Genomic DNA, 72,089 nt, shown 5'->3' with positions numbered 1-72,089 from the left:
AAGAGAATATATGGGTCTCAACTTCTTTATCATGAGGAACTCAACGTTTCGGAGTATAAGCTTACTCCTTCATCAGGTGAATGAATGCCTATCTATCTGTCATTGGAGATTTAACATGCGCTTTCCGCGTGTAATAAATTACACTATAGCGTATTTCGCACACGGGGTTGCACTTATATACTATTGGGGAAAAAAGCGAGAAGAATTATTAAAGAAGTGCAACCCAAAAATTTATAAAATTTTACGGCCTAATCTAATGAAAAGCTGAGGGGGTGGGGTTTAGCTGGGTGGGGGTGGGGGGTTAAAAGAAAAGCCAATAATATGGAAAGGTTGGGCTTGGGTTGGAGGGGTGGGGTTTAAGCGCGAGAAGGCGGCTTCGGCTGGCGAGCGTGTGGCAAGTGTCTTATCGGCGGTGGCCTGCTAGGTGTCTCTTGGTCAAGTTTTCTTCCTCGGGGAGGGGAGACTTGAATAGACTCTTAGCGAGGAGGGCGGCGGTGTTGGCAATGAAGTGCTTGTTCGTCTTGAGGTCGCGATCTAGGATGAAGTGAGATAGGTCCGAGTAGCTGTGGATGTCGTGCTCGAACTCTTCATCATCTATAGGGCGGTCGGGTAGCCTAGTGGTTAAAGCGTTCGCTCGTCACGCCGAAGACCCCGGTTCGATTCCCGACGTGGGTACAATGTGTGAAGCCCATTTCTGGTGTCCCCCGCCGTGATATTGCTGGAATATTGCTAAAAGCGGCGTAAAACCATACTCACTCACTCACTCATCATCTATAGTTTGCACCAAGACGAGCGGTGCCCCTTCTCTGGCGCGTATCTGCTTCGAGGGAGTGGAAATGTAACCACCGCGGAGGTCAGGGTGGAACTTGTAGCACTTGAGTACTGAGTCCGCTTTCTCTGGAACAGTTTCGCGGAAGCCCTGTTCCCGTGGGGGGGCGGGGGGGGGGGGGGGTCCTCGACCGGAGTTGTCTGGGTTTGGCTGTCGTCTAGGTTGGGCGGAGTGGCTGTCTGGGCGAAACTGTCGGTCAGAGAGGGTGGTGCTGGTGTTGGTGTCTGACACTCAGGAGTAGCGGTGGTGGATGGTCGGGGGGAAGTTTCAGGTGAGGGGATGTCTCTCCTTTTCCTTTTCTTCCTCCCGTGGCCCGTGCCCTGAGGCGAGCGAAAGGGCTCCTCCCCTCTGGATTCGAGGGGAGCGAGTTCCAATGCTGCCACTGGGCTTCCTTTGTTAGCTTGTACCCTTTGTTAGTTTCCACGTTAAGTTCCTCTTATATCCATATGACATCCATATATTGTCTTCCTTATATATGTTTACTTTGGTTTTTGCTCCTCAAAGTTTTATGTAATTGCTTTAAATATGAACATTTTTATAGGTAACCCACTGTAACACAACATTATAAACATATTTATTTACTTTTTTTTTAGCTTTTAATGATTATTTGAATATTTGAAAATATTTAAAAGTTAATTTCAGACCGTAACTGTGTTTCATGTGTTGCCGTAACTGAGGTCGGCAATTAGACGTGCTCAAATCAAACAATGGGTTAGAAACCCGCTGGGGACACGTTTTCGGACAAAATGTGAAGATTTGTCTAATAGTTATTTCGTGTAACAATTTCAATGATGTTAGGGTCACCAGAGTATTGTCTTCGTGATGCTGAAGGAAGGACGTGTATGCTCCATGCACAGGTTTCACAGTGCCATTTCAATTGTAATTTATTCTAAGACTTACAATTTATTTAACGCACCTTCACTGTCACACACCACTTGACCGTTGATCGAATGATTTCTATTGACAAAGGCAGCTTCGTTGTCTGATGGTGCCTACATCCGTACATGTGTCGCGTTCATACATCCGATGATTACAGGAAATCGAGATCTATGGTAGAATTCCTTTCTAATGCCACCTGTATCCCTTTCGGACGACCAGGTAACAAAGGTGGGAACAGGAGACTCGATGCAAGCGAAACCTTCCTAACAACTCATGAAGCCGTTGATTTGTTCATCACTATTGTGTCGCCAGTGACTTGCAGGAAACTTCCACATGATAAGAGAACCTGATTTTATGGTTATGAAGAAGCTTTGGATATGTTTATCGTCACGATATGGCTGGAATATTGCCGATGTGACGTAAAGCATTAACTCACTCACTCACTCACTAATTGGATATGTTTAACAAATTTAAAATATATCCACAATCCTTATATCTACTTTGTCATTTATGTTCCTGCGTTTTCATTACGTCTCAGTAAGCGTTGTGTTAAGGATAGATATAATATGTGTATGCTTAAATAATTAAGTGTTCTTTAAGCCAGGATCGAACACGCAAAACTTTTTCTCTTCGGTGCGCACGACACATTTAGTTTTAGTCTTTAAAGTAACTCTCACTTATGAAGGGGCGGTCGGGTAGCCTAGTGGTTAAAGCGTTCGCTCGTCACGCCGAAGACCCGGGTTCGATTCCCGACATGGGTACAATGCGTGAAGCCCATTTCTTGTGTCCCCCGCCGTAACATTGCTGGAATATTGCTAAAAGCGGCGAAAAACCATACTCACTCACTCCCTTATGAAATTGATCATGGCTGACAAAGCCAAGTTGAAAACGTATCTTTCTTGTGTGAAGTGAAGTTGATCCATGAATTTACATTACTTCTAATTGTGAAGTGTATTTACTAGGTGGGTATCATTAGGCTACATATGTGACTGTACCAACACACGTTAGTGTGTAGATCCACGCAAAACTGCGTATCATTCATTGTATATCGGCTATACATATGCCCGATTTAGCGCTATAATTTTGTATTTATTTCAAACTTGCTGAGTTTCCAGTATTAATAATCAAACATAAACCCGACGTTCAACAGTTACTGCGAGAGACCTTGCAGATTTGGGGTGTAATTCATCTCACACAAGATCGCAGATATATCTGATGCTTGCCTTCTCAAAAGTGTAGCGTGCCCGAACTTCATCTCTCATGGATTCGAGGTGCTGAGTTCGTTTTCTGAATGTTTACATTAGGATTACGTGTTAACTCTTAATGTAAAAAAAAATCATTTAGAGTAACAACCCACAACCCTTAATGTAAAAATTATATTTTTTACATATCTCCCCTTATTGTAAAAGATTCTTATAAACAAAGTTTGGTTGGAAATATAGGGTACGTTTTGCTATTTCCACATTTTTCATTGTTTTTGCTCGGTTTCTTGTAATTATTCGTAATATCCGACAGCGTGAGAAACTAACTTTGCTCAGATCGGAGAACAAGAAGGGCTTTTATTAAAATGGCAGGCTCGTTATTGAGGACATGCCAGCTACTGCTCTGGAAGGTGATGAGCATCAGTTGTCCGCTCCAGTCGCAGATCGCAACTCAAGTGAAACATCGTAAGCTGTAGATCAGGAGTGGGTGCTGCCGTAAAGGTCGAAGGTTTACTCCGGGAGATAACAGGGTGGCCAGGGCTGTTATAGAGAGTCAACAGGCAAAAACATACCTTACATTGCAAGGAATATAGAAGATTTAACCAATAAACTGTCCGATATTGGCTTTGTTTCTTTTGTATCGCAACATGACATTGTTGCTTTATATGAAACATAGTCAAAAGAAAATTACTTAAGTGATATTTTTCCATGATATAAACGTTTTCGTTTACTGGCCACAAAGGGTTGGGGAGGTATCCGGGAGGAATATTGGCTTTGATAAAATATCCACCCGTCTCTTACGACTAGCACAGTCGCCTTTTACGGCAAGCATGGGTTGCTGATAAAATATTCACAGGTAAGATATGTTATTGATGTTCGATACAGAGAAACTACTATGACTATTCTCTTGGATTAAAGTATGTTTGGTTTCAGTAGAGTAAATAATCGAGTCTGGACCAGACAATCCAGTGATTGGCATCAATAGCATCGATCCACGCATTTGGGATACGATGACAGCGAGCCTGAACACCCGATCCCGTTAGTTGTCTCGGCATAAAAGTATGTTTGGTTTCAGTAGAGACACATTATGTGTATTTACATATATCAGACCGGAGAGATCAACCTGGTATGATAACAAAGATAGACAAAATGGGGTAGAGACTTTGCTGTATGTGTATTGAGAAGAGTACCCAACTGTTACCATCATTGTACTTGGATTTGTTTGTTTGTTTGTTTGTTGTTTCACGCCACACACAGCAATATTCCAGCTATATGATGGCGGTCTGTAAATAATCGAGTCTGGACCAGATGATCTAGTGACTGACATCATGAGCATGGATCCACGCATTTGGGATACGATGACATGCATCACCCAAGTCAGCGAGTCTGACCACCCGACCCCGTTAGTTGTCTCTTACGACGAGCATAGTCGCCTTTTACGCAAGCATTGGTTACTGAAGAACTACTCTACCCCGGATCTCCATTGTATTTGGAGACATGAAAAGTAGAACCGATGTGACGCTGGACTATAATTATGGAGAACGATGTTATTCACCACGTTGAAAGTTATGATTACTCAGTAGAATTTGAGATGGAAAGATATTCATATGATAAATTACTAGATAACTTTTGAAAAACTCTTTTGGACATATGTTCAAGTCTGAACATATATATATTGTGAATGGAAGATTTGGAACTGACTATTAAATCGGTGACTATATTTTGGGGGCATTGAGGTTCAAGTGTGATAGATTATATTTTTAATATTGGTGGGGTGAGGGACAGTGACATGTCAAGGTTATGTGCAAGAACTGACAATTGGCATATTAGATCTCCAGATCCGAACCCTTTGAAGCATCAGTGCCAAGAAAAATAATAAATCAGCTGGTTTTGACGACATTCCTAGTAAATATCTAAAATATTCGTCCGCTGTTATAATACCTTATTTAGAAAACATATTTAACATCATTTATCAAAACGGTGTTTCCCTGAATGCTGGGGTACTGGGATAATTATCTCATTGCATAAGAAAGGGGATGCCTCTGTTATTCCGCGTTATCTTTCACGTAAATAAGGTAAATGTTATCTAGTATTTAGTGATTTGTCTAAAGCATTCGACTCCATTCAGCGTCATCTATAGAAACTATTGTGCAATAATGGCTTGAGTACTAAAATGGGTAAAATGTTACAATTCATCTACAATAATGTATAGGCAACAGCGTATATGGTACATTTGATTGCTTCATGGGTGTGAGGCAAGGGTGTATGCTTTGTCCCTTTTTGTTTCATATTTTTATAAACGAATTGGTTACTGAAATTGAACAAAATTGTCATTTCAGTGTTCAGTTACATCCGGAATTCATTCATATTGTTCTACTTCTATTTGCTGATGACCTTATTGTGTTTGGCAATGTTGTCAACAACTTACAAATGAAGTTGAAGATCTTGCATGATTACTGTTGTACATGGGAAATGTCAGTCAATCTATCGAAAACAAAAATAGTTGTTCATGGTCCTGGTAAAGGAGTAAGTAGTATACATTCCTTGAAACCATACTCACCTCACTTTTACTTCATATTATTTGATACAAATATAACACCAATACTTTCATACGGTGTAAAAGGCGACTAACGGGATCGGGTGGTCAGGCTCGCTGACTTGGTCGATGCATGTCATCGATACCAATTGCGTGGATCGATGCTCATGATATCAATCACTGGATTGTCTGGTCCAGACTCGATTATTTACAGACCGCCGTCATATAGCTGGAATATTGCTGAGTGCGGCGTTAAATAACAAACCAACCAACCAACTTTCATACGGGGATGACATTTTGGGGTTCAGTGACATAGAACCAATAGAAAAAGTTCAATTGTATTCCTGTAAGCGTCTTTTAAACGTAAAGTTATCGACTTCAAATACTGGAGTGTTAGACGAGTATGGTAGATGTTCTATTCAGTCGCTTGCTGTTTTGAAATGTCTCAAAGATTTGCTGTCTCTTTTCAATTCAGATTAGGATTTGATAATGTCTGGTGCTTTCAAACATGTGGTAATAAAACCGTATTTTTAAATATCTTACGTCAGCGGTTAAGAGACTGAGAAAAGTTAAGAGTTAAAGAGTTAAGAGAACTTCTTTCAGGTTTAGCATAGTGATCTATCTGAAAGCCCCAAAATGGCTTATTATGCACAGTTAAAAACATCCATTTCACTATTTGATTAATATAACTGTAAATAATTTCAGGTCCACATTCACTCGTTTTCGGCTCAGTTCTCACAATTTAGAAATTGAACATGGACGACATTTCAATATTCCTCGTGAATTTAGAAAATGTAAAGTTTGTAACCTACACCATATCGAAAATGATTATGACTTTTTGTTAATTTGTCCAGGTTATAGCCATCTTTGGCAAAGTTAAATAAAATCTAAATTTTACATCTTTCCAATATTCTGAAGTTTGATATACTACTGTCATCGCAAGACCCTATTATCAATATGAATACAGCAAAGTACTTGTTTTACGCCAATGCTGTAAGAACACATGTGCAAATACTCCATCTTTGATAATATGCAAATATGTAAATACTGCTTTTTTCAAACAAAGAAGCAAAAGAATGTGTTGTATTTTATACTGTTTGCACCTGAAATCTATTTTGTGTTTTACAAAAAGGCCCATGGCCTACAAATACTGAATAAAGTGGAGACCAATTATTCGTAATAGAATATATTCTTCCGTCAACGCTTTCTCAGGAACAACATATAGTAGAGCCATGGAACTTGTATAAGTGCACTGCGCCTTTCATATTCTAACAACCTCTCAACAATGACGTGTCATTTAGCCGATTTTGTTAATTCTTGGTACAAAGGTGTGTCACTATACAATATGACTTTATTTACATTACTACCTTGACATTCAGAGATTTCGTTCAAATTTGGTTTTCTTACCATCATGGCAATGTAACCGAGGCATCTGATTGGTCGAAATTTAGTTGTCAGATTTCGTTAAAAGATATTTAGATATAGTTTTGCACACACCGCACATTTTATTACAATAGAAACGGAATGGAGTACGCTGATTGTCGAAATTAAGATAGTCAACCCTATATAAAACTAATTTCCCATACTATTAATGGCTCTTTATGAAACTAAATGTGAGTGATCAGCACAACACCCAATAATATAACCTCATTCAGAAATCCAAGATGGTCTCACAGTCGGCATTTTGTAATTTACAGGTCACAAACATCTAAATGAGAAAATATCTTTTTATGAATATCATTTCATCTTTAGTTCGTTATACCCCCGTAACTTCTAAGCTACAACATCGATTTCCTTCAGATATGTACGTAGGTGTAGCTAAGGACACTGTACGACATGCCTAAGGCTTCATTTCCATTACCATTGTGGTACCAAGGTAACGGAACTGATGTCTCTGATTGGTTGAAATTTATATCTGTCCGATTTCGTTCAAATATGGTACATTGACATGTTATGAGTCTCCGAACTCAACCACACAGGTTTTGTTTTTACCATGTCAATGGAGAGGAGGCCTCTGATTGCTCCTTTAAGTACTCTGCCCTATTTCGTGTAATCTTCAAATTTTTATCCACACATGCAAGATGTTCGAAAGGCTTATGTGACGTATTGCCGACCGTCTTATGTCAGCTCTCCAACTAGATCGGTCTGTACCTAGCTGACATGAAATACTCCACAGGTCGTATGCCTAATGTTCTCTTTTCGCTGTTTTCAGTCAACAATTGTTTTACTACAGGGTATGATAAACTGCTATAGAAAAGGTATAGACTTCATATCCGAAAAACATATAACTTTTCATGGCTATTTTTGACTCGACACGGTTCTTGGGAAACCGACGGGATGTTTTATGTAAAACTGATTAGTCATAAAATATTTTACATTAAGAGTATTTTTTAACATTAAGAGTTGTAAAAAGGATGAACCCGAAACCCTTATTGTAAAATATTTTTTACTTATAGAGTATGTTTTACATTAAGGGTTGTAACAAGGGTTAACCCGCACCCCTTAATGTAAATTCTTTTACATTAAGAGTAATTCTTACATACAGGGTTGTAACAACGCGCTGATGACAGCACGCCGTCATTAAGACGTTAGTACAACTGGATTTAATGATACATTAGTTAATGCAGGTCAATACATTATTATAAAGTGATACAACCGGGTTCTGGCTGGACTCTGTACCCTCGATGATACAAGTGCAATCGACAATGCCTGAAGTATTGACATAAGGGACCAGTACACCTGAGGATACCCGAGAATCTCAGTCTGGCCTCAGCACAAGTCATGGAGACATATCACGTGATTCATCAAATATACCAGGTTCGAAAACTCAATCCTATCACTTAACACTATTTGACCTTTTCAACGATGCGTCGATAGAGGTGATAACCAATAAGTTGGCTAATGATCTAAGGCTACCTCAGCTTCAGGGTACATTTCAACAGTCCTTCGCCAAACAAATTGTCAGTGTCAAGGGTATTGTTACATCACTATGGCAGGAGATACTGAGTATGCGCCAGCATCTGACCAAGAGAACGGACGGTCTTGTGCACAACAACCGAAGAATAAATGATCCGTGTTTTTTAGGAGGCCCGTGGTGAAGAGGTCGTCATAGACGACGATGAAGTCCGTCCCAACATCACTATCACTGACATCGACATATGTCATCCGGTGAGAAATAAATTTTCGGAGACCAAGAGACACATAACTGTGTTCTCTATTAGCCAATCGGACAGACATACAGTCATGAGAAATTGTTGAAACATACGAAATAATCTGTCTCAATGAGGACCTGACACAATTTTGGAGCAATGTGTTTAGTATACATCGTGACTTCAAAACACAGAGAAAGACCCACGCTGCATGGACACATGGTGGCAGGGTTCACATGTGTGAACAGCCAGGGGGAGTAATTCATGTTATCCCGTATGAATCATACGTGCAACATGTGGGAGGGCATTATCCTGCTGCAACGTGACGTTACGTCCCTACCTTAAACAAAGGGTAGAACATTATCTTAGACGATGTCCTCCCGATAGCCTAAACCATTCAAATTTCCATTAACACTGATTCATTGCGTTCTCCCATGAATTGTAATACCATCCTTTACCATTACACTTCCACCCCCAAAGTGACGTTGAGTAACGCAAGTGTTACTAAAACGTTCTCGTGGAGCCCGTTGACCCTTGCACGACCATCAGAGCTCTCAAGATGAAATCTGTGAAAAGTAGACTGTCCCAGTCTTGTCTTCTGAACCTCAGATGCTGTCTACACAAAGCTTGGCGTGCCTGACGGTGACGTGGAAGCCAAACTGGGCGTATCGCTGGACGTCGGAGCCGGATGGAGCGTTCCCTCAACTGGTTGACTACGGCCACTAATTGATCCCAACCCAGGAATTGTCAAAGCTATTAATATGTCAGTTTGGTATCGATTCCATATAGTTGCACCAACCGTATATTGTCTTGATGACGTGACGTTACGCGTGCACGACCGGCCGTGGAAAGTCGTGAGTGCTGCCCTTCTGTACATACCATCCCCAGAGAGATCATATTGTGTTTCGATGAACATTAAAATGTTCGTTTTGTGCATTCCTGTTTGCCACGCGTAGACTGTGATTTTCAGCAATCCGTGTCATTGCGAAAGTTTTATTTGAGCTCAACAAAAGTTATTTTTATGAGCACTCGGTAACAAAACAATCATTGTGTTCTGTTCACATTAAAAACAACGTGTATGAGTATCATGGTTCCAACAAACACGCAAACATCAAAATTATGCGCCGTGCAATAACATTTGCATGTGCAAATTGTGAATCACGACCTTAAAGTCGAGGCAATATCTACATTTACATGTATTTAAAGATGCATAATTTACTTTCAGAATAAATATGTTGTTTTGTTTCCATGAATTACAGTTACCTTTTTATATAGAGACGTTTATGTTTTCATGACACAGATTAAAAACGTCGAAGGAATTTCAGAAATCAGTGAACACGGCTCATGTTTTAGACACACAAGAAACACCGGTGAACGCAGGTTAAGTTTTCATACTTCCCCCTAATCATATTCCCCTAGATAAACAGAAGCAAAACAACATAAGCCTTCAAAGTGCACCGCGATTCTCCTTCCTGTGAATACCTTAAACTTTAAAGTCGGCTCCAAGCGAAGACCCAATTCAATAAGTATTGATGTTTTGCGAATCGTGATCCCATAAAAAAACGATAGAAATGGATTTTGCGGTCGAAAGTAATAGACAATATATTTGTTTGAAACTATATAGATACAGATGTCTTTTCCTAGACAATTATTACTAGTGTGTCTTGTGTACGGACCCGACTATATTAAGAACAATTTCTGGAATCGCCTCGAGGACAGTGTGGATAATAGGCTCGATAGTACATGTAATTTAGTGATTGTCAGAGATGTTAATGAAAGTCATTTGTCTGCGAGAAAGTTTCTTGTTTACGATTTGTCAGACAGGAAAAATATATGCAATGTAATATATGAACCTACACGTAGTAAGGTGATTTTCAGAATTTGATTTGTGATCACAGGGTCACGTACAGTATAAACACATTTGTTAACCAAATAATCATTTACTAGAGGTATATGGTGTTATGGAAGATGTGAATATGATAAATTATATAACCTTATTCAATCAACTAATTAGACTGATTTTTTAAATAAAAGCGACGAAACCATTTCCATAATCATAAAGTTAAAACGCGAACCACAGAGACTACCCAGTCTCGATTATCTGCCGAAAGAGATTCCATTTGGCATACGGGGCAAAATAGTGGTGATAATTACACGAATGAATCCCTGAAAGTCAATCCTGATAACATGTGTTCGTTAAAAGGGTAAACATGACCTACTCCTCCGGTAGCACCCGCCACACACCCGAGTTGTATTAAAAAAGTGTAAGTTTGTTGCCTAATGGTGCATCCAGCATTACTCCCATCTTATGAAGGCATCTGCACCAGGAAATCCAGTGACACGATATCGCGTTTACTGATTCTTTTTAACTGGAAACGACTTTGAATTACTTCTGCTGCGAGCGAGTGCTGGGATTTTGTTGCTTACAGAAGAGGACCACTTAATAACTATGTTCGTTTTGCAACGAAGTGTGGTCAGTTTTAAAGTATCAACCAAAACATACTCTCTATATCAAGTGTTTTATAATTTCTACCACAGGCATAGTCCATTGTACGATTCCGACTAGTATATCATAAGCATATGTTTTTAAATCACTATCAGATAGGGATGTTCTCGAAAATGTGAGCGCATCCTGCAACTCAGGTAGCAGCCGTCACAAACACATGCAAATGCAAGTCAATTGTTCAAAACAATAGGGAACATCATCGGACATACTTGTCACTGATGCGTCAAATGCAGTTGTCGGCCTTGATCTGACGTCATTCAGCCGTCCCAGATGGAGTGCTCAGTTGGGATTTAAATCGGGACTGAGGGCAGGCCACTGCATGGTTCTGATGCCATTCTGCTGGAGGAAGTCTCTTGTTCCTTTCGCAGTGTGGGTACGGGCGTTATCATGCTGAAACTCCTGGTTGCGACAACGTGCCAAATGAGGTATGGCGTGTGGTCTCAAGACTTGATCAATGTACCGAGCTGCTGTGACTCCATTGCCTCTCCCTGGACCGATGTTCTGGGAGGCCACAGGGCCGACCCTCTGTGCAAGACCAATACCACCCCACACCATGATGCTCGGACCACCCCACGAGTCTCTCTCAACAACACAAGCATCCGAATAACGTTCCCCACGGCGTCGCCAGACTCTCCCTCTGTCATCTGCTGTTGAGATACAGTAACGGCTCTCGTCTGAGAAGAGGACTCTTCTCCACTGCTGGTGCTGTGTTGCCCACTGAAGACGGTTCCGGCGATGACGTGGTGTCAGAATGGGTCCTGTGACAGTGGGGGTGTCTGCTCGTCAATCGTCAACGCACGGTGTCCTCACTAATGTGTCGCTGGTGTGTCCGCATGGTCTGTCAAGCAGTCGGAACTCACCTGCAAGAGGTTACCATGGCCGTTGCCGTGATGCGTTTGGGCGATCGGTTTTATTGTCAACTGCTTTGTTTTTTATCATCAAATTTCATTTTTCCGGACAATTTAATGTTACATTTTAGAAACTCTGACAACTTTTCATGCAATGTAACTTGGGGTGACGTTTCTTTTGCGGTTCAGTATACATGTCTCTTTCGTATTGACAGCAAACACCCAGACAATTTGCTTTTTGGGATGACATTTAAAAATCGTACCTTCGTCGGCTGATTTTATGAGAGCTTTGAATCTTTCCTGGTTCAGTTGATGTAACCAGTGACTGCATGAAGACTAAAGGTATGGGCTATCTGTCTGTAGTCTGTGTATTGAAATCCTTGCATGTAGATAATCGTTAATGACAGAGTAGATTATATGTACCAAATGCATAACATACAGATCATCGATAATGACAGAGGGTTGAATATGTTCTAAGATACATCATATTTGGGCCATCGGTAATTATAAAATTGGAAGGGTGTGAACCAAGTACAATACATATCGATCATCGGTAATGATAGAGGGTAGGACTTGTACCAAAATAAAAAAATGTAAGGGTCGGACCAAGCACATTACATACATGTATCGGTAATGATAGCTGGGGGAGGGTATCAAATACAGTTAATTAGAAGAGCCATGTGATTAACTGGCGTATGAATAGCACCACATACTTATACACGTAGTAGCATAAGATGATACATAAGTAAAATAGTATAATCATGGTTTGTCACGAAGGTCGGTAGAATGTATCGGGTTGAATGAAGCATGTATAAAATACTTATGCTAAGTTCATGAATGATGCCAATGCCCGAATGTCACCTGATTTATCACATTCACTAAGTGATTCCGGGTTGGTAAAGGTCCCTAGCAACCTGTGCTTAATTATTGGAAGAGGCGACGGAGAGGATCTAGTGGTCAAGTTCGGTGACTTAGATGCGTTTGGTCATCGTACACCAACTACACCTGGCGTTGTTCATACCACAAAATCGATGGTTTGTCTGGTCCAGGCTCAGTTGATTTACAAGCCTCCATTATATAGCTGGACTATTGCTTTGTGCGGTGTTATACAGAAAACACACAACATAACCTGTCTTGGTATTAATATGTCAATTAACCGCTTTGTAAATTACATGTAGCAGAATATGCATACTGTTATATGATTAATGAACAAGCATATCAAAATTACAATATCTTTATTCATATCAATCAATCTTGTGATTTGTTTGTTTGTTTTTTAACACCGCATTCAGCTATATGTCGGCGGCCTGTACATAATCGAGTCTGGACCAGACAATCTAGTGATTGAAGTCATGAGCATCGTATTGGGATACGATGGCATGCATCAACCAAGTCAGCGAGCATGAACACCCGATCCCGTTAGTCGCCTCTTACGACAAACATAGTCGCCTGGATGCCGAGCAGTGTAGACGCGTTTTCCTGTTTTTCGCGATTGAGATGTTACGTGACGTAACTGGGCTAAATGGTTCAGCGAACTGGCATTGATAACCCCACAATGATTGATGATAGACTGACCTCGCTTGAGAATACTCTAAAGCAGACCATCACAAGAGTAGTTAAACTTGAGTCTTGTGTCCAGAATTGTGTCTATTTACAATAGAGGTTGTTTCCCTGGTGAGAATCCGTTCCAAGATTCGAGACAGTCTATGTGGTCACTCAGACCTTCGTATGCCAACATTCCCGAGATAAACAACCATGCAAGACGCGACGAATCGAAGAGGACCGTGACATAACACATCTCTAGGCATACAATGAACGTAGGCCTAACACAGTAGATGCAAATGACAATGTAAATATCTCGCTAAATGTTGTGCGTGAAGACCATTGTGATGTGTATGTTACAAATAACTATAATGTGTCACCCAGCAACAGCAAAACGTGTGAATCTAATTGTGGCGATATTTGTGTACATTCAGATAATGATATACCAACAGAGACGCCTGGTTTAAAATATAGATTACTTACTCCTGAATTTACGAATTATATTACAAACTATGAAATGTTATGCTTTGTTGAAACAAAACTAGATGAATTTGATTCTATTGACATTCCTTGATATGCAATGTTTTAGAAGCCTAGAATTACAAGTACTGGTAGAAAACCAGGCGGTATAGCCGTTGCTATGAAGCATGAATACGTAGTCGAATCCTCGGAATATGCTATATGGTTTCTCGCTTCCCATGAAATATGAAATGTATCCTGTAATTGAGATACATGAATATATTGGTATCATATATATCCCACCAGAGGGTTCGCCATATTACTTTGACGAAACATTTCCAAAACTACCTAGTGAAATCTCGTGTAAATTATCAGTAGATTGCGACAATAGTATGTTTATCATTGGTAATTTCAATGTAAGGACACGTACTTTGTCAGATTTTATTACAACAAACTCCACCTCTATCAACGTAGATATATTCCCCAATGACATTGTTGTCTATATGAATGGTGTTGAGGTGGTGCATCCCCTATTGGCCTACGTCCCATATGGCCTAAAGAAACAGAAATGACCTTTCCCATTTGGCCTACCACAGATTATTTTAAACAACCTACACCCCTATTGACAAAAATGGTTTGGTTTGAGCTTAATTAGCTCTTGTTATTTCACACAGGCTTCTTCTGTGAAGTTGATTAATGTAACTATCTCACAATTAATTAATCTTTTTTTATGTTCATAAGGATTGTATATAACTGGCTTCTTTGATCTCATACCATATATTGCCCAAATTGAATCGGATCCTATGCCTCAAATCTACAATGAAGAAATCAACAACCTTGCCCCAGCAGAAGCTGCACAATGTCCTCCCTTTGTTAGTATGAAGAGTGGATAGTACAGACAACGCAGAAAAAACAACACCAGCATTGTGTACCTCGATGGTCAACTGTCCAGACTCCGAGACAGACACCAGCAAGGAGAAATATCTTCCTTTGCATTAGCAGATACAGTAGGAATCCTTATCAAATTACATTAAAAAGATTCTGTTACCTGAGAACAATGGTTCAATATCAAGGACCTCGAATCTTCTATTGTTGGGAAAACATAATCAACCAAGCTTACTCCTTTACATGTAACTTTGACAACTCCTTTGTCATGTCCACCTCGGCCATTGATAATGTATATATTATTGTTTTTACATAAATCAACTAGCTTATAACCATGGGTTGTTGGAATCTCTACATCCTGACTTGACCTTTCTAACAATACATTAGCACATTTTAGTCTTTCAACATCAATCGACCGCCTCAGTGGTCTAGTGGTAGAGCCTCCGCCCGGAGAGCGGAAGCTCCGGGGTTCGATCCAAAAGACGTTAAAATATGGTACTTGTTGTTACCCTGTCTGGCGCCGGGCATTAAGGGGCTAAAACAAGGTCTGGTCGGCTCGGAGTCAGTATACTGTGTCTGAGTGGGGTATTCATGTTAAACTGCGGCATGGTATCTCAGTGGGCTAGCACTATCAATCGGCATCGGTCCGGACCAGTACAAGCAGCCACACAAACACAAACACAAACGCAATATAAGCGCAACAATCTTGGACGCGGCGTTAAACCCAATTTCACCTCACCTCAACGGTGTCCTCCCCATTGGCCTACTTCCCATTTGGCGTACGCTTTTAGAGGATTTAGTTACAGTAAGTAATCGCTTGGTTGATCATTCACTAATTACCCGTCTCCCCCAGAGTGATGAAAATGAACCAGTCCAACAATAGAGAAATACAAGCTTACAGAATCTTTTTAATGTAATTCAATAAGGATTCCTACTGCATCCTTGCTGGTGTCTGTCTCGGAGTCTGGACAGCTGACCATTGAGGTACACAATTCTGGTGCTGTTTTTCTGCGTTCTCTGTACAATCCACTCTTCATACTAACAAAGGGAGGACATTATGCAGCTTCTGCTGGGCTATGGTGAAGAATTAAACGTCTTGTGTTAGATGAGACTCTTGACTAATGAGGGGCAGTCGGGTAGCCTAGTGGTTAAAGCATTCGCTCATCACGCCGAAGACCCGGGTTCGATTCCCGACATGGGTACAATGTGTGAAGCCCATTTCCGGTGTCCTCCGCCGTGATATTGCTGGAATATTGCTAAAAACCGGCGTAGCACCACACTCACTCACTCTTGACTAATGAAAACACAGAAAATGATGCAAATGTTCAATATTTTATTTGCATTAATAACACAGTTGCATAGTACTGTAATTGAGCAAAATTGATAACCACGAAAAGTATGGATCTGAGAAGTTCTATGATCAGATATGAAAGACCAAGTACTGTCCAAAAACGTTCGTTGTTATCTTACAAAGATAATCACAATCCTGAAAATCAGAAGCCAGTGTAACTGCCCTGATGACAGATTCTCCTCTCTCCTCATTCCTCCATTGTGTATTCTGATACGATCACGAGGTAACTGCTGCAACTATTGATGCAATGCTGACTCTATAGCTGCCACACTCTGTACTGGTGGATCCATTGCTTGCAACCGATGTCCAAGGACATTAACATTCAAATCTGGACTCATAGCGGGCCAAGGCAAAGTGTCAATATTGTGTCCTTGCAGAAATGCAGCAACGGCACGAGAACGATGGGGCCTAGCGTTGACGTTCAAAAACAAAGGTCGAGTGGCAAGTGCACGATTGAGAACTGTGGCACAACAACAGGATTGATTATGTCCTGATGTATTGATCGCCGTTGAGATTGCCTCGAAATCTTACCGTGTCCAGTTTACAGTCATGAGATATTGCCCCTCACACCACGACGGCACCTCCACCATACGGGACTGTTGGCACAATGTCCCTCGGGGTATACGCAGTGTTTCTGTGGCTCAAAACCCGCGTTCGCCTATCTTTGGCGTGCAGCAAATATCTGCTTTCATCAGACCAATGGATCCATCGCCACGTCCTCAGATTCCAATGACGTCGAGTCATACACCAAGCCAATCAATGTCTCTGGTGATGAGCAGTTAACAAGGGATGAATCCGAGGTTCTGTAGGGGTTACCCAATCACGTGTGCCGGGATATTTCAATCTTTATTTGCTGGATGATTTTTTATACCATCAAAACTTGACCCTTAGCAAACTTTAAGTTTGCAATAACATACTGGTATCTAGGATTAGACAATTCAGTTTATTGCAATTCTACGCTGTAATACTGTGTTTAGTCTTCGTTACTAACCGTCCCAACTGCAAAACAGTAAGCCCAATGCCTCACAACATTGGATGCTTTTTCTCGCTTTTGAGAACATTTTAGTGGACGATGTTCCGGCTGAACTTCCGATTTCATGTTTTGTAATTTATCATATCAATTGTGGGGCCATCACAAATTACTTTGCAATCTCTCCTATCGAAATGAATTGTCAGCTGTGGGCGCTTGTGGCGAGAAACCGTAACAGTTGTAATACGATATTGTGTTTCTTCCAAGTATTACAGCCTTTGGTAACAAAGCACCAGCAAGGAAGGGCAGAACCTAGCGTCATCACTGATTTCAGTGATCCATTTATATACACATGGGGATACGGATGTCTCAGTCGTGTGAGGCACCGTAATTCGCTGTGCAGAGTTGCGTCCCCTGGGCAAGCCAGAAATCTAAGATTGTAGGTTCGAATCCCGGTTTGACCCGATTATGTTTCTGACAAACCGTGATATATCTGGAATACTGTTAAAAGTGGTGTTAAAACCATCTCACTCACTAATACACATGTACTTTTCGCCGCTGTTTTATGTTCTCAGTGGAATCAGTTCCCATAAATAATCAAGACTCATCTTTCTCTCGCGTTGGCGGTTATATTTTCCTCTTTGCCATAACATATCTTGCTTTACAGAGGTGTGCCTTACCTGTCAGGGAAACTGGCTAAGATAAACACCGAATGTGCATGGCCCTTGATATATGAGGAGTCAGCATCACAATCCTGCTGGCCGCCTCCGTGATCTAGTGGTAGAGCATCCGCCCGGAGAACGGAATATCAGAGGTTTGATCCCGGCCACATCATAGCAAAAGACGTTAAAAATGGTTCTTGTTGTTACCCTGCCCGGTGCTCGGCGTAAAGGGGCTAAATAAGGACTGGTCGGCTCGGTGTTATATTATTCATGTTAAACTGGTATGGCATGGTATCTCAGTGGGCCAGCTCTATAAAATCGGCACCAGTCTGGACTTGTACGAGCAGCCCCCCCCCCCCCCCCCCCCACACACACACACACATCCCCCCCCCCCCCCCCCCCCCACACACACACACACACGCGCGCGCGCGCGCGATGTAAGTGCAATAATCTTCAACGCGACATTAAATCCCAGTTGACCTCACCGCACCTCACAATACAGCTCAGGGGTTGGAGTGTGAGAAACATCTTCCGCTTTCTTCACACTTAAATAGATTCACTGAATACGGCATATGTACGGTATTTGCGAGAATTATGAACCCCTGGTGGTCTTTTGTTCCCCAAACCTTATGTGTCGGTTATGAACTCCAGCCCAATACCAAACGAATTATGAAAACCCTTCAATAGTGTACTTATTCCACTTTTTTTATTATACAGATTCATGTTATGAAAGGAGATTCCCTGAACAATGAATGGTTTTATGAACATCTTCCACGTAAATATATTTGTATAGTATATCTTTCCAAAAACAACACAAAATTACATTTTCAACTTTTTATTAAATTCCTCGGCGGATTAAACATTCCTAGTATTTCTACACACAAAATAATAAGTCACACAAGAGTCTTACAATTAGTAACAAAGATAAATGACTGATGTTATTCACCTATGCAGGGAAGGAGAACGAATGATTAAAATATACAACAATATTTAGCTTTGAATGTGATGTACAAATTCATCGACTGTAAATGTATCTTGTGTTATGACATATCTAAATTATATGACTGTTAAAAGTTGTGTGACATTTTCTGACATCTAATCAAGTTTAAAAAAATTAAGATTATGTATTACATAATGAAATGCATAATTGCAGGTTATTACGTAATAAGGACATGAAAATGGATCCGGTCAGTGTGTTACATGGTGTTCAGGGGCAATATCGTTTCGTGGTCTTTTGTTCCCCAAACCTTGTGTGTCGTTTCTGTTGTACTCGAGCCCACTACCACAAGCATCATGAAAACCCTTCAGTGATGAAAATATTATTTGAATAATTCGTCAATGCCAAAGAATAACAACTCTCCATTTTCCGCCGAAACTGATTCATGTTATTTGATTAAATTCCCGGGGAAATCCATTTTTATGAATATCTACCACATACATGTATTTGTATCGATGAATACAAAATGACAGCTTCCAACATTTATTAAATCCCTCGGCTGATTTAACATTTCAGGTACATCCATAGACCAAAATAGCAGTCACAAAAGAGTAAAATACGTTTAAGTAATAAAGATAAATGATGCAGATGTTTATGACCATTGCATCTTGCGCGAACAACTTCTGGCTTTGAATGTGATCTACAAACTCATCTACTGTAAATATGTATCTTTAATTGCGACATATCTAAAAAATAGGACAATTAAAAATTGTGTGACTTTTTCTAATGTCTAATCTTGTTTACAATTTTTTAGAAAAGCTTTGACGTGATTTAACACATACATTTCAACTTTCGTTTTTACGGGACGTTTTCGTCTGTGAATTTACAAGAGGAATCGTAGGCCTTAATCATAAAACTGTCACAATATAGGAGCTAAAGTTGTATTTTTCCTACAACATAAACATAACAAAGGACTTAATAATAATTAATATAACAATGACTTTAGATTCGTCATTGGAAATAGAAACAAAGTCCAACATTTTATCCTTTGGTGTCTGTAACAGGTGCCCGCCTGTTGATGAGACGAAGGCCAAGGAGAAGACACGCTCCAAGGAGGACGAGGACAACGACAGCCAAGCCAATCACTGCGGCTGTTAGATTGATGGTACCAGTCTGCGCAACAGCGTCTTGAACAGCGGTCTTCACTGGAAAGAGGTTATTGTATAGAATATAAATTGAATGAATGAAATCGATATTTTCAGGGTCCTTCGGACTACTATCGCAAATGTATACGGTTTTAATTAAATTTTCTGTTTTTGAATTACGTTCACAAAGAAGTACAAACAAACGATATAATATAAAACGTCAACGCCTGAGAATAATCAGTCTCGATTATCTAGCTTATCTGCCGTCCCGATTCCATTAGGCGTAAAAGACAAAATAGTGGTGAAAACTTTGTGAAGTATGACACCAGGTTTTTCGCCAAAAGGGTAAGCATGTCCTGCTCTACCGGTAGAACTATTAATCCATTTGCCATGCTGATGTTGCAAGTGGGTCGTTGACTGTGATAAATGTGACAAGCGTTTTCTGTTCAGTGGAGTTAGACGAGGGAGCTATTTCTCTCTTCTTACGCCCGAAACCTGCACTTCCATAAGGACACATTTCCTATGAACAAGAATAAAAATGTTAGCCGTGAATCTGTAGTTAAACCGATACACGCGTCGTATATTTTTGTGTTTTTCCGGGAGGATAGGGAAAAAAAGAGACGATTACGCCCGAAACCGGAAGATCCCCAACTTCAAAATGCCTATAAACAAACATATACTCTCTCAAAAAAGAAACGTATTACGAAAATGGTAATTTGATGCAGCAATGTATTGGTACAGGGTGGGCTTTTCAAAAATATTTGTTTTGTTTATGATTTCTCTGGTGTTTTTGTCTTAAAACGTCATATCCAAGTGAAGACTGTAAAATGCCAAGACTGAGCCGCGCCAATCGTCACATCGCCATAGGTCTCCTGGAAGCAGGACAATTTCAACTTACAGTTGCCCGTCGAATAAATGTTCATCAAAGCACGATTTCTCGTCTCTGGGAGAGATATCGGCAGCAGAACTCGGTGGAAGATGGACCTAGAAGTGGAAGTCACTACCGCAGGCAAATACCCGGATTGAGAAGGATATCTGCACAGACTGTCAGGAACAGACTACGAAAGGCAGGTTTAAGAGCAAGAAGACCCTACTTTGGCCCCGTTATGCGTCAGCAGCATCGACGTCATCGCGTTCAATGGTGTACAAACGTTCAGGCCTGGAATTTGGTGAATTGGCGTCGAATCTGGTTCAGCGATGAATCGAGATTTCTGTTGGAACAACGCGATGGAAGAATGCGGGTGTACATACGACGTCATGAACGTTTTGCCGACGCCTGTGACCCCCAGGTGGACAGATTCGGCAGGGGCAGCATGATGATGTGGGGAGCCATATCCTACACTGGAAGTAGTGAGTTGGTGTTGATCCAAGGCAACCTGACAGCGCAACGCTACTGCGATCAACCCATTATCAACCGCCAGAGGGAGCTATTCCAGCAGGATAACGCCAGATCTCATACAACACGTGTCACGAGGGCCTTCCTCCAGAATGAGAACATCAATGTGCTGCCCTGGCTCTCCAGATCACCAGACTTAAACCCGATAGAACATCTATGGGATGCCCTGGACAGACAGGTGCGACAGCGTAACCCACAGCCCCAGACACTCCAGCAACTTGCACATGCACCACAGGCAGAATTGGCTACATTGCAGCAACATCAGATTCAGAGACTAATTCGTTCTATGCCGAGACGATGTCGCGAAGTTCTGAACGCCAATGGTCGTCATACTGACTTCAGCGCCATCAAACGTCGATGTGTGATTCATAAACTGACTTTTTCCAATGTCTCATTAAACAGTGATACCTTGACATTTACTGTGTAAAATTTCTTCGAATTCCATTTGCTATTAACTTGTCCACAGTGTATCAAAATAAAAAGAAATCTGTAGTTAAAATTCTTATATGCGTTTCTTTTTTGAGAGAGTATATGACATAACGTTATCCCTCGATCTGTAGTTTACCCTTTACACTCGTCATGTATTCTTGTATTTATCTGGAAATATGGTGAGGAAATCACGCAATAAAGAAACAGTGCAATGATAAAGAAAAATGTTTTAACTTTATTGAGCTCACGTTTGCGTGTTTGTTTTTCAAGTGATTAACATCATGAGAATCGATCCACGCAATCGGAATACATTGACATGCATCAACCTCGTCGGCGAGCCTGATCACCCGATCCCGTTAGTCGCCTCTTACGACAAGCATAGTCGCCTTTTACAGCAAGCATGGGTTTTGAAGACCTATTCTACACGGAATCTTCACGGGTTAATGAGCTTACGATTTCTGCAGTATGGTTTACTTGTATTGATCACAGGAACAATGTACCAAACAACCTACCAAACAACCTACCAAACAATGTACCAACAATATCAAACAATGTACCAAACAATATCAAACAATGTATCAACAATTTCAAACAAATTATTAATTTTACATTATCTTCGAAGGAGTGAGTAACCGTTGTTTTACGCATATTCAACAGCACGGAGTCCGAATCACGGTGGCATATAAATATTCGAGTGTGGAACAAAGATTTGCGCTATCGGTGTGTATGACACAATGACCCAGTTTACACATCTTAACCACCCCATCGTCTTTAGTCGCTTCACACGACTTTGGACCTCATCTGACCCAGGATCCCGACGGGATAACATTGGTTAAAACAATACGCCATAGAAACGTCAGTCTCGGAATCTGTAAACTTATTTTTTCTGAACATTTTCCGTAATTAATCAACAACCCCCCCCCCCCCCAAAAAAAAAAAAAACGGCAATTTACCATTATATATACATGTATACTCACCGCTGCGCATCCGCCCGTTTGTCTGCAGACAAGAACTGTACACTCGTAAGTGACGGTGACACCTGATGTGAACTTGATAGCTGCTGTTTCAATTATTATTTGACTGCCATTCATTCGCGAGGTGTCTCGAACAAATGTCTTTGCGGGACAACTGCAGTTAAAAAATTCAAGTTTTAGTTCAGTTTTCAGTAATGGAAACTGTCGACAGTAAAGATTAATATGTTTTGATACTGACGATTAAAACCATACCTGTTTGTAATAAATTCAGCTTCCACGGATCCGCCATCTTTGGCTTTGCAAGAGAGGACGCGTATTTCAGCAAAACCTGTTGTAGAACATTTTAGAATCATGGAATTAGTCAATGTGTTTTAGATGTACCTAACCATATCATGTCAGATGGTAGATTCCTCAGATGATAATGTAATAAAACCTCACACAAAGGTTAGTTCCACATATGTTCATAAAGTTACAAAATGAATACACTTCATTTGAGCCTGGTATTGTACATATAGATAACTCCTGACACATAGATATATCTCCGTTACTCAAAGGCTGAGCAGAAAGTTAAATAAACGATATTGTCTCAATGATGCATGAAAATGTGTCTGCTAAAACTGGAATGTAATAAAAAAATATATACCAGAGGTAGTATCAAGTGTGAATTCCAGCTTAACCGTCGAACCGATATCAACTGCGGACCCACTGGTTATTAGTGCTTCAGAACTGTCCTTCATCACCATCGTAACAACATTCCCTGCAGGGTCAGCAACAACTTTTGTTCGAGTCAGTCCACTGAAATCAGTACATTTTAGGAAATATTGAATGCAAATTTCTAACATAACGAGTAATTATCTCTTACAAACAAATGTCCTACTATATTACCATTCACATATGTTATTACCTTTCTTGCGTGCCCGTGTTCATACCGAGTCAAGTCAGGTTTCCAGTGACCAAACCTTGACGTGAAAGCCGATTTATTAGGGTAAGGTGTTTACATGAGCGACCTGGCACAACTGCGTACATCGATGCTCATGCAGTAAACTTCTAAATGGGTACATTGATGAATGCAGCTTCAAGTACTCAATGCCTTCTGCCGAGGGAAGACTTTCAAAAGACTTTGTTTTGTTCGTTTGTTGTTTAATGCCGCACTCAGCTATATTCCAGGTATATGACCATGGTCTGTAAATATTTGGATGACATCGTCACCCAAGGAAGCGAGTCTGGAAATCCCATCACGTCAGTCGCCTTCTTGCGACTGACATCGGCTGCTTGACATCAGTTCTAACCCGGATGGTCACAAGGGGCAAACGACTTTGTGGATAACCGAAAATAATATACTGAACCGCAAAGGAAACGTCACCTTAAGTATCTTTGCATGAAAAAATATCTGGGTAATTTTTCTCAAAGTTTCTAAAATTTAACATTACCTTGTCCAGAAAAATGAAATTTGATGATAAAAAAACAAAGCAGATGACAATAAAACCGATCGCCCAAACGCATCACGGCAATGGCCATGGTAACCCGTTGCAGGTGAGTTCCACGCAAATTGAAATACACATGCGTTCCCCCATTTCTTGCCCTATAAAAATCCACCCTGATCGGATAACATTCATTCGTTATTGAATTGCTACAACATGCCAAGGTTGACAAGAAATCAGCGACACCAAGTCCTTGGACGATTGCAGGCTGGACAGATCGCTTTGTTATTGCTGCGGAAACTGCTCGACAGACCATGCGGACACACCAGCGACACATCAGTGCGGACACCGTGCGTTGACGATTGACGAGCAGACACCCCCACTGTCACAGGCTACACCGAGGACCCATTCTGACACCACGTCATCGCCGGAACCGTCTTCAGTGGGCAACACAGCACCAGCATTGGCGACACGAGCAGTGGAGAGGAGTCGTCTTCTCAGACGAGAGCCGTTACTGTAGCTCAACAGTAGATGACAGAGGGGAGAGTCTGGCGACGCCGTGGGGAACGTTATTCAGATGCTTGTGTTGTTGAGAGAGACTCGTGGGGTGGTCCGAGCATCATGGTGTGGGATGGAATTGGTCTTGCACAGACGGTCGGCCCTGTGGTCTTCCAGAACATCGGTCCAGGGAGAGGGAATGGTGTCACTGCAGCTCGGTACATTAATCAAGTCACACGCCAAAACCACACGCTATACCTCATTTGGCACGTCGCCGCAACCACGAGTTTTAGCATGACAACGCCGGTGCCCAAACTGCGAGAGCAACGTGAGACTTCCTCCAGCAGAATGGCACAAGAACCATGCGGCGGCCTGCCCTCAGTCCCGATTTAAATCCCATTGAGCACCTGTGGGGCGAGATTCAAAGACGGCTGAATGACGTCCGACCAAGGCCTACAACTGCAGCTGAACTGCCTCAGGCGTTCCTCAGAGTGTGGACTCAAGTGCCTACGGCCTTCATCAACCGCCTCATCCAGAACATCGGCCCAGGGACAGGCAATAGTGTCACAGCAGCTCGGTACATTGATCAAGTATTGAGACCACACGCCATGCCGCATTTGGCACGTTGCCGCAACCACGAGTTTCAGCATGTTAACGCCCGTGCCCACACTCCGATAGCAACAGGAGACTTCTTCCAGCAAAATGGCATCAGAACCATGCAGTGGCCTGCCCTCAGTCCCGATTTAAACCGTTTCTTTTGCGGTTCAGTATGTGAATGTGTTTGTACTTAACCTATTTATTGCTAGCATGGAATGTATAAGTGTGAAAATGTCTCATTTTGTGAGTGAACATTATACAACACTGTTTTCGCGACAAGGACAGGAAGCCATTTGGGCAGCAAAACCGAAGCAATTGGTTTACACTCAACATGCATATATCATAACATGTTATAAGTATGAATTCCTAGTAACTTGTAACCATAAGCACACTTGTCAGAATTGTCGCGAATAGATTCACTCACTCGCCCATACTTGTAAAAATAAGAAACTACAGGATCCAATTGATACCCTTGTATCTGGCCATTTAGACTCTTAACTATTTTTAGATAATAGTTGCGAGCCAACTCCGTCCCAGGGTGCGATCGTGACTGATTTGTAACTGGTGACCAGGAGGGTTTTACCTTTCAAGTATGTTAATACGACAAGGACTCGAAATTATACTTACTTTTCTGACACGCTCAAGTCTGCGGTTGTAACCGTCTTCTGCGTATCACCACAGCAGAAGGTGGCCTCAAAATCGAGCCCTGTGAGATACGAGGCTTCATACTGGCAAATCACTATAAAGCACTCAGTGGATATTCCATTCATATCCTGTAATTTAACATTACATACAATAAAACCCTTTGTTTATTGAGAAACATAATAATAATTTATTCAGATGTCATTGCATTACTTCATGACATTGTCATTCATTTCGATGAATCTTACTTTTTTATGTTAGCTTAATTACTAGAACAGTTGTTCCAAACCATAGTTGCTGTCGGCGATCCACAGGTCTGGGATACTTCCAGAAAGTTTCCCGTCCAGCCCGTCGGTGCTGCGGCGGGTCGAGTTGTGGTAAAGCTGCAGGTGTTCTCAAAGCCCTTCAAATAACACTTTGGGGTACCCGGTACAATGACGTTCAGGACGTGGTTCCCAGCACTCGAGCAACTCACATCCACTGCAATTCCACATAAAAGGAATGCGTTAGCGTATTAGTTGTGGGTGTGACATGTCATTTGTGAACAACATCACTTTATCACAACGACCCGCGTCTTTCCTGCCATATTAAGCTGTCAAGTCTTTGTATGAATTAAATACTGATCAAAGCGTCAGGAAGACTCAACGACACTGACTATATGCATGCTATAGAGTGTAATTGAATCAACAGTTGTGGCTTCTCGTGTAAACATGGGTCAGCATCTTCGCGTTTGGAACAGAGGAGTGTCTCCCATGGCGGTGACCTGGTTAAATCCTTTTGGACTCTGTGACCACATAATTCCTAATCTAAAATTATTTTCACCTGGTTTTGCTGCTATATTCTACCTTGGAATATTCATGTTGTGAAGCCTATTGTCGTTAATTTATCGTGCATGAAATTGAAGCCTCAGATATTATCTTATCTCCTTTCCATATATTAAGGAGATATCGTACATAAAGAAAGGAACGTAAACACCTCCCACACTCTATTTCACGCCAGAGAATAACTAGTCTCTGTTATTCACAGAAACAGATTCAATTGGGCGTAAAAGACAAAAGAGCGTTGAACATTATATGAACGGATCACTGTCAATCAGTGACGACAACAGGTGTTCGCGAAACATATTCCTAAGCAGAAGGTGCACTTGTATAACTTAATATAAAGGTAAAGATGAATTATCATTTGGCCTTAACACATACATGTTAAGACTTGTAACAATGACCTTTTTGAAAATACGTATATAGTAAAGGTTGTTCTTGTTCTGTGGTGGAAAAGGGCAAATTGGGATGTGACAACATCGATATCACTGTCATGATCATCCAATGTTCCTTTAACAACATACAGTATAGGTTAACTAGTAAAGATGTTTCCTTCTCAAATGGGAAATACATAAGCGGAAGATGTACTTACATGTTTTGTACTGGCATTTGGGTCCGTAGAATTTCTCTGAGCAAACACATGTGGTCTCATCTGGTAGGCATATAGACCCGGTGTTTTCACAAGCACAAGCAGTGCCAACGGGTGTAGTATCTGAAAGAAAACGTTTCTAATATTGAGACTAATTGGATCGGGTGGTCAGCCTTGTTTGATGCATATCATAGTATCCCAGTTGCGTGGATCGGTTCTCATAATGTCAATCACTCGATTATTTACAGACGGGCGTCATATTGCTGGAATATGGCTGTGTGTTGCGTTAAACAACAAAGACACAAACTTTATTCCGTTGATGATTTCAGAGAACGTTTAAAAACACCTACCTGTTCCACAGTTATAGTTGCCCTTTGTACCTGTACACGTGCAGTCTCCGGTGGGGGCACAGCTGCCGTCAGCTCCACAACCATCACTCGTCCGTAAGCAGTTGAATTCTGAAATTATTAGAATCATGCAATGATTATTTATTATTCATTTTTACCCAAATGGTAGCGTTCAGATGATGGGAGAGGAAAGTAATATGTAACGCAGGCCATAAATCACATTCGTTAATTAAAGCGTTTGACCTGAAGACCAAGGGTCATATTCGCGATGAATCTACATATCCTGGTTACCTAGTGATGCAACTATGCACAGAGAATTCACAAAAGTCTCATCCTTGCGCCACCTCATGTTGGTGAAGCACATTGCCAGAAAATACCATAATGTTAATTGCATGAGAGCGTAACAAAGGTAAAAATGTTGCCCATAAAGGTCGTCTCTTCATCAGAATTGCTTAAATGCCATGTTTCATTGCAGTTATATATAACGTTAACCTACAGTTAATCTTATAGCGATTACTGATAATCAAATTAACATAAGGTCGTCTTTGTTATTATTTTGCCCGTTTTCGGAAGTGGATGTAGTGAGTTCCCTCTGAGAACGTATCGAATACACCCAATGCGTAAACCTTTGAAGTCCGAAGTTACACTGATATAATATAATTTCTCAGATATTCGTATTGTTCAGTGCATTATTTGATTCATGTGTGAGAATATGTAGGAATTACCTGGCGTGGATTGTACTTGTACAAAAGCAATTCCAATGATTCCTAAAAGCTGCAGTAGTCTTGACATCGCGTTGTGATGGTGTCTATATAAAGAGTGAATAATATTGATACAGTTTGCACGTTTATACTGCTGACAAAAAAATGTGCAGGCATTACGATATGACACACAATTCACCAGCCTCCTTCGTTGCACATTTAAGAAAAAAATAAGTTTGGAGAGAGTGCATGACTTGACACGAGTAAGCTAATTGATAGAGGATGGCATGTTCGTACCTTTTATCCCTGATACATTTAAAAGCAAAGTTTGCAATAATTACCGCTATGTTGTATGTCACTATGTCGATAAACATTATATATGGCTGAGTTAATAGTGACTAGTACAGGTGATCCATCAGCTTGAAGTCAGATTGCCTCGTACAGTGTAAGTCGCCTGCGTGTGCGTGCAGGGAGTATCATTTGCCTTGAAAGTTCAAGTTAAGCTAAGACAGATCAATATTATTTTCTATTCACTTTGCATGTAACTTGATAAATACTTTATTAAGATAACATTTAGTTCAAACGATTAATGCCTGCTGTATTAAAATAAAAGTTTAAACATAGTATGACATATTCATAGTTGCACATGTCAACAGTATTCCAGTTATATCACGGCGCGTCTGCTTAATGTGGGAGGAAAGTCCGTAGTTTTGCAGGTCAGACGTTTACCACCATATTGACACCCACAAGCACAGGTATGGTGCTGACAAACCGGGGCGAACCGGGATTCAAATCCACAATCATAAGTTTCTGGCGTGCCAAAGGAACGCAAATCGAATTGTGTAATACTAAAACGCGTGCTTATGTACTGTTGGAACATGTTTCACGAACAAATATTGAAAGCTCTCAACATCCCTTGGCTTATTCAACGACATGGCGTGTGGAGATGATAGATCACGGAGTGGAGCTTATGCATATTCGGATCGTGTAGGTGTCAGCCTATTCACACGCGACAGTATAATTCTAAAAAAGTTATAAATGGCAAGTGATAAATAAAATACTAAACTCGCTCCCGTGTAAAACCAATTTTATGAAACTCGTGAATAGTTGTGGCTTTCGCTCGTCAGATACCAGACCTATACACGCGTTTCATAAAATTGGTATTACACGGGTTCGAGTTTAGTGTTATATATAGATTCAACAGAAATTAGATAAATTGTAGATGTCACATGGTTAAAGCCAATAGGCGCAGATAAATACATGATCTAAGATATGTTTTTATCTGAGATTCCCTTCTATCCAAACACGAAGAGTAGCATTACATATTTTAATGAAAATTAAACAGCCGCCTAAATAATAAAAGGTCTTTATATGTTACGTCATTTTTAGAAATAGAAAACTTAACGCCATAGAATAATCTGCCTCGATTATCTATCGAAACGGACTCCATTGGGCGTAAACTTCTCTTCTTATTTTGTAAAAGCATAAACATTGTGTCTGTGCATTTGGAATATGCTGTATAAATGCTGGTGTTCAAATGTCTATTTGCGTGTACATAATCAATACACGTGCAATGTAGACAACAGCAACCAAAGACATCATTCAAATGATACACAACCTGAAGTTAACATATCTGAAGGAATATTTGATTAGCAGTTTTGAATGTGGTATACACGAGAACCAAGCTTCGTGGAAGTCAACCCCTTCTTGTTGATACATAAATACCCAATGCACAATGGAGCAGTTGACATCGATATACCTTGGTTCCAATCTTAGCAGATACACTTACCTGTTATGTTTCTGATCGTCTTCTAGAAGTGTCAGCATGAGTATACATTCAGGTTGCAGTCGTGTTCTATACATATACTACTGGAGAGGCCACTCCCCAATTCATGTTTCGGGTCGGGTTAATGTCATTTGTGTGTTCTTTAATTTAATACGACCTGTCATTGGCTACTGTCGAGAGGTGTGTCCTGTGCCGTATATCCAATCCTCACCCAACCACCAATCTGAGTCATCTCATTCTATTTTAGGTACCTTTAAATACACCCATTAAACACCATGAACTAACGTCACTGATAAAATATAGATGTCCTCGGTGGGAAACGTTCAGGAGACTGGAGAATTAAAGATGTGTTGTGCAACAGCATCTCACGATATGTTTCATGTTCATGTGTGCTACGATAAAATGTTAAATAAAATCGACCAAACCCTTTACTGATCATTAAAAATTTCGGATGAGGGAAGAGTCCATTGTACGAGTATAATTATATCATTGGCATGTTTTTATGAATCACTATCAAATAGTGATATCAGGTTTTCGCCAAAAGCTGAGCGTATCCGGTCCCTGTAGTGGCATCTGTCACAAACACATGCAAAGTCAAGCCAATTTGAAAAAAAATCTATTCCCCGAGGGTACAGTTTTGAATACCATGAATACTGAAAGTTTATCTTGAATGTTATAACCCTGATAAAACTTCTTTGCGCTAGAGCTTCGAAATCTTAATAAAAAGAGCTTTCTCGATTATATGTCTGTAAGTTGTCAGAAGTAGACACCGAAGGCTGGATCTGCTGGTGCTTTTGAAAAAAATGGAATATTGGAAAGTTGAAATCATCATTATTTCAGTACCAATTGCCGCATGTTTTGAGTTTCATGATAAACATAGTTTCTGTTTATAATCTTAAATTATCACATTCGTTCTTTTCAATACCATTTAATTATAATCAAGTGTCAGAACTCACGTTTACAATATGGAGAGAAAGGTTCGTTTCACATAGGACTACATTGGGCTAAAATGTAAGAACTTATTGAGTTGAGGTTTAACGTTAACGTTGATCTCAACAGATCATGTGCTGATTGACGGTTAGTCAGATTACCCAGGAGAAAATTCTGAAGTGACGCAGGTCGAAGACGTCAGCAAATTTAATAAAACCTCTGAACAATACATTCATCAATTTGGTCGCACTGACCACTGGGCATTGCGGGTCCACTGGGCCACATTGACTTCTGTTTTTGTGAGGTCCATTTGGCCACACTGACTACTATTGTTTGTGAGCTCCACTAGGCCACACTGACTAAAGTTGTTTGTGATCTCCACTGGGGCACACTGGCTACTTTGTTTGTGAGGTCCACTGGGACACACTGGCTACTGTTGTGTGAGATGCACTGGGTCACACTGACTGCTATTGTGTGTGAGATGCACAGGGTCACACTGACTCACCTATTGTTTGTGAGCTCCACTGGGTCACACTGACTACAGATGTGTGAGAGATGCACTGGGTCACACTGACTACAGATGTGTGAGAGATGCACTGGGTCACACTAAAAACCGTCGTTTGTGAGGTCCACTTAATCTTCTATTAAAAGATACTTATAGGTACACAAATACATCGATACTGTTTGTGATGAAATTCGTGATTATTTTAACTGAGATGAAAGTTTTATGAAATGTTAATATCAATGGAAAAACAAACAAATTATTGTAAGTTATAGATCAATGGTTAAAATGCACACGTACTATCAAGTAACCACAACAATGTGTAAGCTGTACAACAAAATCCTCCTGTCCATAAGTGGAACAATCAGATGTCACTATTTAAACGACTTCATTTTGCTATAATTAAGTACGTACATGATATATATTGTAAGCTCACCATACTGTTAGTGGAACGTTGTCTGTCGCCCCGTTGCCCGGTTTTCCGTATATCGTAAACTTATACACACAGGTTACAAAAGTGAAAATAAGCAACGTCGGTCTCGGAGAGTAGTTGGCTGGGTAACCGCGTTCAGCAGTTTGAATTTTTAGGGTTTCGTTCCCGCCTCACACTTTACCAAAAAGGCCTGGATGCGTCTGAGGCTGAATCTTATATTAATCATTTGCCATGATGTCCTCTACATATTCCGGGTCATACCATGGATGGAACAGCTGTGTCAAAACTACAAGCTTTGCGAAGACGGTAATAAAATGATCGAGCTTAATCATCATGTCGCTTAAGCTACTGTATTTGTGCCAAAGCTTGGCATCCACTGACAATGTGTTGGACAGTCTCATTAATTTCATTACATAATCTACATTTCATCATTACATTTTGATGCAAAATCACGCATTGACGGTTTCGAGTGGGAAGTGACTGGTCCTGAGCAGGAAACTTCTGTTTCACTTTTCAGGCCAGCCGACTTCATCCATGCGAAGGACTCTGCAGGATTGCTGATCTTCTCAACACACTTTACATCAACTCGATGCAGTGGTCGTTAGGAGAGCCTTCCCTTAAGAAACCGACCTGTGCCGTTTTGACATGGCACTTTGCTTGGTTAACACTCATTTCCGTACCGTCCTGCAGCTCAGAAGCATCAACAGAATCAACACTGACACTCAGATTATATCCTTAGTCCTTGGCTCGTTTAAGAAAATTATGGAATGTATTGTTTTCATCATGAGTCTTGACATTGATCATCAGACAAATTTCCTCTGAAACTTCAAGGCCCATGCAGCTCAGACTCTGTGTGATGAGTGTCTCGAAAGAATATTCACGTAATTCCCACCCGATGCCATTAAATCTGGCTGCCTTGCCGGCTGTATTGATATGCCGCAAGTCTGTATGCAGAACAATAAGGTTGTTGTTATATTTTGATTTTTTAACCTTTGACAAGCTTTTCAAAACCCTAGTTCTTCTAAGGTTACGGTATTTTTATGTCTCCTTTGGGACTATTAGGCCGGTGGAGTTGACACATTGTATGTGTGATGATTTCGCCCAATTTCCTTATTCAGATCCTAACTTTAAATATGGTCAATATCTTTCCTCCAATAGTCCATTTACAGGTAAACTAATCACAGAAGCACAGACCTAATCTCACTCTCTCATTCCTGAATACACAACAGGATTTAGGACAATTTGTCAAAAACTAAACCAAATGGCTTCTGAATTTTACTATAAAAGAACATTATGTGATAGTCTGGACTTTCTCGTAGATAACGCCTATATGTGGAATTTGGGGTTATAATATGTAGGCATGGGGACATCCGTGCTCCGCTTCTTGCTGATCTGTTACATTATGCTAAAAATCGGAATTTCTGCAGGGATTGCTGAAATCAATACACTTGAATTTGACCAAGAAATTTAACCAACGCTTCGGGGATATCGATCATCTGATATTATTCAAAACAAGTTTCTCTTGGTTATGAAAAAGATTTTGTTTTGTAATAAACCCATTGAATTCTGGTCAGGTTGATTTGGAGATATACATAATATATTTTCAACGTTACCTGAAGGTTGGAAGACGATTGAGTTTGGCGCAGCAATCCGTATTATTACATCCTATTCCTGTAGGCCTTTTGTGTTTTCAGTTTAACCAACTGCTGATATATTTTCAAAAGCAAATAGCCACAAATTCATTTTGAAATACATATTTTTCGTAATTTGTATGCCTGGAAATGTACATATTAAGGTCAGTTTCGCAGCCCAAAACGTGCCCAATACGTATAGATATCCAGTAAATATTTATCAGTCCCACTTATGTAACAATGCTGTACAACCCATTTTCACTGACTCTTAAAGGGGCGCTGATATATAGCAATTCCCAGGGACTGGTTGTTGCCTTGATTATTCTGTTTTCCCCGTAAGTACCTGGATGATACAGCAGAATTCTAGACTAGTTCGCGACCTGAGCTGCGCAATTCGTAAGCGCAATTGTTACTTTTATTGATAGTATAAGGGCGCATGGTCACACTGATCAACAAAATGAAATACAGTTTTGGAAATAATAAGGAAATGTCGAACATAAAAATGACCCAGTATATGACGTAAAGCGCAAATTTGCAGGTAGCAGGTGGCTCTACGAACATAATCTTTCTTTCGTTTGTATTATATGTAAAGTGATTCATCTGTATGATTGCCTCTTTATGGCAAAATGGCACGCCGAGCGTGTTTGCTAATAACAACCTAGATAACTCTTTTAATTCACTTTTAACGTCATAATGGCACGCTCGGGTTGGTGATTGATAATAGCCTAGATGACGCCTGTGCATGATCAAAAGGAACCGACGTAAGAGGTGGTGTCCAGTTTTTTTCCCATTGCAGATTATTTTTCTTTAAAAATCCGACTAATTTGCCCATAACATTTTATTCGGTTTAGAAGACAGACACACCTACATTGTTCACAATGCTGCGCATATGCATCTCTAAAACGTGTCTAAAATGTTGTTTACTTGAGTAGGCTGTTAAACATCCGTATTGTACAAAGAAATAACCAACAATGAACATATTTTAATATGTGTGGGAATGTTGTGTCAGTTTCGATTTCAAGGTTTGTCAGTTGATAGCGTTACGTGTGGGTTTAAATGTAAACATAATCACAGTTTAAGTACTATTAGAACGAGTGACTAACAACACAACATAATAGAATAATTAGAAAAATACCATTCAAACTGCATGTATCCTCCAAAAGCAATCACAATTTATTTGTAGCTAATTATAATAGCATTTGATTGTTTGTTATTGAACGCACTATTCCAGCTATATGACGGCGCTCTGTAAATAATGGAGTCTGGGCCAGAAAATCCAGTGATTGGCATCATGAGCATCGAGCAAGTCAGCGAGCCTGACCACCCGATCTTACGACAAGCATTGTCGCCCTTTGCCGCAAGCATGGATTGCTGAAGACCTATTCTACCCCGGATTTTCAAAGTTGGAAAACACGGAAGAAGGGACATAACTTGACTTGACTAGTACCTCTGAGATAAGATGCAAACTTCAATAGTTTCTAAGAAAATCTGTCCCCATGTCACGTAGTCTGCACAAAGTTGGAAAACACGGAAGTAGGGCCAAAACTCTATGAAAACATAATTGACAAGACCAAGTTTCGGATTCGTCTTGACAGTATCTCATAGCTAAGCATGCAAACTTTCATTCATGAAACTTCAGTAGTGTCATGCAGTATACACTCAGATGGAAAGCAAGAAAGAAGGGCTATACATCTGCTTGCTTGCTTGTCTTGCTGTTTAACGCCGCACGCAGCAATATTCTAACTCCGGATCTTCACGGGTCGCCATAACTTTGGAAAACAATAAATGAGGGGACCGATTTTGACAAGCATCTCTTAGATAAGCATGCAAACTATCATTCAGTAGTTTCTGATACAACTTATCAAACGGGTTTCTTAATTAATTGCATTCTTGTTTATAGACTAGAAAGTTTGTGTCAGATTTCTTAAGTTTAGTTAATGTCAGGTCGACATTTAGCCTCATCATTTGCCAAGTAGGCGATGTCAAAAGTTGGAAGGGAGCTATATCTTGAAGGTTATTTTTAGCAGCAGAAATTGCATATTTGTTTGTTATTCCAAGGGGTGGAATAGATATTTTTTCTTATCGTAAATATCTTCGTAAAAAGGATTTGATACTGTATTAAAAGCTGGATTTGACTGATTAGAATCTAATTTGGTGATGTTTTGTGAGGATAATTTCAGACGGCGTTGTTTAAGGGATGACTCATCCGCCTCCACGTACAGACCATGAATGGGAGATGTCAGAAAGGCTCCAAATCAAACCCCAGGCATTGATGATGGTTCGTACCTAGTTTTTTTTGTAAATTACTTTTACATGCTCCACCATAGAAGATGGAGCCATAATCAAGTTTTGAACGGATCAGTGATCTCTATAAGTGTAAGAGGGTTGTCTGTGTTTCAATATCAAGTAATACGTGATGCCTTCGCTAGTTTACTCGGTAGCCATCATTTTTACAAGCCCAAATGTGCGGGGATCAGTTATTGTGCTAGGCAGTAAGAGTGATAGGGACCAGTCATTACAGGATATTGCAACATCCATTCTTCTTTAAGAAGTCCGTGAGTCCATAGGATACTTTGGTACACACTCAAAGATACTATGTTACAACTTTTCTGGCATCGAAGTCAGTTTACTTTAAATTGAAGAAACATTTAGGGTAGCATTCAGAATAAAGCTACTAAATTATGAGGGCTTTATAACTGTAAGTGAATCAAGTTAGTGTCCATGACCTTCCTGGTCTGTAAACATTTACTCACATTAACATAATAGAATAACTGAGGGATTCAGCATATAATTGTTGAACTCGAGCACAAACTATACTCTACACAGTAAAGTCTTTGAAATGTTAGGGCAAATTCACTGAACGGCCACCTCTGTTGGCAGTCGGTGGTATAGTCATGTGCTTGCTTCATGATGGTCGTCAGTCTTCATCGGTGTCATCGGTGTGGAGTCAGACGAGAAGTAAATGGTAGGACTAGAGCATGTTACAAATCACTTCGCGGCATCCCGTACAAACCAATCTGAGCTCAGCACAAATCGATCTCAATACTTTCAAGTGATTACAGTAAAGAAGTCACCGCCAATGCAATCACCCCCGACTGCTAATCCGCTCTGTGCATTTGACCATAAAGTCTACACACATACTTGTTCTGGTTTTTTTTGTAGTGTATCTAATATACTACACACAGGAACACACACACACACACACACACACACACACACACACACACACACACACACACACACACACACACACACACACACACACACACACACACACACACACACAGTGCTTCACTCATCACGGAAATCGTTTGTCTCTTTTCCTCATTTTAATAGTGTAAATATTGTGTTGGAATAAGGATGAATATTTTCCACTGTCTGGGAAATGTCGCCTGAAGATACTTGGATACTGAAATAGCATATATTGAGTACATTAGGCGTCTGCTACGTCATGCTTTTCAAGAACTAATAACCTGAGAACTAAATCTAACAATATAGCTTATCTCATTCACAAACAATCTTTGCGCACTTTGAAGCTGGGGTCCCAGGCAGTGTATTGTGTAGTAATTAAAGACTGTGAGTTCAGATTGTTTCATAACCTGAGCCTTATCACCATCTCATTAGTAATCTAATATGATCTCTATTTTTAAGAAGGAGTTAGCGCCTCCTCTCCCCAAAAATCACATACAAATGTCGATCAAATGGATAGCTCGTATGTTTGTGCTTAAGTCACTTGGGCATTGTGTAGCTTCATAAACTGTTCATAAGAAACATGTCAGACAGCTTTGATATCATTGATGTCTTATGAGATGATGTAAACATTAAGGGAAATGAGCTCAAGTAAATACAGAAACAGGGGGTCTAAACTTGCCACAGTGTTAAGCCCGAAAGTCTATGAAGGATTTAAATTGTGATTAAGGAAGTAGAGGGTCGTGAGAGAACAAGATAACAAATCTTAACAAAACCTACCTGCCAAACAAGTGCTAGTTCGTTAGTATCCGTTATCCTAACAACTGCATGATTCCCAATTAGATTAGAAAGTCACAAACTCACCCCTCAGATCTTTGTTTACTGAATACACCTTGACCAATGTTCAGTGATATAACTTATTAAGATATTGAAGCTACATGACCGCCCATAGTTTCGAGGAAATATCCGGGCTACACTTCATGGTTTCGTGCTCAACAAATATTTATGGATGCATATGATGCCTCATCTTGATGTACTTTAATAATAAATGCAATTCGACAAAAAAGATGTACAGATGCCTCGACAACATATTTCACACATGAATGAGTTCAACCTTGGCAGTCAACTAGTACAGCTAAACATGGCTTTTAATGCTCATGTGTGTCAGGTTGCCCTAACCTCGCCGTCACATCTGTACACAAAACAAGTGCATTGTCTAAACTAGGCTACATATGCATTTCTTCAGCCGTTTCAATAATGCAGTGCGCTGTCACAGCATGCTGTGCAGGTCTGTACAGCACAATGTATTGTAATAGTAATTGGTCGATCCTTCATAAATCATATTTTTGCCATTCATTTCACACATGCCTCGGTAGAATTGAGGTAGGGGAAGGACTTCTGGTCAGTTAACAAGGTATTCAGATATCCAGAAATTCGTTTATCATTACAGCATTTTAGAAAAAGCGAGATTCGACTGTATAGCGCGTGATACATGACAAAACATATGTGTTGGGACCTGATTCGCACTTGCTGAAGAGATACCAATGGACCCTGATCATAATACATTGGTTGCTTATATATATATATATGTATCCACGTCACACACACCAAGAACAAGTACACTTATTTGAATATTACTAATATTACATGGATGTAACTGAGCAGTCAGTGAGATCTTTGCTTTTGCGCTAAATCAGCAACATTAACCCTTTCACGTATATTACAACTTTATAAGTTAACTTTCCTTTCCAGAAATACCATAGAATGGTGACAGAGATGAAGTTCTACCCCAAGAGATGTGTCTTTGACTAAAATCTGCTTTTTTATTTTGATTTCAAGTGAAAGCCTTCACCTGGAAGGAATTTATATTTGTATTATTTCAATTTTTCTTTTCATAAATATCACTCTGAATTTTGGCTTTTGAAATAGAATGTCGCAGAAATAACTCCTGTTGGACCCTTAGACTTGCAAGAATACTTTAATCATTGGCCGAAACCTGCCCCATTTGTGCTTCCTGCTTTGTCAGACCGTACCCATACTTTTGAATTTTTCAAAAGCTTTAAAAGGGTTAAAGCTATTTTTGGAAGTATAAAAAAGGTTGATTGGTAACTACCACAGAAGTAGCAAATGGAGTTATGTCCGATGAAATTCTCTGTTTTGACTTTTGCCATACGTTTCCCCGGTTTTTCAGGTTCAACAACTAACTTGCCTTTGAATGTGTTTGTTCCACCGGTGGTGCAGGATACTCTCACCTTTTTGCAAACACCTGTTATCCCCACTGTTTCATAGTAGTTTATACACGTAAGTATGTATAAGTTGAAACTAAATATTCAGATGTATCATCAAATGGATTCACATCTATAGATTAGTATTATATTCACCTAAATATCACTTTATAGTGTCTCAGATCGCTTTACTTAAAGAAAACAAGGGGCTCAAAGTGAAGCCCTTTTCCCTCTACATTCTCAACATAGTCTCTGTCAGAAGTGTTTGGCTTGTGTTTGGTCCGACTTGGCCCGGGCGGTCAAAATCTACTTAAACCTCAGATGTATCATCAAATGTGTTTACGTCTATAGATTAGTATTAAATCTACCTATATACCACTTTATAATGTCTCAGATCGCTGTACTTAAAGAAAACAAGGGGCTCAAAGTGAAGCCCTTTTCCCTCCACAATCTCAACATGGTCTCTATCAGAAGTGTTTCGCTTGTGTTTGGTCCGACTTGGCCCGGGCGGTCAAAATCTACTTTAAACACACAGATGTATCTTCAAATGTGTTTACGTCTATAGATTAGTATTAAATCTACCTATATACCACTTTATAATGTCACGGTACATCGTACTGAAAGAAAAAAAGGGGCTCAAAGTCAAGCATTTTTACTGTATTTTTTTAAGAAAATCAATGTCAGAAGTGTTCGGTCCGACTTGGCCCAGGCTGTCAAAATCAACTTAAACCTCAGATGTATCATCAAATGGATTTATATCTATAGATTAGTATTATATCCACCTAAATATCACTTTATAGTGTCTCAGATCGCTGTACTTAAAGAAAACAAGGGGCTCAAAGCGAAGCCCTTTTCCCTCTACATTCTTAACATAGTCTCTGTCAGAAGTGTTTGGCTTGTGTTTGGTCCGACTTGGCCCGGGCGGTCAAAATCTACTTTAAACACACAGATGTATCTTCAAATGTGTTTACGTCTATAGATTAGTATTAAATCTACCTATATACCACTTTATAATATCACGGTACATCGTACTGAAAGAAAAAAAGGGGCTCAAAGTCAAGCATTTTACTGTATTTTCTTAGGAAAATCTTTGTCAGAAGTGTTCGGTCCGACTTGGCCCAGGCTGTCAAAATCAACTTAAACCTCAGATGTATCATCAAATGGATTTATATCTATAGATTAGTATTATATCCACCTAAATACCACTTTATAGCGTTTTACCACTGTGCGTAAATATACTGACCCGCAAAAGAAACGTCACCGTGGATAGATATATATTTGTCCAAACACTGTAAACATACTTTGAGATGGATTAACAAGATGTAACTTGGCAAAACTGGTCATCAAAGTTGAAAATTCTGAAAGTGAAACACAACACTAGTCTCTGAGAAAATGTCATCACAAGTCAGTATCTCGTGTGTCCGCCATGTGCATTGATGGCCGCCGTGCAACGCCGATACATAGAATGGATGAGGCGGTTGATGAAGGCCATAGGCACTTGAGCCCACACTCTGAGGAACGCCTGACGCAGTTCAGCTGCAGTTGTCGGCCTTAATCGGACGTGATTCAGCCGTCCCACATGTGCTCAATGGGATTTAAATCGGGACTAAGGGCAGGCCACTGCATGGTTCTGATGCCATTCTGTTCCTTTCGCAGTGTGGGCACGGGCGTTATCATGCTGAAACTCCTGGTTGCGGCAACGTGCCAAATGAGGTATGGCGTGTGGTCTCAAGACTTGATCAATATACCGAGCTGCTGTGACACCACTGCCTCTCCCTAGACCGATGTTCTGGAAGGTCACAGAGCCGACCCTCTGTGGAAGACCAATTCCACCCCACACCATGATGCTCGGACCACCCCACGAGTCAACAACACAAGCATCCGAATAACGTTCGCCAGACTCTCCCTCTGTCATCTGCTGTTGAGATACAGTAACGGCTCTCGTCTGAGAAGAGGACTCTTCTCCACTGATGATGCTGTGTTGCCCACTGAAGACGTGGTGTCAGAATGGGTCCTCGGTGAAGCCTGTGACAGTGGGGGTGTCTGCTCGTCAATCGTCAACGCACGGTTTCCGCACTAATGTGTCGCTTGTGGGTCCCATGGTCTGTCGAGCAGTTTCCGCAGGAGTAACAAAGCGATCTGTCCAGCTTGCAATCGTCCAAGGGCTGGGTGTCGCTGATTTCTTGTCAGTCTTGGCATGTGGTAGCAATTCAATAACGAATAAATGTTATCCGATCTGGGTGGATTTTTATAGGGCAAGAAATGGGGGAACGCATGGGAGAACGCATGTGCATTTCAATTTGAGTGAGTGAGTGAGTGAGTGAGTTGGGTTTAACGCCGCTTTTAACAGTATTCCAGTTATATCACGGCGTGTCAGCTTAATGTGGGAGGAAAGCCCGAAGTGATGCAGATCTTAGACGTTTACCACTTCGGTGAAACCCACGAGCACGGGTATGGTGCTGACAAACCTAGAAACATAATCGGGGTGAACCGGGATTCGAACCCACAATCATAGGTTCCTGGCGTGCCCAAGGGACGCAACTCTGCACAGCGAATCGCGGCGCCTTAGACGACTGGGCCACCCGTGCCCCCCATTTCAATTTGAGCGGAACTCACCTGCAACGGGTTACCATGGCCGTTGCCGTGATGCGTTTGAGTGATCGGTTTTATTGTCATCTGCATTGTTTTTTATCATCAAATTTCATTTTTCTGGACAAGGTAATGTTAAATTTTAGAAACTTTAACAAACATTACCCAGATATTTAAATGACAACTTTTCATGCAATGTAACTTGCATTGGGGTGACGTTTCTTTTGCGGTTCTGGATACATGTCTCTTTCGTATTGACGGCAAACACGCAGACAATTTGCTTTTTGGGATGACATTTATAGGTATCGGCTATCTGTCTGGTATTTATTTATTTCGACAAACGTCAGACGAACATTGTCTGGGGTTGTATGTGAAATCAGCTTCAATGACTGGTGTAGGTTTCGTTATCAATGTCAGTCAAAGCACGAAAGAATTATAACATTGTTGCAAAACTACAATCAGCAATAGTCATGATTTTCTTTTAGTTTGGGGACGACATATTGGTAGTAACAGTGATAATAAAACATTGGAGCAAGGGTCCAATGACGTTTTTGACATCTTCGTAGAAAGAGCATGCTCAATTGTACCTCAAAAGTTGTGAAATGCAGACGCCAGATCTGGTGCTGCCGGAGTATTGTCCGACATAAAGGGAAAATTGACAACTGGAAGGTTGAAGTCATCAATCTTATCATACAACCCAACGTTTTACCACTTCGCGTAAATACATGTCTCTTTCGTATTGACAGCAAACACCCAGACAATTTGCTATTTGGGATGACATTTAAAATCGTACCTTCGACGGCTGATTTTACGAGAGCTTTGAATCTTTCTTGGTTCAGTTGATGTAACCAGTGACTGCAGGAAGACTAAAGGTATGGGCTATCTGTCTGTAATTTATTCATTTCGACATAGGTCAGACGAACATTGTCTGGGGTTGTATGTGAAAACAGCTTCAATGACTGGTGTACATTTCGTTACCAATGTCAGTCACAGTTACGTTTGGGGACGACATAATATGTCCATAACTGAAGGAAAATAGAAGATACGATTTGGAGTATTCTTTATGACTTGATAAATTGAAATTATACACGATACATATCTATACCATATTAAGTACACCTAGAACATCGGTAGATGGAGAGGGTAATACCTCTTACCAAGTTCATTATGCATAGGTCATCGGTAACAATGCACGGGGGAGAGTCTAAAGAACATTACATGTAGATAATTGGTAATGAGGGCTGGGGGGACGCATGTATCAAAAGTTTTTTACACATAGATCAGTGATAATGATAGAGGGGAGGATATTACCAAGCTCATTACAAATAAATCATCGATATTGATAGTTGGGAGATAGTATGTCTGGAAATCACTGCATGTAGATAATCGGTAATGACAGTGTAGATTATATGTACCAAATGCATAACATACAGATCATCGATAATGACAGAGGGTTGGATATGTTCTAAGATACATCATATTTGGGCCATCAGTAATTATAAAATTGGAAGGGTGTGAACCAAGTACAATACATATCGATCATCGGTAATGATAGAGGGTAGGACTTGTACCAAAATACATTTTTATATATATGCCATAGGTAATTATAAAAAAATGTAAGGGTCGGGATCAAGCACATTACATACACCTATCGGTAATGATAGATGGGGGAGGGTATCAAATACAGTTAATTAGAAGAGCCATGTGATTAACTGGCGTATGAATAGCACCATATACTTATACACGTAGTAGCATAAGATGATACATCATTACAACTATTTGGTTATTTAAGTAAAATAGCATAATCACGATTTGTCACGAAGGTCAGTAGAATGTATGGGGTTGAATGAAGCGTGTATAAAATTCTTATGCTAAGTTCATGAATGATGCCAATGCCCGAATGTCACCTGATTTATCACATTCAATAAGTGATTCCGGGTTGGTAAAGGTCCCCAGCAACCTGTGCTTAATTATTGGAAGAGGCAACGGAGGCAACGGAGAGGCAACGTTGCTATGAAGCATGAATACGTAGTCGAATCCTCGGAATATGCTATATGGTTTCTCGCTTCCCATGAAATATGAAATGTACATGAATATATTGGTATCATATATATCCCACCAGAGGGTTCGCCATATTACTCTGACGAAACATTTCCAAAACTACCTAGTGAAATCTCGTGTAAATTATCAGTAGATTGCGACAATAGTATGCTTATCATTGGTAATTTCAATGTAAGGACACGTACTTTCTCAGATTTATTACAACAAACTCCACCTCTATCAACGTAGATATAGTCCCCAATGACATTGTTGTCTATATGAATGGTGTTGAGGTGGTGCATCCCCTATTGGCCTACGTCCCATATGGCCTAAAGAAACAGAAATGACCTTTCCCATTTGGCCTACCACAGATTATTTTAAACAACCTACACCCCTATTGACAAAAATGGTTTGGTTTGAGCTTAATTAGCTCTTGTTATTTCACACAGGCTTCTTCTGTGAAGTTGATTAATGTAACTATCTCACAATTAATTAATCTTTTTTTATGTTCATAAGGATTGTATATAACTGGCTTCTTTGATCTCATACCATATATTGCCCAAATTGAATCGGATCCTATGCCTCAAATCTACAATGAAGAAATCAACAACCTTGCCCCAGCAGAAGCTGCACAATGTCCTCCCTTTGTTAGTACGAAGAGTGGATAGTACAGACAACGCAGAAAAAACAACACCAGCATTGTGTACCTCGATGGTCAACTGTCCAGACTCCGAGACAGACACCAGCTAGGAGAAATATCTTCCTTTGCATTAGCAGATGCTGTAGGAATCCTTATCAAATTACATTAAAAAGATTCTGTTACCTGAGAACAATGGTTCAATATCAAGGACCTCGAATCTTCTATTGTTGGGAAAACATTAGCGCGCGCTACGGCATAATCAACCAAGCTTACTCCTTTACATGTAACTTTGCCAACTCCTTTGTCATGTCCAACTCGGCCATTGACAATGTATATATTATTGTTTTTACATAAATCAACTAGCTTATAACCATGGGTTGTTGGAATCTCTACATCCTGACTTGACCTTTCTAACAATACATTAGCACATTTTAGTCTTTCAACATCAATCGACCGCCTCAGTGGTCTAGTGGTAGAGCCTCCGCCCGGAGAGCGGAAGCTCCGGGGTTCGATCCAAAAGACGTTAAAATATGGTACTTGTTGTTACCCTGTCTGGCGCCGGGCATTAAGGGGCTAAAACAAGGTCTGGTCGGCTCGGAGTCAGTATACTGTGTCTGAGTGGGGTATTCATGTTAAACTGTGGCATGGTATCTCAGTGGGCTAGCACTATAAATCGGCATCGGTCCGGACCAGTACAAGCAGCCACACAAACACAAACACAAACGCAATTAAAGCGCAACAATCTTGGACGCGGCGTTAAACCCAATTTCACCTCACCTCAACGGTGTCCTCCCCCTTGGCCTACTTCCCATTTGGCGTACGCTTTTAGAGGATTTAATTACAGTAAGTAATCGCTTGGTTGATCATTCACTAATTACCTGAAAATGAACCAGTCCAACAATAGAGAAATACAAGCTTACAGAATCTTTTTAATGTAATTCAATAAGGATTCCTACTGCATCCTTGCTGGTGTCTGTCTCGGAGTCTGGACAGCTGACCATTGAGGTACACAATTCTGGTGCTGTTTTTCTGCGTTCTCTGTACAATCCACTCTTCATACTAACAAAGGGAGAACATTGTGCAGCTTCTGCTGGGCTATGGTGAAGAATTAAACGTCTTGTGTTAGATGAAACTCTTGACTAATGAGGGGCAGTCGGGTAGCCTAGTGGTTAAAGCATTCGCTCGTCACGCCGAAGACCCAGGTTCGATTCCCGACATGGGTACAATGTGTGAAGCCCATTTCCGGTGTCCACCGCCGTGATATTGCTGGAATATTGCTAAAAACCGGCGTAACACCACACTCACTCACTCTTGACTAATGAAAACACAGAAAATTATGCAAATGTTCAATATTTTATTTGCATTAATAACACAGCTGCAATAGTACTGTAATTGAGCAAAATTGATAACCACGAAAAGTATGGATCTGAGAAGTTCCATGATCAGATATGAAAGACCAAGTACTGTCCAAAAACGTTCGTTGTTATCTTACAAAGATAATCACAATCCTGAAAATCAGAAGCCAGTGTAACTGCCCTGATGACAGATTCTCCTCTCTCCTCATTCCTCCATTGTGTCTTCTGATACGATCACGAGGTAACTGCTGAGGTAACTATTGATGCAATGCTGACTCTATAGCTGCCACACTCTGTACTGGTGGATCCATTGCTTGCAACCGATGTCCAAGAACATTAACATTCAAATCTGGACTCATAGCGGGCCAAGGCAAAGTGTCAATATTGTGTCCTTGCAGAAATGCAGCAACGGCACGAGAACGATGGGGCCTAGCGTTGACGTTCAAAAACAAAGGTCGAGTGGCAAGTGCACGATTGAGAACTGTGGCACAACAACAGGATTGATTATGTCCTGATGTATTGATCGCCGTTGAGATTGCCTCGAAATCTTACCGTGTCCAGTTTACAGTCATGAGATATTGCCCCTCACACCACGACGGCACCTCCACCATACGGGACTGTTGGCACAATGTCCCTCGGGGTATACGCAGTGTTTCTGTGGCTCAAAACCCGCGTTCGCCTATCTTTGGCGTGCAGCAAATATCATCAGACCAATGGATCCATCGCCACGTCCTCAGATTCCAATGACGTCGAGTCATACACCAAGCCAATCAATGTCTCTGGTGATGAGTAGTTAACAAGGGATGAATCTGAGGTTCTGTAGGGGTTACCCAATCACGTGTGCCGGGATATTTCAATCTTTATTTGCTGGATGATTTTTTATACCATCAAAACTTGACCCTTAGCAAACTTTAAGTTTGCAATAACATACTGGTATCTAGGATTAGACAATTCAGTTTATTGCAATTTTACGCTGTAATACTGTGTTTAGTCTTCGTTACTAACCGTCCCAACTGCAAAACAGTAAGCCCAATGCCTCACAACATTGGTTGCTTTTTCTCGCTTTTGAGAACATTTTAGTGGACGATGTTCCGGCTGAACTTCCGGTTTCATGTTTTGTAATTTATCATATCAATTGCGGGGCCATCACAAATTACTTTGCAATCTCTCCTATCGAAATGAGTTGTCAGCTGTGGGCGCTTGTGGCGAGAAACCGTAACAGTTTTAATACGATATTGTGTTTCTTCTAAGTATTACAGCCTTTGGTAACAAAGCACCAGCAAGGAAGGGCAGAACCTAGCGTCATCACTGATTTCAGTGATCCGTTTATATACACATGGGGATACGGATGTCTCAGTCGTGTGAGGCACCGTAATTCGCTGTGCAGAGTTGCGTCCCCTGGGCAAGCCAGAAATCTAAGATTGTAGGTTCGAATCCCGGTTTGACCCGATTATGTTTCTGACAAGCCGTGATATATCTGGAATACTGTTAAAAGTGGTGTTAAAACCATCTCACTCACTAATACACATGTACTTTTCGCCGCTGTTTTATGTTCTCAGTGGAATCAGTTCCCATAAATAATCAAGACTCATCTTTCTCTGGCGTCGACGGTTATATTTTCCTCTTTGTCATAACATATCTTGCTTTACAGAGGTGTGCCTTACCTGTCAGGGAAACTGGCTAAGATAAACACCGAATGTGCATGGCCCTTGATATATGAGGAGTCAGCATCACAATCCTGCTGGCCGCCTCCGTGGTCTAGTGGTAGAGCATCCGCCCGGAGAACGGAATGTCAGAGGTTTGATCCCAGCCACATCATACCAAAAGACATTAAAAATGGTTCTTGTTGTTACCCTGCCCGGTGCTCGGCGTAAAGGGGCTAAATAAGGACTGGTCGGCTCGGAGTCAATATACTTTTATATTACTCATGTTAAACTGGTATGGCATGGTATGGTATCTCAGTGGGCCAGCACTATAAAATCGGCACCAGTCTGGACTTGTACGAGCAGCCCCCCCCCCACCCCCCCCCCCACACACACACACATCCCCCCTCCTCCTCCCCCCCCCCCCCCAAACACACACACACACACACACGCACGATGCAAGTGCAATAATCTTGAACGCGACATTAAATCCCAGTTGACCTCACCGCACCTCACAATACTGCTCAGGGGTTGTAGTGTGAGAGACATCTTCCGCTTTCTTCACACTTAAATAGATTCACTGAATACGGCATATGTACGGTATTCACTTAAATAGATTCACTGAATACGGCATATGTACGGTATTTGCGAGAATTATGAACCCCTGGTGGTCTTTTGTTCCCCAAACCTTATGTGTCGGTTATGTATTGTACAGCCCAATACCAAACGAATTATGAAAACCCTTCAATAGTGTACTTATTCCACTTTTTTTATTATACAGATTCATGTTATGAAAGGAGATTCCCTGAACAATGAATGGTTTTATGATCATCTTCCACGTAAATATATTTGTATAGTATATCTTTCCATAAACAACACAAAATTACATTTTCAACATTTTATTAAATTCCTCGGCTGATTAAACATTCCTAGTATTTCTACACACACAAAAAATAAGTCACACAAGAGTCTTACAATTAGTAACAAAGATAAATGACTGATGTTATTCACCTATGCAGGGAAGGAGAACGAATGATTAAAATATACAACAATATTTAGCTTTGAATGTGATGTACAAATTCATCGACTGTAAATGTATCTTGTGTTATGACATATCTAAATTATATGACTGTTAATAGTTGTGTGACATTTTCTGACATCTAATCAAGTTTAAAAAAATTAAGATTATGTATGACATAATGAAAGGCATAATTGCAGGTTATTACGTAATAAGGACATGAACATGGATCCGGTCAGTTTGTTACATGGTGCTCAGGGGCAATATCGTTTCGTGGTCTTTTGTTCCCCAAACCTTGTGTGTCGTTTCTGTTGTACTCGAGCCCACTACCACAAGCATCATGAAAACCCTTCAGTGATGAAAATATTATTTGTATAATTCGTCAATGCCAAAGAATAACAACTCTCCATTTTCCGCCGAAACTGATTCATGTTATTTGATTAAATTCCTCGGGAAATCCATTTTTATGAATATCTACCACATACATGTATTTGTATCGATGAATACAAAATGACAGCTTCAAACATTTATTAAATCCCTCGGCTGATTTAACATTTCAGGTACATCCAAATACCAAAATAGCAGTCACAAAAGAGTAAAATACGTTTAAGTAATAAAGATAAATGATGCAGATGTTTATGACCATTGCATCTTGCGCGAACAACTTCTGGCTTTGAATGTTATCTACAAACTCATCTACTGTAAATATGTATCTTTAATTGCGACATATCTAAAAAAATAGGACAATTAAAAATTGTGTGACTTTTTCTAATGTCTAATCTTGTTTACAAATTTTTAGAAAAGCTTTGACGTGATTTAACAAATACATTTCAACTTTCGTTTTTACGGGACGTTTTCGTCTGTGAATTTACAAGAGAAATCGTAGGCCTTAATCACAAAACTGTCACAATATAGGAGCTGAAGTGGAATTTATCCTACAACATAAACATAACAAAGGACTTAATAATAATTAATAAAACAATGACTTTAGATTCGTCATTGGAAATAGAAACAAAGTCCAACATTTTATCCTTTGGTGTCTGTAACAGGTGCCCGCCTGTTGATGAGACGAAGGCCAAGGAGAAGACACGCTCCAAGGAGGACGAGGACAACGACAGCCAAGCCAATAACTGCGGCTGTTAAATTGATGGTACCAGTCTGCGCAACAGCGTCTTGAACAGCGCTCTTCACTGGAAGGAGGTTATTTTATAGAATATAAAATGAATGAATGAAATCGATATTTTCAGGGTCCCTCGGACTACTATCGCAAATGTATACGGTTTTAATTAAATTTTCTGTTTTTGAATTACGTTCACAAAGAAGTACAAACAAACGATATAATATAAAACGTCAACGCCTGAGAATAATCAGTCTCGATTATCTAGCTTATCTGCCGTCCCGATTCCATTAGGCGTAAAAGACAAAATAGTGGTGAAAACTTTGTGACGTATGACACCAGGTTTTCGCCAAAAGGGTAAGCATGTCCTGCTCTACCGGTAGAACTATTAATCCATTTGCCATGCTTGATAATAACGTACCATCTGATGTTGCAAGTGGGTCGTTGACTGTGATAAACGTGACAAGCGTTTTCTGTTCAGTGGAGTTAGACGAGGGAGCTATTTCTCTCTTTTTACGCCCGATACCTGCACTTCCATCAAGACACATTACCTATGAACAAAAATAAAAATGTTAGCCGTGAATCTGTAGTTAAACCGATACACGCGTCGTATATTTTTGTGTTTTTCAGGGAGGATAGGGAAAAAAAGAGACGATTACGCCCGAAACCGGAAGATCCCCAACTTCAAAATGCCTATAAACAAACATTTTCTCAAAAAAGAAACGTATTACGAAAATGGTAATTTGATGCAGCAATGTATTGGTACAGGGTGGGTTTTTCAAAAATATTTGTTTTGTTTATGATTTCTCTGGTGTTTTTGTCTTAAAACGTCATATCCAAACCCAACCCGCATGAAAAACCCGTATGTTAATGCATGATTTTCGATAGACACATTTAATGTCACAGAACACGTATTCCACGTGCAATGCGCGGGAAACTCGGGGATCACATCATGTCGTGGATGGGTATAAAAGATCGATCTCCGTCTTTTTTCATTCACTTTATTAGGAAGTTTGTGAAGACTGCAAAATGCCAACACTGAGCCGCGCCAATCTTCACATCGCCATAGGTCTCCTGGAAGCAGGACAATTTCAACTTACAGTTGCCCGTCGAATAAATGTTCATCAAAGCACGATTTCTCGTCTCTGGGAGAGATATCGGCAGCAGAACTCGGTGGAAGATGGACCTAGAAGTGGAAGTCCTTGAGTCACCACTGCGGCGCAAGATAGGTACATCCGGGTACATCACCTGCGTCAGCGAACAGCTACAGCGATCACTACCGCAGGCAAATACCCGGATTGAGAAGGATATCTGCACAGACTGTCAGGAACAGACTACGAAAAGCAGGTTTAAGAGCAAGAAGACCCTACTTTGGCCCCGTTATGCGTCAGCAGCATCGACGTCATCGCGTTCAATGGTGTACAAACGTTCAGGCCTGGAATTTGGTGAATTGGCGTCGAATCTGGTTCAGCGATGAATCGAGATTTCTGTTGGAACAACGCGATGGAAGAATGCGGGTGTACATACGACGTCATGAACGTTTTGCCGACGCCTGTGACCCCCAGGTGGACAGATTCGGCAGGGGCAGCGTGATGATGTGGGGAGCCATATCCTACACTGGAAGTAGTGAGTTGGTGTTGATCCAAGGCAACCTGACAGCCCAACGCTACTGCGATCAAGTCCTTCGTCCACACCTCCTTCCCATTATCAACCGCCAGAGGGAGCTATTCCAGCAGGATATCGCCAGATCTCATACGGCACGTGTCACGAGGGCCTTCCTCCAGAATGAGAACATCAATGTGCTGCCCTGGCCCACCAGATCACCAGACTTAAACCCGATAGAACATCTATGGGATGCCCTGGAAAGACAGGTGCGACAGCGTAACCCACAGCCCCAGACACTCCAGCAACTTGCACATGCACCACAGGCAGAATGGGCTACATTGCAGCAACATCAGATTCAGAGACTAATTCGTTCTATGCCGAGACGATGTCGCGAAGTTCTGAACGCCAATGGTCTTCATACGAGGTACTGACTTCAGCGCCATCAAACGTCGATGTGTGATTCATAAACTGACTTTTTCCGATGTCTTATTAAACAGTGATACCTTGACATTTACTGTGTAAAATTTCTTCGAATTCCATTTGCTATTAACTTGTCCACAGTGTATCAAAATAAAAAGAAATCTGTAGTTAAAATTCTTATATGCGTTTCTTTTTTGAGAGAGTATATGATATAACGTTATCCCTCGATCTGTAGTTTACCCTTTACACTCGTCATGTATTCTTGTATTTATCTGGAAACGTGGTGAGGAAATCACGCAATAAAGAAAAAGTGCAATGATAAAGAAAAATGTTTTAACTTTATTGAGCTCACGTTTGCGTGTTTGTTTTTCAAGTGATTAACATCATGAGAATCGATCCACGCAATCGGAATACATTGACATGCATCAACCTCGTCGGCGAGCCTGATCACCCGATCCCGTTAGTCGCCTCTTACGACAAGCATAGTCGCCTTTTACAGCAAGCATGGGTTTTGAAGACCTATTCTACACGGCATCTTCACGGGTTAATGAGCTTACTATTTCTGCAGTATGGTTTACTTGTATTGATCACAGAAACAATGTACCAAACAACCTACCAAACAACCTACCAAGCAATGTACCAACAATATCAAACAATGTACCAAACAATATCAAACAATGTATCAACAATTTCAAACAAATTATTAATTTTACATTATCTTCGAAGGAGTGAGTAACCGTTGTTTTACGCATATTCAGCAGCACGGAGTCCGAATCACGGTGGCATATAAATATTCGAGTGTGGAACAAAGATTTGCGCTATCGGTGTGTATGACACAATGACCCAGTTTATACATCTTAACCACCCCATCGTCTTTAGTCGCTTCACACGACTTTGGACCTCATCTGACCCAGGATCCCGACGGGATAACATTGGTTAAAACAATATGCCATAGAATCGTCAGTCTCGGAATCTGTAAACTTATTTTTTCTGAACATTTTCCGTAATTAATCAACAAACCCCCCCAAAACGGCAATTTACCATTATATATACATGTATACTCACCGTTGCGCATCCGCCCGTTTGTCTGCAGACAAGAACTGTACACTCGTAAGTGACGGTGACACCTGATGTGAACTTGATAGCTGCTGTTTCAATTATTATTGGACTGCCATTCATTCGCGAGGTGTTTCGAACAAATGTCTTTGCGGGACAACTGCAGTTAAAGAATTCAAGTTTTAGTTCAGTTTTCTTTCGAGTAATGGAAACTGTCGACAGTAAAGATTAATATGTTTTGATACTGACGATTAAAACCATACCCGTATGTAATAAATTCAGCTTCCACGGATCCGCCATCTTTGGCTTTGCAAGAGAGGATGCGTATTGCAGCAAAACCTGTTGTAGAACATTTTAGAATCATGGAATTAGTCAATGTGTTTTAGATGTACCTAACCATATCATGTTACAAAATGAATACACTTCATTTTAACCTTGTATTGTACATATAGATAACTCCTGACACATAGATATATCTCCGTTACTCAAAGGCTGAGCAGAAAGTTAAATAAACGATATTGTCTCAATGATGAATGAAAATGTGTCTGCTAAAACTGGAATGTAATAAAAAAATATATACCAGAGGTAGTATCAAGTGTGAATTCCAGCTTAACCGTCGAACCGATATCAACTGCGGACCCACTGGTTATTAGTGCGTCAGAACCGTCCTTCATCACCATCGTAACAACATTCCCTGCAGGGTCAGGAACAACTTTTGTTCGAGTCAATCCACTGAAATCAGTACATTTTAGAAAATATTGAATGCAAATTTCTAACATAACGAGTAATTATCTCTTACAAACAAATGTCCTACTATATTACCATTCACATATGTTATTACCTTTCTTGCGTGCCCGTGTTCATACCGAGTCAAGTCAGGTTTCCAGTGACCAAACCTTGACGTGAAAGCCGATTTATTAGGGTAAGGTGTTTACATGAGCGACCTGGCGCAACTGCGTACATCGATGCTCATGCAGTAAACTTCTAAATGGGTACATTGATGAATGCAGCTTCAAGTACTCAATGCCTTCTGCTGAGGGAAGACTTTCAAAAGACTTTGTTTTGTTCGTTTGTTGTTTAATGCCGCACTCAGCTATATTCCAGGTATATGACCATGGTCTGTAAATATTTGGATGACATCGTCACCCAAGGAAGCGAGTCTGGAAATCCCATCGCATCAGTCGCCTTCTTGCGACTGACATCGGCTACTTGACATCAATTCTAACCCGGATAGTCACAAGGGGCAAACGACTTTGTGGATAACCGAAAATAATATACTGAACCGCAAAGGAAACGTCACCTTAAGTATTTTTGCATGAAAAGTTGTCATTTAAATATCTGGGTAATTTTTCTCAAAGTTTCTAAAATTTAACATTACCTTGTCCAGAAAAATGAAATTTGATGATAAAAAAACAAAGCAGATGACAATAAAACCGATCGCCAAAACGCATCACGGCAATGGCCATGGTAACCCGTTGCAGGTGAGTTCCACGCAAATTGAAATGCACATGCGTTCCCCCATTTCTTGCCCTATAAAAATCCACCCTAATCGGATAACATTCATTCGTTATTGAATTGCTACAACATGCCAAGGTTGACAAGAAATCAGCGACACCAAGCCCTTGGACGATTGCAGGCTGGACAGATCGCTTTGTTATTGCTGCGGAAACTGCTCGACAGACCATGCGGACACACCAGCGACACATAAGTGCGGACACCGTGCGTTGACGATTGACGAGCAGACACCCCCACTGTCACAGGCTACACCGAGGACCCATTCTGACACCACGTCATCGCCGGAACCGTCTTCAGTGGGCAACACAGCACCAGCATTGGCGCCACCAGCAATGGAGAGGAGTCGTCTTCTCAGACGAGAGCCGTTACTGTAGCTCAACAGTAGATGACAGAGGGAGAGTCTAGCGACGCCGTGGGGAACGTTATTCAGATGCTTGTGTTGTTGAGAGAGACTCGTGGGGTGGTCCGAGCATCATGGTGTGGGGTGGAATTGGTCTTGCACAGACGGTCGGCCCTGTGGCCTTCCAGAACATCGGCCCAGGGACAGGCAATGGTGTCACAGCAGCTCGGTACATTGATCAAGTATTGAGACCACACGCCATGCCGCATTTGGCACGTTGCCGCAACCACGAGTTTCAGCATGTTAACGCCCGTGCCCACACTCCGATAGCAACAAGAGACTTCTTCCAGCAAAATGGCATCAGAACCATGCAGTGGCCTGCCCTCAGTCCCGATTTAAACCGTTTCTTTTGCGGTTCAGTATGTGAATGTGTTTGTACGTAACCTATTTATTGCTAGCATGGAATGTATAAGTGTGAAAATGTCTAATTTTGTGAGTGAACATTATACAACACTGTTTTCGCGACAAGGACAGGAAGCCATTTGGGCAGCAAAACCGAAGCAATTGGTTTACACTCAACATGCATATATCATAACATGTTATAAGTATGAATTCCTAGTACCTTGTAACCATAAGCACACTTGTCAGAATTGTCGCGAATAGATTCACTCCCTCGCCCATACTTTAAAAATAAGAAACTACAGGATCCAATTGATACCCTTGTATCTGGCCATTTAGACTCTTACCTATTTTTAGATAATAGTTGCGAGCCAACTCCGTCCCAGGGTGCGATCGTGACTGATTTGTAACTGGTGACCAGGAGTGTTTTACCTTTCAAGTTTGTTAATACGACAAGGACTCGAAATTATACTTACTTTTCTGACACGCTCAAGTCTGCGGTTGTAACCGTCATCTGCGTATCACCACAGCAGAAGGTGGCCTCAAAATCGAGCCCGGTGAGATACGAGGCTTCATACTGGCAAATCACTGTAAAGCACTCAGTGGATATTCCATTCATATCCTGTAATTTAACATTACATACAATAAAACCCTTTGTTTATTGAGAAACATAATAATAATTTATTCAGATGTCATTGCATTACTTCATGACCTTGTCATTCATTTCGATGAATCTTACTTATTTATGTTAGCTTAATTACTAGAACAGTTGTTCCAAACCGTAGTTGCTGTCGGCGATCCACAGTTTGTAGGGTGTGCTTCCAGAAAGTTTCCCGTCCAGCCCGTCGGTGTTCTGGGTGGTGCAAATGTGCTAAAGCTGCAGGTTCCCTCAAAGCCCTTCACATAACACTTTGGGGTACCCGGTACCTTGACGTTCAGAATGGGGTTCCCAGCACTCGAGCAACTCACATCCACTGCAATTCCACAGAAAAGGAATGCGTTAGCGTATTAGTTGTGGGTGTGACATGTCATTTGTGAACAATATCACTTTATCACAACGACCTGCGTCTTTCCTGCCATATTAAGCTGTCAAGTCTTTGTATGAATTAAATAGTGATCAAAGCGTCAGGAAGACTCAACGACACTGACTATATGCATGCTGTAGAGTGTAATTGAATCAACAGTTGTGGCTTCTCGTGTAAACATGGGTCAGCATCTTCGCGTTTGGAACAGAGGAGTGTCTCCCATGGCGGTGACCTGGTTAAATCCTTTTGAACTCTGTGACCACATAATCCCTAATCTAAAATTATTTTCACCTGGTTTTGCTGCTATATTCTACCTTGGAATATTCATGTTGTGAAGCCTATTGTCGTTAATTTATCGTGCATGAAATTGAAGCCTCAGATATTATCTTATCTCCTTTCCATATATTAAGGAGATATCGTACATAAAGAAAGGAACGTAAGCACCTCCCACACTCTATTTAACGCAAAATGTTCACGCCAGAGAATAACTAGTCTCTGTTATTCACAGAAACAGATTCAATTGGGCGTAAAAGACAAAAGAGCGTTGAACATTATATGAACGGATCACTGTCAATCGGTGACGACAACAGGTGTTCGCGAAACATATTCCTAAGCAGAAGGTGCACTTGTATAACTTAATATAAAGGTAAAGATGAATTATCATTTGGCCTTAACACATACATGTTAAGACTTGGATATTGTAAAGATTGTTCTTGTTCTGTGGTGGAATAGGGCAAATTGGGATGTGACGACATCGATACACTGTCATGATCATCCAATGTTCCTTTAACAACATATAGTATAGGTTAACTAGTAAAGATGTTTCCTTCTCACATGTGAAATACATAAGCGGAAGATGTACTTACATGTTTTGTACTGGCATTTGGGTCCGTAGAATTTCTCTGAGCAAACACATGTGGTCTCATCTGGTAGGCATATAGACCCGGTGTTTTCACAAGCACAAGCAGCGCCAACGTTTGTAGTATCTGAAAGAAAACGTTTCTAATATTGAGACTAATTGGATCGGGTGGTCAGCCTTGTTTGATGCATATCATCGTATCCCAATTGCGTGGATCGGTTCTCATAATGTCAATCACTCGATTATTTACAGACGGGCGTCATATTGCTGGAATATGGCTGTGTGTTGCGTTAAACAACAAAGACACAAACTATATTCCGTTGATGATTTCAGAGAACGTTTATAAACACCTACCTGTTCCACAGTCATAGTTGCCCTTTGTACCCGTACATGTGCAGTTTCCGCTGGGGGCACAGCTGCCGTCAGCTGCACAATCATCACTTGTCCGTAAGCAGTTGAATTCTGAAATTATTAGAATCATGCAATGATTATTTATTATTTATTTTTACCCAAATGGTAGCGTTCAGATGATGGGAGAGGAAAGTAATATGTAACGCAGGCCATAAATCACATTCGTTAATTAAAGCGTTTGACCTGAAGACCAAGGGTCATATTCGCGATGAATCTACAGATCCTGGTTACCTAGTGATACAACTATGCACAGAGAATTCACAAAAGTCTCATTCTTGCGCCACCTCATGTTGGTGAAGCACATTGCCAGAAAATACCATAATGTTAATTGCCTGAGAGCGTAACAAAGGTAAAAATGTTGCCCATAAAGGTCGTCTCTTCATCAGAATTGCTTAAATGTCATGTTTCATTGCAGTTATATATAACGTTAACCTACAGTTAATCTTATAGCGATTACTGATAATCAAATTAACATAAGGTCGTCTTTGTTATTATTTTGCCCGTTTTCGGAAGTGGATGTATTGAGTTCCCTCTGAGAACGTATCGAATACACTCAATGCGTAAACCTTTGAAGTCCGAAGTTATACTGATATAATATAATTTCTCAGATATTCGTATTGTTCAGTGCATTATTTGATTCATGTGTGAGAATATGTAGGAATTACCTGGCGTGGATTGTACTTGTACAAAAGCAATTCCAATGATTCCTAAAAGCTGCAGTAGTCTTGACATCGCGTTGTGATGGTGTCTATATAAAGAGTGAATAAAATTGATACAGTTTGCATGTTTATACTGCTGACAAAAAAATGTGCAGGCATTACGATATGACACACAATTCACCAGCCTCCTTCGTTACACATTTAAGAAAAAAATAAGTTTGGAGAGAGTGCATGACTTGACACGAGTAAGCTAATTGATAGAGGATGGCATTTTCGTACCTTTTATCCCTGATACATTTAAAAGCAAAGTTTGCAATAATTACCGCTATGTTGTATGTCACTATGTCGATAAACATTATATATGGCTGAGTTAATAGTGACTAGTACAGGTGATCCATCAGCTTGAAGTCAGATTGCCTCGTACAGTGTAAGTCGCCTGCGTGTGCGTGCAGGGAGTATCATTTGGCTTGAAAGTTCAAGTTAAGCTAAGACAGATCAATATTATTTTCTATTCACTTTGCATGTAACTTGATAAATACTTTATTAAGATAACATTTAGTTCAAAAGATTAATGCCTGCTGTATTAAAATAAAAGTTTAAACATAGTATGACATATTCATATTAATTCATAGTTGCACATGTCAACATTATTCCAGTTATATCACGGTGCGTCTGCTTAATGTGGGAGGAAAGTCCGTAGTTTTGCAGGTCAGACGTTTACCACCACATTGACACCCACAAGCACAGGTATGGTGCTGACAAACCGGGGCGAACCGGGATTCAAATCCACAATCATAAGTTTCTGGCGTGCCAAAGGAACGCAAATCGAATCGACATCCCTGTACCCCCCCCCCCCCCCCCACACACACACACACACACACACTCACACACCCCACGACGTTAGACTGTCGGGGAAATACATTCAGTAAGGTTTCCCACCTGAACCACGCGAAACAGTACTGAAGTAGAATTTAGATATTACCACTTACCAGTGAACAGATCGCCCGTTTAATTAACATACAGCTGTATTACACATTGTGTAATACTAAAACGCGTGCTTATGTACTGTTGTAACATGTTTCACGAACAAATATTGAAAGCTCTCAACATCCCTTGGCTTATTCAACGACATGGCGTGTGGAGATGATAGATCACGGAGTGGAGCTTATGCATATTCGGATTGTGTAGGTGTCAGCCTATTCACACGCGACAGTATAATTCTAAAAAAGTTATAAATGGCAAGTGATAAATAAAATACTAAACTCGCTCCCGTGTAAAACCAATTTTATGAAACTTGTGAATAGTTGTGGCTTTCGCTAGTCAGATACCAGACCTATACACGCGTTTCATAAAATTGGTATTACACAGGTTCGAGTTTAGTGTTATATGTAGATTCAACAGAAATTAGATAAATTGTAGATGTCACATGGTTAAAGCCAATAAGCGCAGATAAATACATGATCTAAGATATCTTTTTATCTGATATTTTATATGTTATCTTTATCTTTATATGTTACGCCATTTTTAGGAATAGAAAACTTAACGCCATAGAATAATCTGCCTCGATTATCTATCGAAACGGACTCCATTGGGCGTAAACTTCTCTTCTTATTTTGTAAAAGCATAAACATTGTGTCTGTGCATTTGGAATATGCTGTATAAATGCTGATGTCCAAATGTCTATTTGCGTGTACATAATCAATACACGTGCAATGTAGACAACAGCAACCAAAGACATCATTCAAATGATACACAACCTGAAGTTAACATATCTGAAAGAATATTTGATTAGCAGTTGAATGCGGTATACACGAGAACCAAGCTTCGTGGAAGTCAACCCCTTCTTGTTGATACATAAATACCCAATGCACAATAGAGCAGTTGACATCGATATACCTTGGTTCCAATCTTAGCAGATACACTTACCTGTTATGTTTCTGATCGTCTTCTAGAAGTGTCAGCATGAGTATACATTCAGGTTGCAGTCGTGTTCTATACATATACTACTGGAGAGGCCACTCCCCAATTCATGTTCTGGGTCGGGTTAATGTCATTTGTGTGTTCTTTAATTTAATACGACCTGTCATTGGCTACTGTCGAGAGGTGTGTCCTGTGCCGTATATCCAGTCCTCACCCAACCACCAATTTGAGTCATCTCAGTCTATTTTAGGTACCTTTAAATACACCCATTAAACACCATGAACTAACGTCACTGATAAAATATAGATGTCCTCGGTGGGAAACGTTCAGGAGACTGGAGAATTAAAGATGTGTTGTGCAACAGCATCTCACAATATGTTTCATGTTCATGTTTGCTACGATAAAATGTTAAATAAAATCGACCAAACCCTTTACTGATCATTAAAAATTTCGGATGAGGGAAGAGTCCATTGTACGAGTATAATTATATCATTGGCATGTGTTTATGAATCACTATCAAATAGTGATATCAGGTTTTCGCCAAAAGGTGAGCGTATCCGGTCCCTGTGGTGGCATCTGTCACAAACACATGCAAAGTCAAGCCAATTTTTCACCTGAAAAAAAAATCTATTCACCGAGGGTACAGTTTTGTATACGATGAATACTGAAAGTTTATCTTGAATGTTATAACCCTGATAAAACTTCTTTGCGCTAGAGCTTCGAAATCTTAATAAAAAGAGCTTTCTCGATTATATGTCTGTAAGTTGTCAGAAGTAGACACCGAAGGCTGGATCTGCTGGAGCTTTTGGAAAAATTGAGTATTGGAAAGTTGAAATCATCATTATTTCAGTACCAATTGCCGCATGTTTTGAGTTTCATGATAAATATATTTTCTGTTTGTAATCTTAAATTATCACATTCGTTCTTTTCAATACCATTTAATTATAATCAAGTGTCAGAACTCACGTTTACAATATGGAGAGAAAGGTTCGTTTCACATAGGACTACATTGGGCTAAAATGTAAGAACTTATTGAGTTGAGGTTCAACGTTAACGTTGATCTCAACAGATCATGTGCTGATTGACGGTTAGTCAGATTACCCAGGAGAAAATTCTGAAGTGACGCAGGTCGAAGACGTCAGCAAATTTGATAAAACCTCTGAACAATACATTCATCAATTTGGTCGCACTGACCACTGGGCATTGCGGGTCCACTGGGCCACATTGACTTCTGTTTTTGTGAGGTCCATTTGGCCACACTGACTACTGTTGTTGAGAGGTCGACTGGGACACACTGGCTACTGCTGTTGTTTGTGAGGTCCACCAGGCCACGCAGACTACTATTGTTTGTGAGCTCCACTAGGCCACACTGACTACAGTTGTTTGTGAGCTCCACTGGGGCACACTGGCTACTTTGTTTGTGAGGTCCACTGGGACACACTGGCTACTGTTGTGTCAGATGTACTGGGTCACACTGACTGCTATTGTGTGTGAGATGCACTGGGTCACACTGACTACAGATGTGTGAGAGATGCACTGGGTCACACTAAAAACCGTCGTTTGTGAGGTCCACTTAACCTATTGTTTGTGAGCTCCACTGGGTCACACTGACTACTGTTGTGTGTGAGATGCACTGGGTCACACTGACTACAGATGTGTGAGAGATGCACTGGGTCACACTAAAAACCGTCGTTTGTGAGGTCCACTTAATCTTCTATTAAAAGATACTTATAGTTACACAAATACATCGATATTGTTTGTGATGAAATTCGTGATTATTTTAACTGAGATGAAAGTTTTATGAAATGTTAATATCAATGGAAAAACAAACAAATTATTGTAAGTTATGGATCAATGGTTAAAATGCACACGTACTATCAAGTAACCACAACAGTGTGTAAGCTGTACAACAAAATCCTCCTGTCCATAAGTGGAACAATCAGATGTCACTATTTAAACGACTTCATTTTGCTATAATTAAGTACGTACATAATATATATTGTAAGCTCACCATACTGTTAGTGGAACGTTGTCTGTCGCCCCGTTGCCCGGTTTTCCGTATATCGTAAACTTATATACACAGGTTACAAAAGTGAAGTTGAGCAACGTCGGTCTCGGAGAGTAGTTGGCTGGGTAACCGCGTTCAGCAGTTTGAATTTTTAGGATTTCGTTCCCACCTCACACTTTACCAAAAAGGCCTGGATGCGTCTGAGGCTGAATCTTATATTAATCATTTCCCATGATGTCCTCTACATATTCCGGGTCATACCATGGATGGAACAGCTGTGTCAAAACTACAAGCTTTGCGAAGACGGTAATAAAATGATCGAGCTTAATCATCATGTCGCTTAAGCTACTGTATTTGTGCCAAAGCTTGGCATCCACTGACAATGTGTTGGACAGTCTCATTAATTTCATTACATAATCTACATTTCATCATTACATTTTGATGCAAAATCACGCATTGACGGTTTCGAGTGGGAAGTGACTGGTCCTGAGCAGGAAACTTCTGTTTCACTTTTCAGGCCAGCCGACTTCATCCATGCGAAGGACTCTGCAGGATTGCTGATCTTCTCAACACACTTTACATCAACTCGATGCAGTGGTCGTTAGGAGAGCCTTCCCTTAAGAAACCGAACCTGTGCCGTTTTGACATGGCACTTTGCTTGGTTAACACTCATTTCCGTACCGTTCTGCAGCTCAGAACCATCAACAGAATCAACACTGACACTCAGATTATATCCTTAGTCCTTGGCTCGTTTAAGAAAATTATGGAATGTATTGTTTTCATCATGAGTCTTGACATTGATCATCAGACAAATTCCCTCTGAAACTTCAAGGCCCATGGAGCTCAGACTCTGTGTGATGAGTGTCTCGAAAGAATATTCACGTAATTCCCACCCGATGCCATTAAATCTGGCTGCCATGCCAGCTGTATTGATATGCCGCAAGTCTGTATGCAGAACAATAAGGTTGTTGTTATATTTTGATTTTTTAACACACTACGACCTTTGACAAGCTTTTCAAAACCCTAGTTCTTCTAAGGTTACGGTATGTCTCCTTTGGGACTATTAGGCCGGTGGAGTTGACACATTGTGTGCGTGATGATTTCGCCCAATTTCCTTATTCAGATCCTAACTTTAAATATGGTCAATATCTTTCCTCCAATAGTCCATTTACAGATATACTAATCACAGAAGCACAGACCTAATCTCACTCTCTCATTCCTGAATACACAACAGGATTTAGGACAATTTGTCAAAAACTAAACCAAATGGCTTCTGAATTTTACTATAAAAGAACATTATGTGATAGTCTGGACTTTCTCGTAGATAACGCCTATATGTGGAATTTGGGGTTATAATATGTAGGCATGGGGACATCCGTGCTCCGCTTCTTGCTGATCTGTTACATTATGCTAAAAATCGGAATTTCTGCAGGGATTGCTGAAATCAATACACTTGAATTTGACCAAGAAATTTAACCAACGCTTCGGGGATATCGATCATCTGATATTATTCAAAACAAGTTTCTCTTGGTTATGAAAAAGATTTTGTTTTGTAATAAACCCATTGAATTCTGGTCAGGTTGATTTGGAGATATACATGATATATATTTTCAACGTTACCTGAAGGTTGGAAGACGATTGAGTTTGGCGCAGCAATCCGTATTATTACATCCTATTCCTGTAGGCCTTTTGTGTTTTCAGTTTAACCAACTGCTGATATATTTTCAAAAGCAAATAGCCACAAATTCATTTTGAAATACATATTTTTCGTAATTTGTATGCCTGGAAATGTACATATTAAGGTCAGTTTCGCAGCCCAAAACGTGCCCAATACGTATAGATATCCAGTAAATATTTATCAGACCCACTTATGTAACAATGCTGTACTACCCATTTTCACTGACTCTTAAAGGGGCGCTGATATATAGCAATTCCCAGGGACTGGTTGTTGCCTTGATTATTCTGTTTTCCCCGTAAGTACCCGGATGATACAGCAGAATTCTAGACTAGTTTGCGACCTGTGCTGCGCAATTCGTAAGCGCAATTGTTACTTTTATTGATAGTATAAGGGCGCATGGTCACACTGATCAACAAAATGAAATACAGTTTTGGAAATAATAAGGAAATGTCGAACATAAAAATGACCCAGTATATGACGTAAAGCGCAAATTCGCAGGTAGCAGGTGGCTCTACGAACATAATCTTTCTTTCGTTTGTATTATATGTAAAGTGATTCATCTGTATGATTGCCTCTTTATGGCAAAATGGCACGCCCAGCGTGTTTGCTAATAACAACCTAGATAACTCTTTTAATTCACTTTTAACGTCATAATGGCACGCTCAGGTTGGTGATTGATAATAGCCTAGATGACGCTTGTGCATGATCAAAAGGAACCGACGTAAGAGGTGGTGTCCAAGGTTTTTTTTCCCATTTCAGATTATTTTTCTTTAAAAATCCGACTAATTTGCCCATAACATTTTATTCGGTTTAGAAGACAGACACACCTACATTGTTCACAATGCTGCGCATATGCATCTCTAAAACGTGTCTAAAATGTTGTTTACTTGAGTAGGCTGTTAAACATCCGTTTTGTACAAAGACATAACTAAGGATGAAAATATTTTAATATGTGTGGGAATGTTGTGTCAGTTTCGATTTCAAGGTTTGTCAGTTGATAGCGTTACGTTTAAATGTAAACATAATAATCACAGTTTAAGTACTATTAGAACGAGTGACTAACAACACAACATAATAGAATAATTAGAAAAATACCATTCAAACTGCATGTATCCTCCAAAAGCAATCACAATGTATTTGTAGTTAATTATAATAGCATTTGATTGTTTGTTATTGAACGCACTATTCCAGCTATATGACGGCGCTCTGTAAATAATGGAGTCTGGGCCAGAAAATCCAGTGATTGGCATCATGAGCATCGAGCAAGTCAGCGAGCCTGACCACCCGATCTTACGACAAGCATTGTCGCCCTTTACCGCAAGCATGGATTGCTGAAGACCTATTCTACCCCGGATTTTCAAAGTTGGAAAACACGGAAGAAGGGACAAAACTTGACTTGACTAGTATCTCTGAGATAAGATGCAAACTTCAATAGTTTCTAAGAAAATCTGTCCCCATGTCACGCAGTCTGCACAAAGTTGGAAAACACGGAAGTAGGGCCAAAACTCTATGAAAACATAATTGACAAGACCAAGTTTCGGATTCGTCTTGACAGTATCTCATAGCTAAGCATGCAAACTTTCATTCATGAAACTTCAGTAGTGTCTGAGAAAACTTGTCCCCATTTCATGCAGTATACACTCAGATGGAAAGCAAGAAAGAAGGGCTATACATCTGCTCGCTTGCTTGTCTTGCTGTTTAACGCTGCACGCAGCAATATTCTAACTCCGGATCTTCACGGGTCGCCATAACTTTGGAAAACAATAAATGAGGGGACCGATTTTGACAAGCATCTCTTAGATAAGCATGCAAACTATCATTCAGTAGTTTCTGATACAACTTATCATACGGGTTTCTTAATTAATTGTATTCTTGTTTATAGACTAGAAAGTTTGTGTCAGATTTCTTAAGTTTAGTTAATGTCAGGTCGACATTTAGCCTCATCATTTGCCAAGTAGGCGATGTCAAAAGTTGGAAGGGAGCTATATCTTGAAGGTTATTTTTAGCAGCAGAAATTGCAGATTTGTTTGTTATTCCAAGGGGTGGAATAGATATTTTTTCTTATCGTAAATATCTTCGTAAAAAGGATTTGATACTGTATTAAAAGCTGGATTTGACTGATTAGAATCTAATTTGGTGATGTTTTGTGAGGATAATTTCAGACGGCGTTGTTTAAGGGATGACTCATCCGCCTCCACGTACAGACCATGAATGGGAGATGTCAGAAAGGCTCCAAATCAAACCCCAGGCATTGATGATGGTTCGTACCTAGTTTTTTTTGTAAATTACTTTTACATGCTCCACCATAGAAGATGGAGCCATAATCAAGTTTTGAACGGATCAGTGATCTCTATAAGTGTAAGAGGGTTGTCTGTGTTTCAATATCAAGTAATACGTGATGCCTTCGCTAGTTTACTCGGTAGCCATCATTTTTACAAGCCCAAATGTGCGGGGATCAGTTATTGTGCTAGGCAGTAAGAGTGATAGGGACCAGTCATTACAGGATATTGCAACATCCATTCTTCTTTAAGAAGTCCGTGAGTCCATAGGATACACACTCAAAGATACTATGTTACAACTTTTCTGGCATCGAAGTCAGTTTACTTTAAATTGAAGAAACATTTAGGGTAGCATTCAGAATAAAGCTACTAAATTATGAGGGCTTTATAACTGTAAGTGAATCAAGTTAGTGTCCATGACCTTCCTGGTCTGTAAACATTTACTCACATTAACATAATAGAATAACTGAGGGATTCAGCATATAATTGTTGAACTCGAGCACAAACTATACTCTACACAGTAAAGTCTTTGAAATGTTAGGGCAAATTCACTGAACGGCCACCTCTGTTGGCAGTCGGTGGTATAGTCATGTGCTTGCTTCATGATGGTCGTCAGTCTTCATCGGTGTCATCGGTGTGGAGTCAGACGAGAAGTAAATGGTAGGCCTGTTACATGGGCGGATACAGCTTTTTTGAAAGGGGGGGGGGGGGGGGCACAATTAAGAGCTATTCATTGTCTTTGGTGGTAATTTATACAGAAATAATGATTAATTTCGAAATAAAAAGGGGGGGGGGGGGGGTTGGGGTGCTTCTTCTAAAGGCTTTAAATATTTTGCTGATTTGTCAAAGGATGACTTCTGCTTGTGCTGTTTCAGACGAAATCTTTACCGTCCATTGTTTCACTTTTTGGAAGGAGGGTCTTTGATCGTCTGTTCATAAGTCATTGCACAGGACTAGATCCGAGTCCCTGAGTTGGTGTATTTCGGTAGTCCAATATAGCTATATACTTCTCGTTTCCACTGTCTTTTGATGTTCGCAGTAGTCTCTTTGCAGTCGTAACATCAGACTCTGCCTTTCCATTGGCTTGACTGTTGTGAGGACTGGAGGTTACGTGCTCTATGTCCCAATCAATGACAAATTTGTGAAACTCCTCTGAGTAGAATCTATTTCCGTTATCACTGACCAACTGGTTCAGAATCCCGACGCTGCCACCATATTTCAATATCATGTGTTACCCAAACACTAAATAAAACGACAACAAGACGCACGTTTAAGCACAAGTTTACTCGGTAGCCATCATTTTTACAAGCGCGGATGTGCGGGGAACAGTCATTGTCCTAGACAGTAAGGGTGATAAGGACTAGTCATTACGTGATATTGTAACAGTCTGATCAACTCCCCACTTTGAATTAGATACAACTTTCGATAAAACGAGGGCCTTCAGACATTAAGCTTTAAGGTGTTTAATGTCCGGTAAGAATGTTAAAAGGTTATGAAAAATAATTCCCAAGAACTTGGCCTCCTTTCCAGTTTGATTGGGGTGTCATTCAAAAATAGTTCAGTGTCCTATTGCGGCTTATATTTTCTGCAGAAATGTATACAATCAGTTTTTAAATTTAAAAAAAATTAAACCCATTTTCAAGTGATCTCATGCGAATATTGAGATAGATTTGTAACTGCCACGCTATGGTATGGATATTTTTACAAGAAATATTAAAATCATCCAAGAAAAGCGATCCATCCACTGAATCACTTTAAATATTTGAAAGACTATTTATGTTAATTTTAAATATAGTGACAGAAAAAATACTGCCTTGCGGGCTTGCGGGACACCCTGAACCTGATCCGGCGTCCTCAACCACCAAACTCCCTTCCTCCCCCTAGACAGGGACGTAACCCACGGAAAAGAGGTACCACAATTCGGCCGCCTTTCACGACCATCAATGTGGTTCTCGGGACACATTCTACCCCTGGTTCCCATGGGGTGATATAAAAAAGAAATGTAATGCACCTTCGGTATGATATCCACAGGAACAGATTTTACAGTCCATAATATGTCCGGCGAAACCGCATTGTCAGTAGTTCATATTGGGAAAGGGAGGTCACTCTAATTTCAGTTGGGAGCTATTGCCGTTGTTTTCGTATATGGCGTCTGTGACGCTGAACGTTGTCGTTGGTCCAATAATTAATTGGCCATCTAATCCCAAAGGTAAACCGTAATTTTAATAAAATGTTTGAAGACAATATATATTTTCTTCCCATCCGTAACTTGCAGAAAATCAAAAACGGTGCTTGCCAATGGAATTAATAACTCATAACACACACACACACACACACACACACACACACACACACACACACACACACACACACACACCCACACACCCATACACCCCCACACCACACCCCCACATACTCCCAATCACCCCCACACCCCGTCAGATGGTGATCCAAATAAGTGCGCCCACATTTGTATAGGACTACAGAAAATCTTTATTAGGTTTGCATGCTGCTGATAAGCTATTTGTAAATGTGGGCAGGCAATTTTCCGTCATGGAGATTGCAACAGGAAGGATCACATTTATAAATCGCGAAGATCCATTAACTTACTGATAACCTTTTACTATAATGTGGGACCACATTGTTCACGTCATTTATGGTGATCGCAACACGTGGGCCTACTTTTGTATAAAGCCTAGCTTCATTAGGTTGCTTAATTAGATCTTATAATCATAAGCCATTTAGTAATTCTTTTGTATAGATATGTAGCAATATATATTTTTGCATTTTGTTATATTGATGGGAAACGTCTTTATAAAATATTTAGTGTAACATACGTTACCTCCACGATAGGTACACAAAGTCTATGAAGTTTCAATAACGTCCTCAGCTGAAGTTTTGTAAAAATAGTTACAACACGAGGAACGTACTTCAAATTACATTTGAGAGACAATACCAATCCACGCTTTCCAGTATAACACATGAATCTAATCATAAATGTCGGTGAAACCTGAAAATTATGTCTATACTTGAATCGAACTCGGTCATGATAGAAGCCTCCATGACCTCAAAAGAATTCCGGGAACTTGTTCCATAAAAGGAATAACTCATGAATATTAATGACTCCACGACCTAGTTTTGTGATGTTTATACAAGTGAGTTCTGTTGTGGTTTCTACGCATTTGTACATTCTACTCCAATAAAAAGTCACAATACTCTCCACAATAGACAAAAATAGTGGTTCGTAATGCAGATTTTTTACGTAGAACATATTCTCTACAACAGGTTGTTTAGTTTCGAATGTGGGCCCACCTCAAACTTTCGAGCGGAGTTAGCTCCATTCTCGAACCACCGATAATTTGGTTTCGCCATGTGTCCATTATACTGACCTAGCTAAGATCACTGCTTCCATGCCTGAGGTAAAACTACCTGTTTCCATATATTCAAATCCCCGTGTATCCCAACATGTAATATTGAGTTCGGCGTTAAAAAAACCAACAACCATTATCTCACCTTCCATGTAGAAAGTTTATATATTAAATGTTGTAAATGATCTTTGCCCTCTTAAGAATATACTGAATGATATGCTGAGAAGCATCAAAAACGCATATTAGGAAAAAAGGTCTGGCACCAACCTACAGCGGCTAACAAACGTTGACGATGTCCTTTGGTAAGGATCTGCCCATGATAGGGTCGACAATATCGGGAGTGACGTGCAGCATCACGACGTCTGAATGTCAGTTCACTGATGGGCCTTCGTCTCGTTACTATCGTTGCATTAGCAGTCTCTCACGCAATCCTAAAGCGATTCCTAAGATGGCTGCCGACGATGTGCTTGTCTTGTCTTCGTGACGTCACACAAAGTCACTCACTCACTCACTCATGTTGCCCTATGACTTTGCTACAGCCTCGAAACGGTCGCCTGGTGGACATGGACGTGATTAGCAACATCTCTCTGTGTCCGGCCAGCTAGCAGCATTGCTATAGCTTGGTCCCTATGGGCTTTGGTCAACCGTGGCATTGTAAATGTGTTTTTTAACCTATCTAAGAGTACATTTTGCACGTCTATGATTTTTTGTTCATCCGACCGATTATCATCACAAATGTTCCTCGGGCGTTCCAGATATCACGTCCCTGTTTTGATAACATGAATATAGAACCTAAACATACTTAGTGAAAACACAATATGCGTTTTAATGCCTCTCGATGTATGTAATTGCTCTTATGAGTACTGATGGTATACTCGACATGAAGACGAATTGCACTGTTGGCGGCGAAATCATCCCTCTTGTCATACAACTTAGAGTGAGTGAGTTTGGTTTTACGCCGCTTTTAGCAATATTCCACGAATCACAAGGGAAAATTCCAATATAGACAAATTACACAATTTGTATATATGGTATATCCAAAAATATACAATTTTGCATGTATGGTTTATCCAAAAATATACAATTTTGTATATATGGATAGATTCTACCACTGCTTCACTCAGTTTCTTCTTACTGGATTCTCATAATATGTGGTTGATATTGAAAATATTACTGATGATAACGGACAGTATTATTGCATGTGTCAAATATACTTTCAAACTATGTTCATTATGACAACTATATTTGGAGTGTTATGAAATAATTGGCATTTATTCATGTTGACAGCATTTTACATAATAAAGAAATAGAAGATTTCAGAAGACTTTTGTAACAGTTAGATATTTAATACGTTCGCCTACTGTTCACAAATAAGATGATCTATACATACAAGTAGTTCGGAGTATTTTTAAACGGTGACGGTGAAATATATTTATCGCGAATAGCGGCAAATATGAATATATACAATTTAATACATATGTTTCTGTTATGTCATGGTATGGCGCTTCTGAAAATAAAATATTGCCTGATATTGTTTAACAAACAGTTGTTTGCACTGTCCATCGTGATACTTCTACTTAAGTATATAAAAAGGATGTTTTTTAGACAACTGACATGCGTTCATTGTAAACAAGGACTAGTGTGACAGGATAACTAAGTTTGTCACCTGGTATAATGCACTTCCTCGATTAGCATAATTAGAACAGAGTTTGTAATTGGTTATATCCGGACTCCAGTTAACCAAGACAGTTAGCATCAGTGGAGAGTGTGTGAAACTGGAGAAGATATGGGCAACTTATGTGTGATTTATGAATTTGTGGAATTTTAATAAATAAACGAACACCTGTCACAAAAATGCAGTCGAACATTGAACACACAGAATCGCAGATTTTCGAATCGTACATTTGAGGGTAAACGTGAACGAAGCCGTGCAGGAAGCCTTACAGAGATTTGACTTGATGATATGTTCATTCATTCGTGCAATAGATATGGCAATCATGAGCGCTGACTCTATATGTGTTCGCAATAGAAAATTTGGAAAAAATAAAATTTAATTACAAGACTAGTAAACAACAAAGTCATTCAGTTAATATTAAATAGATTGATTCACGATATGATAACATCATCAGGTCCAAATTGTACAATCATTATTTTAAAATGATAATATACTAGCCACATAAAGAAACTGTGCACGGAGAAAATATATTCTGGATTGAAATACAACACAGCAAGAACAAAATGATGCAGACGCTGTAACAGCTGAATGATCGGACCATAAGAAAATGTCAACGGGACCTGAACAACATCTGTTACAATGACGTCAGTAGATCAAAATGGGGTAGGGGGTCAAACGACAAAGTCACAAAGTCAATAACGGGTATGACCACCCTGTGCGTGAATCACAGCAGTGCATCGGCGACGCATGGAGTCCACCAAATGGGCATGGAAGGCCTGGGGAATGGCCTGCCATATCCTCCTCAAATCCTGTGCCAAGTCACGGACGTTATCTGGAGAATGTGGAAGACGACGCAGACGGCGCTCCTTTTCATCCCACACATGCTCTATTGGGGAGAGATCTGGAGAATTTGCAGGCCATGGCAGTAACATGACATTGTTATGGTGAAGGAAATCCATTGCGACCCTAGCCGTGTGAGGACGAGCGTTGTCCTGTTGAAATGTCAATCCCGGACCATGACGTTGCAGGAAAGGAATGACCACAGGCCTCAGAATCTGATCTCTGTAGCCAACACCGGTGAGATTGCCCTGAACAGCCACCAAAGGGGTTCGGTGCCGTGCTGTTATCCCACCCCAAATCATCACAGAGCCACCTCCAAAACGATTCCTCTCCACAATACAGTTGCGTGCATAACGTTCTCCCAAAAGCCGGTAGACACGTTGGCGCCCGTCACTGTGGGAAATGTTGAATCTCGATTCATCTGTAAAGACAACATTTCTCCACCATTTTCGAGGTTGGCGAACATGATTCCGACACCATCTTAGACGGTTGACTCGATGACGGTGTGTCAGGATGGGACGTCTGGCAGGGCGTCGTGGTCGAATCCCGTACTGACGTAAACGATTCCTGACAGTGTTGGGATGGATACGGCGCAGTCCAGGAATTGTCTGGGACGTCGTTA

At 40.4% G+C, this 72,089-nt stretch overlaps 2 protein-coding genes across 2 annotated transcripts; both read right to left on the bottom strand.

The window, feature by feature from the left end:
* Positions 1–18,631: 18,631 nt before the first annotated feature.
* Positions 18,632–30,189, bottom strand: LOC139463951 (EGF-like domain-containing protein 2). The gene is made up of 11 exons (XM_071245417.1): positions 30,102–30,189; positions 28,337–28,419; positions 27,615–27,722; positions 27,268–27,387; positions 26,147–26,337; positions 25,843–25,988; positions 23,343–23,494; positions 22,952–23,027; positions 22,703–22,853; positions 20,296–20,420; positions 18,632–19,965 (listed from the first exon to the last, which is right to left on the bottom strand). The coding sequence occupies exons 1-11, from the start codon at positions 30,173–30,175 to the stop codon at positions 19,797–19,799; spliced, it is 1,395 nt and encodes a 464-aa protein (XP_071101518.1). The 5' UTR covers positions 30,176–30,189; the 3' UTR covers positions 18,632–19,796.
* Positions 30,190–48,146: 17,957 nt separating this feature from the next.
* On the bottom strand, positions 48,147–59,713 carry LOC139463950 (EGF-like domain-containing protein 2). The gene is made up of 11 exons (XM_071245415.1): positions 59,626–59,713; positions 57,706–57,788; positions 56,984–57,091; positions 56,637–56,756; positions 55,526–55,719; positions 55,222–55,367; positions 53,072–53,223; positions 52,755–52,830; positions 52,501–52,651; positions 49,832–49,961; positions 48,147–49,483 (listed from the first exon to the last, which is right to left on the bottom strand). Exons 1-11 carry the CDS (start codon positions 59,697–59,699, stop codon positions 49,320–49,322), a joined length of 1,398 nt encoding a protein of 465 aa, XP_071101516.1. The 5' UTR covers positions 59,700–59,713; the 3' UTR covers positions 48,147–49,319.
* Positions 59,714–72,089: the final 12,376 nt, after the last annotated feature.

The sequence above is a fragment of the Haliotis cracherodii genome, unplaced genomic scaffold (assembly GCF_022045235.1).
Source record: "Haliotis cracherodii isolate W230 unplaced genomic scaffold, xgHalCrac1.p SCAF_16, whole genome shotgun sequence".
Lineage (NCBI taxonomy): Eukaryota > Metazoa > Mollusca > Gastropoda > Lepetellida > Haliotidae > Haliotis > Haliotis cracherodii.
The sequence above is the reverse complement of the archived record's forward strand: the minus strand, read 5'-3'. Positions and strand labels throughout refer to the sequence as shown.

Excerpts from the sequence above, each read along its gene's own strand:
- LOC139463950 (XM_071245415.1), bottom strand. The coding sequence starts at position 59,699 with ATGTATAGAACACGACTGCAACCTGAATGTATACTCATGCTGACACTT. Across the intron at positions 49,962-52,500 it reads AAACGGGCGGATGCGCAACG|GTAATGTGTCTTGATGGAAG; the intron begins GTGAGTATACAT and ends TTTTGTTCATAG. Across the intron at positions 49,484-49,831 it reads CCCACTTGCAACATCAGATG|TGAAGAGCGCTGTTCAAGAC; the intron begins GTACGTTATTAT and ends ACCTCCTTCCAG.
- LOC139463951 (XM_071245417.1), bottom strand. The coding sequence starts at position 30,175 with ATGTATAGAACACGACTGCAACCTGAATGTATACTCATGCTGACACTT. Across the intron at positions 27,388-27,614 it reads CAACTATAACTGTGGAACAG|ATACTACACCCGTTGGCACT; the intron begins GTAGGTGTTTTT and ends GTTTTCTTTCAG. Across the intron at positions 26,338-27,267 it reads CAAATGCCAGTACAAAACAT|TGGATGTGAGTTGCTCGAGT; the intron begins GTAAGTACATCT and ends GTGGAATTGCAG.